The sequence below is a fragment of the Loxodonta africana genome, chromosome 3, assembly GCF_030014295.1.
Source record: "Loxodonta africana isolate mLoxAfr1 chromosome 3, mLoxAfr1.hap2, whole genome shotgun sequence".
Lineage (NCBI taxonomy): Eukaryota > Metazoa > Chordata > Mammalia > Proboscidea > Elephantidae > Loxodonta > Loxodonta africana.
The window spans coordinates 165,931,813-166,003,675 of NC_087344.1; the positions used below are offsets into that span (position 1 = coordinate 165,931,813).

General features: G+C 47.1%; 1 protein-coding gene across 4 annotated transcripts; it reads left to right on the plus strand.

Annotated features, from left to right (window-relative positions):
* Window positions 1-8,954: 8,954 nt before the first annotated feature.
* KCNA2 (potassium voltage-gated channel subfamily A member 2) lies at window positions 8,955-32,233 on the plus strand. 4 transcript variants are annotated; one of them, XM_023547452.2, is made up of 3 exons: window positions 8,955-9,309; window positions 28,610-28,868; window positions 29,306-32,233. In XM_023547452.2, the coding sequence occupies exon 3, from the start codon at window positions 29,469-29,471 to the stop codon at window positions 30,966-30,968; it is 1,500 nt and encodes a 499-aa protein (XP_023403220.1). In that variant the 5' UTR covers window positions 8,955-9,309; window positions 28,610-28,868; window positions 29,306-29,468; the 3' UTR covers window positions 30,969-32,233. The 4 variants fall into 4 exon arrangements, with proteins under 4 accessions (XP_023403220.1, XP_064138495.1, XP_023403219.1 ...); XM_064282425.1 differs by lacking the exon at window positions 8,955-9,309 and adding an exon at window positions 26,266-26,387; XM_023547451.2 differs by lacking the exon at window positions 8,955-9,309 and adding an exon at window positions 26,903-27,017.
* Window positions 32,234-71,863: the final 39,630 nt, after the last annotated feature.

Sequence of the window (71,863 nt, forward strand, 5' to 3'; positions counted from 1 at the left end):
CACATCATACGCATGTGAAAGCTGGACAATTCTGACTCATAGCGACCCTATAGAACAGAGTAGAACTGCCCCAAAGAGAATTGACTCCTTTGAATTGTGGTGTTGGCAAAGATTGTTGATATCATGGACTGCCAAAAGAACGAACAAACCTGTCTTGGAAGTAGAACCAGGATGTTCCTTAGAAGCCAGGATGGCGAGACTGTGTCTTACATGCGTTAGACATGTTGTCAGGAAGGATCAGTCCCTGGAGAAGGACAACATGCTGGGTAAAGTACAGGTCAGTGGAAAACAGGAAGATCCTCGACGAGATGAATTGACACAGTAGCTGCAACAATGGGCTCAATCATAACAATGATTTTAAGGATGGCGCAGGACCCGGCAGTGTTTCATTCTGTGATACATAGAGTCGCTATGAGTCGGAACCAACTCAACGGCACCTAACAACAACAGTAGGAGATTTAGGTTGAGAGATGATAAACAAAAGCAGAACTATTTAACTGATATTTTATGCCACTTTTTTCCCCATCAATTACAATCATCTTGAGACTTGAATAGATTTTTAAAAAATGGTTAAAAGAAGTTAAATCTAGAGAGGTAAGAAGATTGTAAGATAACATCCAGCCATTTGATAGTAGTTGATGTGAAAACATTTCTTTTTGTATTGCATAGATATGTCCTCAATTCCTCCAAGCAACTTTTCAAATATATTTTTTCTCACACAAAAATTTATACACACCTTGCTATATACTCCTAATTTCCTCTCCCCCTAATGAGACAGCACACTCCTTCCCTCCATTCACTTTTCATGTCCATTCTGCCAGCTTCTGACCCCCTCTGCCCTCTCATCTCCCCTCCAGATAGGAGATACCAACATAGTCTCATGTGTCTATTTGATCCAAGAAGCCCATTCTTCACCAGTATCATTTCCTATCCCATTGTCCAGTCCAATCCCTGTCTGAAGAGTTGACTTGGGGAATGGTTTGTGTCTTGAGCAAACAGAAGGTCTGGAGACCATGGCCACCAGGGTTCTTCTAGTCTCAGTCAGACCATTAAGTCTGCTCTTTTTATGGGAATTTGGGGTCTCCATCCCACTGCTCTCCTGCTCCCCCAGGGGTTCTTTGTTATGTTCCCTGTCAGGGCAGTCATTGGTTGTAGCCAGGCACCACCTAGTTCTTCTGGTCTCAGGCTGATGTAGTCTCTGGTTTATGTGGCCCTTTCTGTCTCTTGGGCTCATAATTACCTTGTGTCTTTGGTGTTCTTCATTCTCCTTTGCTCCAGGTGGGTTGAGACCAATTGATGTATCTTAGATGTCCACTCGCTAGTGTTTAAGACCCCAGACATGTTTAGGCAGGTTTTTAAGTCTTTTCTGGCTTTTATTTTCTATCAAATCTTCCCATGCACTTGTTTGTGCATGAGCACTGACTCCCTATTGGCTAGGTATGTGTGAAGAGCTTATCTAGTCCCTCTATGGATCCCTTTTTCCCAGATCTCCCTGTTAAACTTCTGGCTACTCTTCTAGTCTGCTGCTCACCCTCAAGCAGCACCACAGCCTCATGCAAGCAGGGCTGTGGGCTTTCCATTCATTTTATGCCAAATTTGCTACTTTTATTGAAAACTCCACTGCACACAGATTCCATAAAGATTTACAGCCTTGGCATAATAAAATCTATTAAGAAAACATTCTGCATCCCACTTTGAACAGTGGTGTCTGGGGTCTTAAACGCTAGCAAGCAACCATCTAAGATGAATCAATTAGTCTCAACCCATCTGGATCAAAGGAGAATGAAGAACACCAAGGGCACAAGGTGATTACGAGCCCAGGAGACAGAAAGGGCCACATGAACCAGAGACTACATCATCCAGAGACCAGAAGAACTAGATGGTACCCGGCTACAACCAATGACTGCCCTGACAGGGAACACAACAGAGAACCCCTGAGGGAGCAGGAGAGCAGTGGGATGCAGACCCCAAATTCTCATAAGACCAGACTTAATGGTCTGACTGAGACTGGAAGGACCCCCGTGGTCATGGCCCCCAGACCTTCTGTTGGCCCAGGACAGGAACCATTCCCGAAGCCAACTCTTCAGGCATGGATTGGACTGGACAATGGGTTGGAGAGGGATGCTGGTGAGGAGTGAGCTTCTTGGATCAGGTGGACACTTGAGACCATGTTGGCATCTCCTGCCTGGAGGGGAGATGAGAAGGAGGAGGAGGTTAGAAGCTGGTGAAAAGGACACAAAAAGAGAGAGTGGGGGGAGAGAGCAGGCTGTCTCATTAGGGGGAGAGTAATTGGGAGTGTGTAGCAAGGTGTATATGGGTTTTTGTGTGAGAAACTGACTTGATTTGCAACTTTTCACTTAAAGCACAATAAAAATTATTAAAAAAAAAAAAAAAAAGAAGATTTACAGCCTTGGAAACCCTATGGGGCAGTTTTACTCTGTCCTATACAGGATTACTATAAGTCAGAATTGACTTGATGGCAATGGGTTTGGTTTTTGCTTCTCCAAATCAAGCCAGACCCCTCAGTTTCACTTCTGGTTTCATAGCCACCCACATCCTGATAGCACCACCTCACCCAAGCCTGGTGCAGATGGGAGAAGGGGGCATATCCCTAAATAAGAACACCACAGAGTTCCATCGCTGTTACCTGTAGTTCAGCAGTCTTTCATGAATAAACATTTCTCAATGCAGTGTTTGTATCTGGCCAGTTTTCAGATCTCTGAATGATTGTTTTTGATAGTCTTGTCCAGCTTAGCATTATTTTTGGGTGAGAAGTTTTGCCAGCCTCTTCACTCTGCCATGGCGGAAAATCCCATCCCTTGTTGTCGTTATGAGTCAGAATCGACTCAATGACAACGGATTTTTTTTTTTTTTTTTTGGTTTATGGGTAGTGCAAATGGTTTGCTCTTAATGACTGTCTTTTGAATTATGTCCCCCCAAAATGCCTGTCAACTTGGCTAGGTCATGATTCCCATTATTGTGATTGTCTACCATTTTGTTATCTGATGTGATTTCCCTATGTGTTGTAAACCCTATCACTATGATGTTAATGAGATGGATTAGCAGCAGTTATATTGATGAGATCCACAAGATTAGGTAGTGTCTTAAGCCAATCTTCTTTTGAGATATAAAAGAGATAAGTGAGCAGAGAGACATGGTAACCTCATACCACCAAGAAAGCAACACCGGAAGCAGAGCATGTCCTTTGAACCTGAGGTTCCTTCACAGAGAAGCTCCATAACCAGGGGAAGATTGATGACAAAGATCTTCCTCCAGAGCCAACAGAGAAAGAAAGCCTTCCCATGGAGCTGACACCTGAATTTGGACTTGTAGCCTACTGGACTGTGAGAGAATAAATTTCTCTTTCTTTAAGCCATCCACTTGTGGTATTTCTGTAATAGCAGCACTAAGGCAACTATTAACTTTTATTAATGGAAGGTTGATGGTTCTAACCCACTAAGCAGTGCTGGGAAAAAAAAGGCCTGGCTATATACTTCCATAAAGATTGTGGTTGTTTTATGGAGACCCCATGTGCTACATACAGAGTAGGACTGCTCCTTAAGATTTTCTTGGCTATAATCTTTTTGTTTCTTAATTTTTATTGTGCTTTAAGTGAAAGTTTACAAATCAAGTCAGTCTCTCATATAAAAATTTATATTTTTTGTTAATTTTTATTGTGCTTTAAGTGAAAGATTAAAAATCAAGTCAGTCTCTCATACAAAATTTATATACACCTTGCTATATACTCCTCGTTGCTCTCCCCCTAATGAGACAGCACACTCCTTCTCTTCACCCTATACTTCTGTGTCCACTCAGCCAGCTTCTGTTCCCCTCTGCCCTCTCATCTCCCCTCCAGACAGGAGCTGCCCACATAGTCTCATGTGTCTACTTGAGCCAAGAAGCTCACTCCTCACCAGTATCATTTTCTTTCTTATAGTCCAGTCCAATCCCTGTCTGAAGAGTTCACTTTAGGAATGATTTCTGTCATGGGCTAACAGAAGGTCTGGGGACCATGATCTCTGTGGTCCTTCTAGTCTCAGTCAGACCATTAAGTCTGGTCTTTTTACAAGAATTTGAGGTCTGCATCCCACTGCTCTCCTGCTCCATCAGGGGTTCTCTGTTGTGTTCCCTGTCAGGGCAGTCATCGGTTGTAGCCGGGCATCTTGGCTGTAATCTTAAAAGAGACAAACCATCAGGCCTTTTGTTCTGCAGTACTACTGGGTGGCTTTGAACTGCAAGTCTTTAGGCTAGCAGTCCAGCACAGAAAGATTGTTGTTGGGTGCCATCAAGTCAATTCCAACTCATAGTGACTTACAGCCAAAAAAATAAAATAAAATACTGTGGTGCTCAATTCTACCCTGTACCACATGGAGTCTTTGTGAGTTGGAATTGGTTTGATGGCAACTGATTTTGTTTTTGTTGTTATTTTTAATGGTGATGAGTTGAAACCAACTTGATGGCACCGGGTTTAGTTTTTGTAATCATGCTGCACATACAATTTTATGTTCCAGAGACCCCTGTCTTTTATGGGCTAGGCATTATGCTACCTGTGAGGGTTACAGTTAAAATTAGCTCACTAATCCATTTTTTATGGAAACTTTTAAAAAATTAACCAGTGAACCCTTATGCCTGCAGCAAAGAGCAGGGTTCTAAGGAATGGGACTTTGCAAGACAGAGCAAGTCAGACACCAAGGAATTCCCCAAGACTGGGTGCCTAGGGGGTAATACTGGGGTGCTTAAGTTATTTTTGAGTTTCTAAAAGCCCATGGAAAAGCCACGTCTTGTGACAAGATTGCCCAGGCAAAACAGACTGTCAAGTGGCTTTACTTTGGGCTGAGTTCTCACACTTCAGTGAGGCTGTCACTCTGGCCGGAAGCTATGTTGAACATTATAAATGTTCTGTTAGCTGACAGTGGATAGACACACTTGTCATTACATAATAAATGCAGTCTGTTTTGCAGGCAAAATGATCCAACACATTGGGGCACCCTGGGGTCGGTGGGGAGGAGATTTTAAAAGCTTTAGTGGGAATGACCAAAAATAAGAGCCGGGTGGAAGATCAGAGGACCTCTGAGACTGACTTCACCCACTTCAAAGGCAGCCGTGAGGTGATCCTTATACTCACCCCCATCCTACATTCTCACCTCAGGTTGGCTAGACCAACAGCTCTCTCCCTACTCCCTCAGAAAAAGGGCTCCCTCAATATACAGCCCCTCCTCCCCCAGCCTCTCCCCCAACCCAACAATCACTATGCACATTCCCACTCTGCTGTCCCGCTGTCTGCAGTGGCATCTCCAGAGTCACACACAGGAGAAGCTCTCAGGCTGCTGGCTGAGGCAGGGGACAGAAGTGGGCAAAGAGCTCCTGACAGAGAAATCTGGCGTTTAGGAGAGAGGTTCGGGTGACTTATCTTGCAGCTGGCCAATACACTATTTCTATTCAGATTTTCTTTTATTGGTGTCGTAAAAACAGCCTCTGCCCGAAGATTGTAAATATATGCCTTATCTATTTTTCTATGCACTTGTTCATCCACGTATTGTTATTTGTGGTGGCTGTAGGGATGCTGTTGGGGAATAAGAAGTGGCCCCTCCAAAGCCCCCCTCACCACTGCCAAAGATCTTACAGTTTAGATAGACACTGGCCCTCCCCCTCTCCCTGCTGTCCGGCTCTGCCCTCTGGTACTTCCCATCCAAGGGAGCTCAGGCCCCCTCAGCAAGGGTCAGCGTCCCCATTAGCATAGTAATAAATACACAAGTTCTGGGGTTGCAGGGACTTGGGCTCCATTTCAGGTCCCCCCACTGATTGGTTGTATGACTTTGGGCAAGTGTCTGAGCCCTCAGAGCCTCATGTCTCACCTGTAAGATGAGAATTATAACACCACCCACCTGGCAGGTTTGTCAGGGGGGTTTAATGAGACAATAATATCAGTTCACAGTTATGATGTACTTCACATCATAAAGCAAAAACTAGAAATAAACCTCCTTTCCCCACATGTCCTCCTCACTCATTGCCCCGTTCCTAGTGCCCTTCACGGAAAACATCTGCCCCCACATCTTCACCCCTCCTTCTCGCACTCTCTCGCATCCACTCCCTCAGGCACTCGCCAGGATCACAGAGAACACCACTGCCACTGCGCAGTCCTTCGCCTCATCTCAGGTGGCCTCTCAGCAGCACCCACACTGCTGATCACTGCCTCCTGGGCACCTCTGTCCTGGGCTCCACGGTCCCCGCTCTCTCCAGGATTTTATCTTACCTCCCTGGCAGCTCCTCCCCAATCTGCCTTGCTGTTCATTCTCTTCAGACCCTCAGAATGTTGAAGTGACTTGGGGTCTGTTCGGAACTTCTTTTGCTCCCTTAGAAAAAAACAAAAAAGGTTGCCTTTGAGTCAATTCCGACTCATGGCAACCCCAGGTGCTACAGAGTAGAACGGCCCCATAGGGTTTTCTTGGCTGTAATCTTTATGAGAGCAAATTGCCAGGTCTTTCTTCCACAGTACTGCTGGGGGGGGTTGAACTACCAACTTTTAGGTTAGCAGCTGATCACAAACAACTGGCGCCACCCAGGCTCTAACTGATCTCATCCAGAAGCATCTTAGCTTGCAAGTCCATCAGACACTCCCCACCTTCATTGCTGATGGAGCCCCAGCTCAGTCACGTGTCCCTGCTCCCCACATAGCCACAATCTGAGGAAGGACGTTCCCTCCCTCACTTGGGGGTTATTGTTGATTTCAGCTGCTGTGGAGTCAGCCTTCTGATCATGGCAATTCCACGCATGACTGAACGAAACACTGCCCTGATCCTGCCACCCCCATGATTGATTGCGGACTAAGTCCCTCTTAGTCCAAGGCAATCACGGTGCTTGTCTTAGTTACCTAGTGCTGCTATAACAGAAACACCACAAGTGAATGGCTTTAACAAACAGAAATTTATTTTCTCACTGTTTAGAAAACAAGAAGTCTGAATTCAGGGTGCCAGCTCTAGGGGAACACTTTTTCTCCATCAGCTCTGGAGGAAGGTCTATGTCCCTTCAGCTTTTGTTTCCTGGTTCCTTGGCGATCTCCATGTGTCTTGGTATCTATCTTACCACATCTCACCTCTGCTTACTTGTTTAATCTCTTTTATATCTCAAGACAAACCCTAAACTAATCCTTCTCATTAACATAGCAAAGACAACCCATTCCCAAATAGGATCATAACCACAGACATAGAGGTTACAACACATATTTTTTTTTAATTAACTTTTATTGAGCTTCAAGTGAACGTTTACAAATCAAGTCAGTCTGTCACATATAAGTTTACATACATCTTACTCTGTACTCCCACTTGCTCTCCCCCTAATGAGTCAGCCCTTCCAGTCTCTCCTTTCGTGACAATTTTGCCAGCTTCCCACTCTCTCTATCCTCCCATCCCCCCTCCAGACAGGAGATGCCAACACAGTCTCAAGTGTCCACCTGATATAATTAGCTCACTCTTCATCAGCATCTCTCTCCTACCCACTGTCCAGTCCCTTTCATGTCTGATGAGTTGTCTTCAGGGATGGTTCCTGTCCTGTGCCAACAGAAGGTCTGGGGAGCATGGCCGCCGGGATTCCTCTAGTCTCAGTCAGACCACTAAGTCTGGTCTTTTTATGAGAATTTGGGGTCTGCATCCCACTGATCTCCTGCTCCCTCAGGGGTTCTCTGTTGTGCTCCCTGTCAGGGCAGTCGTCGATTGTGGCCGGGCACCAACTAGTTCTTCTGGTCTCAGGATGATGTAGGTCTCTGGTTCATGTGGCCCTTTCTGTCTCTTGGGCTCTTGGTTGTCGTGTGACCTTGGTGTTCTTCATTTTCCTTTGATCCAGGTGGATTGAGACCAATTGATGCATCTTAGATGGCCGCTTGTTAGCATTTAAGACCCCAGACGCCACATTTCAAAGCCAACACATATTTTTTGAAGGATTTAATTCAATCCATAGCAGTGGTCTTGTTCCCTCTTTCAGAGATTAGTTCACAGGTGGGCCTGGACCAGTTCTGGCCACTATGACCTGAGAGGTAGTCTATCAGGGGGCTTCAGGGAAAGGTTTCCTTGCTCTTTAAGAGAAACACAAGGAAGAGCTAGTTTCTATTCTGCTGGAAAGTCATGTCTGGGCATGATACCTGGAACACTGGCAGCCATTTTATAATCATAAGGAAAACTAGTTGGCAAACGAAGCCAAGACACCGAGGATGGCAGAGCAGAAAGATGTAAAAATTGGGCCACTGATGATGTTGTTGTTGAGCCACAAAAGCAACTAACCCTAGAGCTACCCCATCTCAAGACTTCTCATAATGTAGGATAATACACTTTCCTTCTTGTTTTCTCCAAGGAATTAGATTTTCTATCCCTTGCAGCCCAAAGCCTCCTAATTGATATCCCCCTTGTCTTTGGATGAACTTGCCTTCTGGTCCAGCAGAATTATTTTCCAGGGTCTAGGAGAATTAGCGTATGTTACTGGTCACCTGTTGCCAGCATTTGTTGGGACTTCATGAAGCAGAAATACTACTCTGGGCCTGGAGATCGGTAAATATTGTCTTACTTCTCAAAAAGGTAAACAAGGGAGATGACTCAAACTGCCTCGATCTAGTGCAGCAATTTTCAGCCTCGGCACTGTTGACATTTTGAGCCAAATAATTCTTTATCGTGGGGAGCTGTTCTGTGCACTGTAGAATCTCTAGCCGCATCCCTGGCCTCTACCACTAAATTCAAGTAGCACCTCCCACTCCCACCTCCTGAACTGCGATAACCAAAAATGTCTCCAGGCATTGCCAAATGTCCCTTAAAGTGAAAAATTGTCATTGCCTCCCTATATTGAGAAACACTGATTTGGTGGAAAAACACTTGGGCTTGGTATTTGAAGATCTGGGTTTGAGTTCTGTGTGACTTACACTCTCTGAGCCTCCTTCCCTCACCTGAACATGAAGTGCTACTAGCCACCTTACAGGATTGTCGTGGGGAGTAAATGAGATCATTTGTGAAAATTGTGTTGCAAACTTTTTACACAAAGGGAAGTGATGGTGATAGAGGATTGAAAAGCGTGGTACTGTGAAGGACCAGGGATGTTGAACCCAGTGAGAAACGGCCCGGGGGAAGAGGCCCAGTGGGCAGGTCTGGGCAGGAGTGAGCTGTGAGGCTGGTGAGAGTCTGGAGAGTATATCGAGTCCTGGGGAGGATGATGAGACCAGGCCATCACCTGAGAATGTTCTGGACCAGAGAGCTGAGCAGCAGATGGGCTACCGGCCTGGGGCAGGGCTGCGGAGCAGGAGTGGAAAGAGGAACATAAGGAGATGCAAGGGTGAGTCCCAAGAATGCAGGCTGGGATGGGGGGAGGTGGTGTGCAGGCTGGGAGCAATTCTTTTTGTCCATGGCCATGACCTATGAGTGGGAGGTGAAATTCATGTGATGAGTTGTGAACCCAGTTAAAAACAAGCCAACCACAAAATAGGACAGAACAGTAAATGTCAGAATGTGTTGCGTATAGTTGCGTGAAAGTTTTGTTCCAATTATATCTGTGTGTGTTTGTACTGGATCACGATGTTAAATGTTTTTCTTCCTGTGGGTTGTGATTTTTAAAAGTCTGTAACCCATTGGTCTAAAGCCAATGATAATAATATGTAATGTTTATTGAATACTTGCTGTGGGCATGCCTTGTACTTAGCACTTTGAATACCTAATCACTTCACACAAATCATTCGAGGTCAGTTCTCATTTCCATTGTACAGAGGAGGAAACTGAGGCACATAGAGGTAAATAACCTGGAGCCAAGCCTGTCTGATCAGAGCCCTGTTCTTGACCATCTGCTCTATTGGTCCCCAGGAGGAGGGGAGGGGAGGAGCCTACTGGGTGCAGTCACAGCCCTGCCCAGCCCTGTCTACTGACCCTCTCCTGAGTGAGGGCTCCAGTTCTTACCCGCACAGGCACAGCTCCTGAGAGGGTGAAGCAAGGAAGTCAGGCGAGATGATGGGCGGCCATGCCAGGGAGACAGCTTGCATACCATCGGGAAGAGGTTTCCATACCCAGAACAAGCTACAACATATCTGAGGATGCTGGAGTTGGGGATGGGGGATGGGGATTCGAACAGTGAGCAGCCAGCCCCTGGGACCTGTGAGAGCCAGTGTGACAAATGAAGGCCAGAGTCCTTGACCTCTAAGGCATGGTCCAGCACTGAGGGCCTGCGGAGTTGACCTGCCCACACAGGGTCATGGAGAGGGATAGGGGGAGGGCACGAGGGAGGGTCTGGAAGGAGGGGTTGGTGTGTATGAGGATGGGGGTGAGTCTGGATGCTAGAGATGCCAAGCTTGGTTTAGGGGCTGAGAAATCTGACAAGACCCTGTGGAACCAGTCACTTTCTTCATTTTCCTTCTCTCCCCCCTTCCCCACTTCTTCTTTCTCTCTCTCATTAAAACAGTCTCTGACCTCGGGACTTGTTGCCATCAAGTCAATTCCAACTCACAGTGATCCTGCAGGACAGAGCAGAACTGCCCCATAGGGTTTCCAAGGAGTGGCTGGTGGATTTGAAGTGCTGACCTTTTGGTTAGCAGCTGAGCTCTTAACCACTGTGCCACCACGGCTCCCAAAACTGCCATTCACAGCCATCTTTGCTGTAGGACATGTGCACATAGAGCGGTGGCCTCCTAACCCATTGCCGTCCAGTCGATTCGGACTCCTAGTGGCCCCATGTGACACAGCAGAACTGCTCCATAGGGTTTTCTTGGTAGCACAGTGGTTAAGCACTGGGCTGCTAACAGGTCGGCGGTTCAAACCACTAGCAGCGAACGATGTGGCAGTCTTGTTTCTTGCAAAGATTACAGCCTTGGAGACCCTATGGACACAGTTATACTCTGTTCTGTAAGGGCATTAGAGTCTGAATTGACTGGAGGGCAATGTGTTTGGTAATCTTTACAGAAGCAGTCACCAGGGCTTTCTTTGTTCCACAGCACCGCTGGTGAATCTGAACCACCAGCCTTTAGGGTAGTAGTACAGCGTAAACTGCATCACCAAGGGACCTTAGGTGTCTCCTAGGAAGAGAAGATGAGGCCCAAGTCAGGCCTGGAGAGCCTGGGAACGCTGCTCAGGGGAGGGCTTGGGGGGATTTGTCAAGCAGCAGGCAAATAACCTTAACCTCACCGAGGTGCAGTTTTCATATTTGTAAAGATGGTGGGGGGTGTTGCCAGAGATGTGACCTCAGGCGACTGGAGGTGCTGCGTTTGGGATATTACAAGAGTAGGGTAAAACGTTTTAAACCCTCCAAATCGCACCTGCCTTTTATTAAAAGCCCTGGGTACCTGGCTTAGTGGAAACGCAGGGAGGCAGGCACTGGTTCAGAAATTGGGGACTGTGGATATCCATCTCCCATCTTTCCGGTGCTGCGTGGGTGTAGGATGGCTTCACCCCGCCTCAGGTTGCTGCAGCCGCAGTCTGAGCCGCAGTCAGCAGATGCCGCTGCATGTAGCCCCCTCTAGTGGCCAGAGGCAGCGCGTGCATCCGGCCCGTTCTGCAGAGCTGATACCCACCTTCTTGGGCAAGTCTGGCCTCCTTTACAGAGAACTAGTGGGATCCCTGGGGATGGGAGCAGATTTCAAAGCCCAAACAGGGAGCACAGGCCAGGCTATTATTAAATGCTGGTTATTGTTAGAATTGGAATAATTCCAGCTTGCCAGACAGAGTTAAAACATAGCATTCATTCATTCATTCTTCCAGCATTATGTGCCAGGTATCTCCTAGGTGTCCTTGGGCGGTGCAAACAGTTAACACGCTTGGCTGCTAATCGAAAGGCTGGTGATTTGAGTCCACCCAGAAGCACCTCGGAAGAAAGGCCTGGAGATCTACTTCCAAAAAATCAGCCCTTGAAAACCCTACAGATCCCAGAGACCAACTTTCAGTCTTACCAACAGCCTTGCTCTTGTTAAATGTTGTTAGTTGCCATCGAGTCAATTCTAACTCATGGTGCTCCTACATGTGCAGAGCAGAACTGCCCCACAGGGCTTTCAGGGCTGTGACCTTTCAGAAACGGATAGCCATGCCTGTCTTCCAAGGCTCCTCTGGGCAGATTCGAACCTCCAACATTTCAGCCAGTAGTTGAGCGCTTAACTGTTTGCACCACCCAGGGGAGCCGAAGATTAGAGCAGTTCTACTCTCACAGTGGATCTCTGAGTAAGTCCCTCCTTACTCGGTCCCGCTGTCTCTGTCTGTGCTGGTACCAGCCTCTAGGATGCCTCTTTGGTGTTGGAAGCCTTTGTCACAGCTCCCATTTACCACCTCAGCTACCACTCAGTACCCAATAAATCAGCCAACCAAAAAAGAAAAAAAAAAATCCTATGGTATTCTACTCTGACACCCATGGGGTCACTATGAGTCAGAATCCACTAGACAGCAACTGGTTTGGTTTTATCTCCTAGGAAGTAATGTGTAACCATATACTAAATAAAGGGAAGGAGTGAGTCATGAGACTGGGGGAAGGGTGGGAACAGCCAATGCTCAGGCTCTACCACAGAATGGGCTTGCTGTGTTTGAGGACCATCAAGGAGGCAACTTGGCCCAGGCCGAGTGACCATGGGCTGAGGGGTGGGAAATGAGGTCAGAAAGGTACCCAGGTGGCAAATGGTGTGAGGGACAAGGAAAGGCTTTGAGTTCTGATTTATGTTTATAAAATCTCACTGTACTTTCTTTGAGAGGCACGGGGAGGGTGAAGGAGGCCCATTCAGGTGTGAGATGAGAGTGTATGGGACAGGATTGCTTAGGTGGGGGAGATAAAACATGATCAGATTCAGGACATATTTCGAAGAGTCAATAGGATTTGCTGATGGATTAGTCAAAGGCTATCTCCAGGGGTTGGGCTGGAGCAATTAGATGGAGGGTGGTGCTCTTTAACGAGACTCGGGATGATCAGGCTTGGGGTGCGGAGACAAAATAAGGATCGGATTTTGGATGTGCCAAATTTGAGCTGCCTATTAGAAGTCCAGGAGTCCCTGCATGGTACAAATGGTTAAGGCAGTTGGCTGCTAACCAAAAGGTTGGAGGCTCGAGTACACCCAGAGGTGCCTCAGAAGACAGTCCTAGCAGTCTCCTTCTGAAAAAGCAGCCACTGAAAATCCTGTGGAACACAGTTCTACTCTGACACAAATGGAGTCGCCGTGAGTTGGAATTGATTCGACAGCAACTAGAAAAATAAAAAATTAGCTGGCCAAGTAGCGACGTTGAGTAGGCCTGAGCAGAGTGTCTATTCCCTACATCCTCTCCTTACGCTTCCCTCGGAATTCTCCTGGGTGTCCTTCTCATCTGAGGGCCAGCCCCCCACTGCCAGCCTGCCTCCCAAAAGGAACCCGTCACCAAGAGCAATGAGTCCAAATATGAAGAACAGAGGGCATCAGTGATTTTCCAGGGTCTCAACTGAGTGGCAGAACCAGAAAGGAGGTAGGGACTCTGGGTTCCTCAGACTCTCCAGAGAGGAAGTAGAAGAGGAGGAAGATCTTTTGTCAGAAGCTGACAAGTCACTCTCCACGTGGTGGCTGGGCCTGTTCTACATGCAGCCACAGGCTGTGTGAGAGTGTGGCATCCTGGGTGCCCTGTCAGCAGTGAGCAGGACCCCACTCGCGGCCACTACGCCTTCAACCCCCCACTCCTGCCTCTGCCCCCACGCCACCCACAGAGTGAGCCTTATCCCCTGTGCCCTGCAGTAACAAAGTACCACAAACTGGCTGATTTATAAGAACAGAAATTTATTGTCTCACAGTTCTGGAGGTGAGAAGTCCAAAATCAGAGTGTCAGCCATGCTGATTCCTGCTGAGGGCTCTGAGGGCCAATTTGTTCCGTGCCTCCCTCCTAGCTTCTGGTGACAGCTGGAGATCCCTGGTATTCCTTTCCACTCCAATCTCTGCCCCCATTGTCACATGGCTGTCTCCCTCTGTTTCTATCTGAGTCTCTTCTCTTTTATAAGGACACCTGTCAGACTGGATTAGGACTCACCCTGCTCCAGGATGACCTTGTGTTAAGTGGTAACATCTTCAAAGACTCTGTTTCGACACAAGATCACGTCCACAGATACAGAGGGTTAGGCCTCAACGTATCTTTTTAGAGGCCAATTCAATCCACAGCAGCGCCCATCACCGGCTATTGTCCCCTTCCAGTCAGTGAGCTCCTTGAGGGCCACTGCGTCTCCCTGCAGCACAGGATCTGGCATCGACTCCCTCTCCCTTCCCTCGCCCGCTGGCTCTGCCAGCTCAGGTGTCATTCCACCTCTTAAACCCTGCTGAAGGCATTTGCTGCCCCTCCCCGGGCCCCAGATCTGGATACTGGGTCCCACTTCTAGGCCACAGTCTACTCTGCCAAACAGACACATGGGAAGGACAAGGCCACATCAGATAAAACTCCAATGAAGCTTTGCCATATTTTAAAAAATTATTAAATAAATTTTTATTCTGCCCTGAAGTAGAAGCCCTGACCCTGCCGTAGTGCAAGGTTTGACCCTGAGTGGGAACCCAGTGGTATCTGGCCCAGCAGCGTCCAGTGCTTCTGTGGCAGGAAGGAGGGAAGAAGGGGCACAGGGCTCAGGCGGTGTGGGAAAGTCCTGCCAGTGGAGGAGATGAGCGTGTCTGTGAGGCCCTGGCCCAGATGTCCCAGGGCCCTACTCCCTGACCACGGCTCCACTCTCTCCTCCCCACGGTCTCCCTCCCCTCCCCTCCAGTAATGGTGCTCTAAAGACTGCAGTCCTGCTCCCTCCCCTCTTCTCTCTCCATCTACACCCTCGACCTAAAGATCCCATGCTCCGCCCTGGCTTCAAATATCGCCTCCAGGATGCTGACCCTCGACTCTCCGTCCCCAAGCCTGGTCTTTTCCTGAGTGTCAGGTCAGCATCACCGTCTGCCTGTTTGATACTGGACACGCCCATCATACTAGCTCCACCACCAGGGTGTCTGCGGAAACTGCCCACCACGTGATGTCCACTCCCCAACGCACACGTGAGCACGCGCAAGCAGGTGCACATGCATACTGTGCACACACACACACACACGCACACACACACCACCTTTCTGATCCCCTTGCTTGGCCCTTGCACCACCACGCTGATCACTGACTCCTCACTGATCACCAGGTATTGGCCCCGATTAATGTCTCTCCGGTTGATGCTTATCTCTTTACTGCCATCATCGCTGCCTTCATCCCTTCCTTCCTTATGTAACAAAAGGCTTGACTTCCCAAGGGTTCTTTCTGGCTTCCTGCTTTTGGTCTCAGATCCATCCACCGCCAAAACCAAAAATAACAAACCAGTTGGCCTCAAGTCGATTCCAGCTCCTGGCAACCCACGTGTGGCAGAATAGAACTGGGCTCCATATGGTTTCCAAGGCTGTGACCTTTCAGAAGTAGCCCGCCAGGCCTTTCTTCTGAGGTACCTCTGAGTGGGTTTAAACGACTAATCTTTCAGTTAGTAGCCAGGTGCTTAACTGTTTGTGCTACCCAGGAGCCCATCCATTACGCCACATCCTAAATTATCTTTCTAAAACATGGGTTTAATCCTATCACTCTGCTGCTCAAAACCCTCCATAGCTCCCTGTTGCCTGCAGGACAAAATAAACCTAAACTCCTTGACATGGTGTTCAAGGGCTTTTCCGATCTGCCCCCAAATGATCCTCCTGTCTCAGTCTCACCACGCCCCTCCAGGCAGCCTCACTCCAGTCTCACTGCTTGGCTCCCTCTTCCTGGGGCAGGTGAGGCTGGTTCTGTGTTCTATCCCCGTTGTCCCTTTATCCTGGAATTCACTCATACATTTAGGCATTTATTTCACCATAAATACTGAGCACCCATGGTGCTCCAGACCCTGTTCTGGGCACTGGGGATACAGGAGAGAACAAAACCCTCAAAATTCCCACTCTCATGGAACTTGCATTCTAGTGGGGGAATGAGACAATAAACAAATAAGTATGTTGCAAACTGGCAGGTGGGAATAAATGACATGAGGGAAAATAAAGCAGGATGAAGTGCAGAGAGATGCGGGGTGCTGTGTGAGAGGCTGCTTCAGAGAACCTTCCTACGGCGGGTGAATGAATGAGTGAAGTGAGGGGTGAAGGCTGTGGGTTCCTCACATGGACTGCCCTAACCCCAGCCTCCTCACCCCTTTCAGGGTCTTTGCACTGTCTGCTCCTCCTTAAAGGTACCTCTCAAATGCCCCATTCTTTATGAAGGCTTTCCTGGTACCCCGATGTTATGGATTGAATCGTGCCTCCCACCGCCCTCCAAAAAAAAGTATTGAAGCCCTGACCCCTGAACCTGTGGATGTGATCCTGTTCGGAAATAGGGATTTTCTTTTGGTATGTTAACCAGGGCATATCAGAGTAGGGTGGGTCCTAAACCTGATCACTTCTGAGTTATAAAAACAGCAGAATAGACACAGAGACACACTGATGAGGTGGCGGGGGGCGGGGGGGAGGGGGAAAGACAGATGCCAGGGAATGCCAAGGAACTGCTGGGACTACCGACAAGGGAGGACCCACTCATAGAGCTGACACCCTGATTTGAATTTCTAGCCTCCAAAACTGTGAGATAGTAAATTCCTGTTCTTCAAAGCTACCCACATGTGGTGTGTTTTGTTACTGCAGTACTTGGTAACTAAGACACCGAGGCAAATCTAATCCCCCCACCCTTCCTATTCACTTAAGTACTTTATTTCTCAGCTTAGGTCAATTTGTTCTGCCTTGTATTAGAGTCAATTGTTGACAGATTTGTTTCTGCACGGTGTTTGGCTTGATACCTGGTTTAGAGCTGGGCTAGTGCCTTAGACTGTGATTCAGCCCCAGCCTCTAGCACCTGGTTACTGGCTATGAGGCCACAGGCAAATTACTCAACCTCCCTGAGCTTCTGTTTCTGTATTTGTCAAATGGGGATGCAAATATCACCCACCCTTGTTGACTATTATCTTACCACACAAACCTCTTGTTCCCAGATTCCACTGTGTTTTTCTTAGGGACCATGCCTCTTTCTTTATGATCTAGTGCTGGGGTCCCTTCTTCCTGGGGGGAAGAACTTCTGCTCTTTTCCTAAAGGCTCATGGACCATGGAGGGTGCCGCTGGAGGAGAAGGGCAGTGATGTTCAGGCCACTGTAAAGTCACTCTACCATACGACTCTCCAGCCCCATCCCTGATGCACGTGTAACCACACTGTGCTGTCCTGGCCATGCCCAGGTGAGCCCAGGGGAGGGCCGGTGCCAGTTGCATCCTCAGTCAACTCCTCACTGCCCCAGAAGGGGAGGCTTGGGAAGGGGCTATAGACATCCCTGTCTTTTCAGGTCTACACCTGGGAAGACTTGGGAATCTGTAGGTGAGGGAAGCCCTGGTTTAACCCAACAGATCCTTATGCCCAGAGTTCGGGAAAGAAGGGGAGTCCTCTGGGGCATGCAGGACCCTTAAAGCACAGCTCTGTCTAGATCCGGAAACCCACGGGAGCCCTGAACTACATCTCCAAGGCAGGAAGAAACTCAGAGGATTCTTTTTATGAGTTAGCTGAAGTCCCTGGGTGGTGCAAACAATTACATGCCCGGCTGCTAACTGAAAGGTTGGCGATTGAGCCCACCCAGAAGCACCTCAAAGAAAGGTCTGGCAATCTACTTCCAAAAAGTTACCCATTGAAAACCCTAAGGAGCACAATCCTACTCTGATGCCATGGACCTGCCATGAGTCTGAATTGAAAATAATTTTTTTTTTTTAAATTTTCTCAGGCACTTTCCTGCACCTCTCCAAAATGGCCACTAGGTGGTATTGTTGGATGATTCTGGAATTTTAGAAGGTGGTCCCTGGGGAAAATTAGCTTTGGCGTCCTCAAGACCCTGACCTGGGGTGTGAAGGAATAGGGAGGAGTCATAGCATTCTCCACCTGGTGCCTTCCCACTCCTTGTCCCTCCTTCTAGCTGTCCCTCACACCCCCAGACCCTCTGCCCCTTCTAGATTTCTTCCATTCACTTTTTCAGAGCTCTCTTGGCTCTGCAACTCCAGAAAAGCTTCCAAATCACCTTTCAATCTTCTACCTCTCCCTTCACCGTCTTTAAAGACGAGTCGGAGAGGCTGAGTCACCCAGAACCCCAAGCTGAGTTCTCCAGACAAGGCCTTGCTGCCTCTGCAGCCAGTGGCTCATTCCGTTCGACAAACACGTGTTTGTTATCTAATATTTTTCTACCTAATCTTTCATCATCTAATTCTACTTCCTTAGCATTCTGAGGAAGGCCATACCTAAATGGTTTATGGTATTCAAGCTCCTGTCCTTAAAGGTCTCCTTTGGGTCCCTTAGTCCATCAAATATCCCTCCCATATTAAAAAAAAAAAAAAAAACCCACTGCCAACGAGTTGACTCCAACTCATAGCGACCCTGTACGACTGAGTAGAACTGCCCCACAGTGTCTCCAAGGCTGTAGATCTTTACAGAAGCAGACTGCCACGTCTTTCTCCAGAAGAGTGGCTGCTGGGTTTGAACCACTGACGTTTCGGTTAGCAGCCAAGTACTTAACCACTGCAATAAACTTTATCTTTGCCCCTGGCCATCCAAGCTACAAAAGGGAGAGGCCTTTCAAAACAGGGCAGAGACTCCTTTTCCCTCACCTGTAGTCAGTAGTTTTCCCTCGTGTCTAACTGAACCCTCTCACTGCAGTTTAAGCCTGTTCTCTTGCCGTGAGGCCTCAGAATTGCAAACTCCATGTGTTCCCCTTGGAATGACCCTTCCTGGGCTCAGAGAACATCATTAAAATGCACTCAGCATCAGGCTTGCACTGTTTTGAATTTTTGGCTGAACTTGTTTTCAAAGTGCTTTGGCTTCTCCAGAATTCCTTCCTCCCCTTCTAAATAAATAGGCAGTGAGATGTGGTGAGGGAACTGCTGACTCGGGGATCACAGAGACCTGGGCTCGAATCCCAGCTCTGCCACTGACTAGAGTCAGATGACCTTGAGCAGGTCACACAACCTCTCCGAGCTTCGATGTCCTCTCAGTAAAATGGTTATAATTAGAGTACATATGACACTAAAAACCAGTTGCCATCGAGTTGATTCTGACTCATGGTGACCCCATGTGTGTCAGAGAACCATGCTCTACAGGGTTTTCATGGCTGTGACCTTTTGGAAAAGGATTGCCAGGCCTTTCTTCCAAGGCACCTCTGGGTAGATTTAAATGGCCAACTCTTCAATTAGCAGCCCAGTGCTTACCCTTTCACACCACCCTGGGACTCCACTTTTAAACTAGTGGAGATTAAATAAGATATGCCCATTAAGTGTGTAGCACATCTCCTCCCTAACCTGAAGATGTCTGCTTGTGGCTCCCGCTCCTTAGCCACGGAAAGTTGTAGAACTAGCCATGGAACAAGAAGGGGTCATGTATATTATCCATCTTTCCCATTTTACAGGTGAGGAAACTGAGGCCCAAAGAGGGGCAGTGACTTACCAAGGTCACACACCCCAAGGTCATCTGGGTTAGATGAGAAGCTTAGGGGGCAGTGAGTTTATATTAATGGTGGTGGAATAATTTGGAAAAGGGGAACTAGAAAGGTTACACAACTTGAAGAATGTAAACAATGTCACTGAAGTGTACATGTAGAATTTGTTGAAATGGTGTATTCTTCGCTGTGCATATTTTCACCAAAACAATTAAAATAAATAATAATAAAAAAATAGTTTTGTCCAAAGTTGGGATGGCTGTGGTGGGAGGCAATAAGTGCTGGTCACTGGAGGCCTGTGAGCTCCAGCGGGAGGACGCTTTGGAGTCCTCGGAGAGATTAAAGCTCAGAATGACAAGATCAAGTCCAGCCCATGGAATGCCCGAATGCTTGAGCTATGAGCACAGCAGAATGCTTAATAGCCAGAATTCTGGAGCCTCAGTACCTCAGGTCAGACCCTGGGTCTTGACTGGACTAGCTGTGTGACCTTGAGTAAGCTCTTAACCTCTCTGTGAACGCAGAGAGGAATCCGCCCACTTTGGGGAGCTATCCTCCTCCTCTGGGCATTTGCATCGAGGGGGCTGCTGGACCCAAAGCTGGAAGATGTGGAACCACCCAGAAGCACGCATTCCTTCTGTCCTTCCCAAAGGTCAAACGCTGAGATAGACACCCCATGTGCATTATCTTGTCTAATCCTCAGAGCAAGCCTTAGGTGTTATTCCTTCCATTTTACAGACTCAGAGAGGAAAAATACTCTACCAGAGGTCACATGAGTGATAAGCAGCAGAGCCAGGACCCAAACCCAGGTCTGTCTGACTTCAGGCCTTAACCTAATCTGTCTGTTTTCAGCCATTCGGAGCCTTCCAGGCAGTTCAGTGTCACACCAGTATAGACTCCTAGAACCAGGAGGCTGAGGGAGGGTGAAGCATCAGATCGTGAAGGACTTTGCTTGCCTTTTAGCAAAAGTAGGTTGTATCATGGCAATACGGAGCCATTGAAGAGTTGAAGCAGGTAAGTGACATGATCTGATCTGCTCTTTAGAAGGATCACTGTAGCAACTGTGGAGAGAAGAGAGCAGATGGGAGCCCATCTGGAAGGGTTGCAGCGGCCCAGACAATGCCTGATGGTGGGTTGACCCAGGCTAGCAGGTGAAGGAGAGGGGATCAGGGAGAAGTGAACAGGTGCTAAAACCAGGTGATTGGCTGGATGTAGGGATGTCCAAGGCGGAGGAGAAAGGGCTGATAAGGGCTCCCAGGTTTCTGGTTTGGGGAACTGGGTGAATGGTGGTGTCTCTTACAACAGGTAGAATGAGAGGGAGAAGCAGGCCTGAGAAGTAGAACAGATGAGCCTGCAGCTCAGGAGAGAGGCCTGGGCGGAAGACAGGGTCCAAGGAGCCACGGGCGGCAGGGCCTGGGATGCTGGCTTAGCTGCCTGGGGCACAGGCCCAATGGGCTAGGAAGAGCCACCTTTGCTCTGGATGTTGTCCTGACCCAGGCCAGCTGCCTCACTGAATTGAGCTGGTCACCGTTGTGAGCAATTGGGACTCCATACAGATGGGATCCCTCTGAGGAGCCAACTGTGAACACATATTGTCTCTCTTACTGACTGGAGCATTTAGAGCTGCCTTTCCCAGTGCCCAGGCCACCTGCAGCAACCTGAGTGAGCCACCATGTGTCAGACAGAGTCCTGAGTCAGGAAAGCCGAGAGATACACGGATTAAGGTGGGACACTGTCAGCTTGCTCTAGAATCACCCTCCATAGGGCAGCTGAATTCACAGGTAGTCCCGGGGGTGTGGCCCAGGGAACAAAAGGCATCTCCTCTGTAACAGCTCATTACAAACCACCCACACTTGCATTTCTAATGTAGAGAACAATGGTGGCAATGATGACCAAGATGACAGTGTTGATTTAAAAATAAATAAATAAATAAAGCCAGTTCCCATCAAGTCAGAATGTGACCCCTATATTAGATTTGAACGAACAACCTTTTGGATAGTAGCCCAGCCCCTAACCATCTATGCCACCCACAGATTCCTGATGATGTTGACATTGTCAAGTCGATTTTCAATTCATAGTGACCCCATGTGACAGAGTAGAACTGCCCCCATAGGGTTTTCTTGGTTGAAATCTCCAGGTCTTTTTTCTGCAGAGCCACTGGGTAGATTCAAACTGCCAACCTTTCACTTAGCAGCCAAGTGCTTAACCATTGCACCACCAGGGCTCTTTGATGATGTTGATAAAAAAAAAATTTTTTTTTTTGATAGCTAACATTTATTTAGTATTTTTTTAGTAGGTTAGGCACTGTGCTAAGAGTTTTATATTCCAACCACACAATCAAAATTTACAGTTGAGAAAACTGAGTCACAGAGCTAAACAGTGGCAGGGCTGGGATTGGCCCTAGATATCCTGGTGCCAGCAGCTGTACTTCGACCACTATGCTATTCTGCCTTTGGTTGCTAATAGAAGTGGCCTCTGCTTAACCCAGAGTAGCTGCTGCATAATGTGAGGGAGGGCCCCCCAGCACTATCAATAGATGGCCCTGGATAGAAGGGGAGAAAAATGTACAACAAAAATTCGAATTCCTGAAAAAAGGCCAGACTTATTAGACTGGTAGAGACTAGATGAACCCCCAAGACTATTGCCCCGAGATACTCTTTAAACTTGGAACTCAAACCACTCCCAGAAGTCGTCTTTCAGCCAAATAACAGATTGGCCCTTTTTCACCCGTGAGTAATACGCTCTTCAAAATAATCGTCTAGATGAAATCAAATGGTTAACATTTACTCTAGATCAAAGATGAGACGGCAAGAGAGGGCAGGGAAGCTAGACTAACAGAAACAGAACAAACAAAATGGAAATAATGAGGATACTGATAAATATTACAAAGAATGTAACCAATGTCACTGAACAATATGCACAGAAATTGTTAAATGAGAACTTAATTCCCTGTGTAAACTTTCACCAAAAACACTATAAATGAGCAGCCATCTAAGATACACCATTGGTCCCATCCTATCCAAAGCAAAGGAGAATTAAAAAAAAAACAAAGACACAAAGAAAATATTAGCCCAAAGGACTAACAGATCACATGAACCACAGCCTCCACCAGTCTGAGCCAGGAGAACTGGATGGTACCCGGCTACCACCACTGACTGCTCTGACAGAGATCACAATAGAGGGTCTTGGACAGAGTGGGAGAAAAATGTAGAACAAAATTCAAATTCACAAAAAAAGACCATACTTGCTGGTCTGACAGACTGGAGGAACCCCGGAAACTATGGCCCCCAGGGCACCCTGCTAACTCAGAACTGAAGCCACTCCCAAAGTTCACCTTTCAGTCAAAGATTAGACAGTCCTAAAAAACAAGCAACACACTTGAGGAATGTCCTTCGTAGTTTAGTCAAGTGTACAGGACCAAATGGGCAATACCCTCCCAAAAGCAAAGACGAAAAGTCAGGAAGGGACAGGAAAACTGAACAAATGGCCATGGAGAGGGGGAGAGCGCTAACCTCAGGTGGAAAGGGGGAGAGCGCTGACACATTGCGGGAATTGTAACCAATGTCAAAAACAATTTGTGTATAAATTTTTGAATGAGAAACTAATTTGCACTATAAGGTCACCTAAAGCACGATAAAATAAAAATTAAAAAAAGATTACAGCCAAGAAAACCCTATGGGGCAGTTCTCCTCTGTCATATAGGGTCACCATGAGTTAGAATCAACTTGATGGCACCCAACGACAATAACTGCTTCACCTCCCAGTTAAGCTAGCTAGCGCCCACCCTTTATAACTAATTTAATCCTTACTACCTTGTGAAGGAGGAGTCCCCGAGTGGCATAAATGATGAACCGCTTGACTACTAATGGAAAGGCTAGCAGTTCGAATCCACCCAGAGGTACCTCAGAAGAAAGACCTGGCAATCTGCTTCTGAAAGATCACAACCTTGAAAACCCTATAGATCAGTTCTACTCTGCACACATGGGGTTGCTGTGATTCTGGGTAGACCCCACAGCAGTGGGATGACCCTGTGAAGAAAGTTCCCCGGTAGTGCGAAGAGTTAACTTGCTGGGCTGCTAACTGAAAGTTTTGAGCTCACCCAGAGGCACCTCGAAAGAAAGGCCTGGCAACGTGCTTCTGAAAAACCAGCCACTGAAAACCTTACGGAGCACAGTTCTACTCTGACACATGTGGGGTCACCCTGAGTCAGAGTCGACTCGACAGCAGTTGGATTTTTGATTCTTTGTGTGTTGTACCCTGTGAAGTAGGTTGTGCTTGTCCCACTTGATAAATTAGGAGACCGAGTATTATGGACTGAACTTTGTCCACCCAAAATATGTGCTGTAAATGCTAACCTCCATGCCTGTGGTTATCTTTCCATTTGGGACTGGATTGTCTCTGTTATGTTAATGAGGCAGGATTAGTGTAGGGTATATCTTGAGTCTATCTTTTCTGAAATATAAAACACATTAAACAAGCAAGCGGAGCAGGCATGGGGTTAGATGTCAAGACTCACAGAGATCTCCAAGGAACCAGGAAGCAGTAACTGAAGAGACAACAGCCTTCCTCCAGAGACGACGGAGAGAAAGCCTTCCCTTAAAGCCAGTGCTTTGAATTCAGATTTGTAGTCTTTTAAGCCGTGAGAAAATAATTTTCTGCTTGTTAAATTCACCCACTTGTGGTATGTCTTTTATAGCACCACTAGATAACTATGACTCTGAGGCTCAGAGAGGTTAAATAACTTGCTCAAATTCACCAGCAAGTGTCAGAGCCGGGAACGAGATTGGACGCGTTCTCTTTTCTTACCCAGCACTGCCAAGCCACGGTACCTACAAAGACACTTTTGAGGACTAGGAGCCAAACTTTATTTTCTGGGAACAACTGTTTTTCTGTTTCTTTCTTTTTATATTTTCCCTTTTTTTGAGTTAAATTAGTGTTTTTTTTGGGGGGGGTGGGGGGATGATACATCCCTGTGAGGCCAAGTCAGGAGATAGGAACAGGGGTCAAAGGAAGAACCCATAGAGGGAAATGAAACTCAAGGGCTGCTCATTCCACCCAAGCAGCCTGGTATGTGGGCTAGGGTGGAGGTCCTAGAGCCACAAAGACCTGATTCATGGCCCAGAGTTGCCACAACCTTGGGTAGGTTACTTCACCTATGTCTGCCTCAGTTTCCTCTCTGATGAAACAGCTCTAATGTAAGAACTACCAAGGAGAGTTGTGAGGACTAAATGTTGTACTGGGTTAGGGGTGCTTAGCACAGTGTCTGCCACATGTCACCAATTAGATGATCATTAATTCTCCCTTGAGAGTTTTTCTCTGTCCACCTTTTTTTTTTTTTTTAAAGAGGGCAAAGAAAATATGGACACAATCAAATGGATGACTGTAGGAATTTTAATTGACCTGAGGACCCAGTGTGGCAAGTAGGAGGTACAAATCCCTGTGGTGTTGGTCAGGGGAAGCTTCCAGAAGGAGTGTGGAGCAAAAGGGCATGGGAATGGCTCAGGTCTCAGAGGAAGTGAGGTGGGTCAAGCTAGGCAGCAAACAGGATGGAATAACAAGGACTGGCAGTTGGCACAAAGAGAAACAGCAGAAAGCTAAGCTGGGGGCCTCAAGTTATGAGGAGAGTTTCATAAGGAAACAGAATGGAGAGGCCACCATGTACTGAGTGTCTGTTGGTGCCAAACATTTGACATGTAACAATGTATTTGATCTTCACAACAACCCTGTGAGGTAGCCTCAACTTTGCAGATGAAGACACTGAGGAGCGAATTAACTGGCCTGGTAACAGGCAGAGATTTCAGTCCCGGTCTGGCTCCAGCTGCAAATGGCCTAAACCAAACCAGCATTGTCTTATGGTCATCCCCAGAGCTTACTGAGTCCACTGCCCTCTCAGACCACCCCCTGTAGCTCTGGGTAGACCCCCAGTCTTGAACTATATTTCGTATACCACCCCTCTGAAATGCCAGAATCCCACAGAGCCGGGACCTCAGGGTTTCAGTGCGGGCTCTCTGAGCAGGGGGGCCCAGCAAGAGCCTTCCCATACCAGAAACCAGAGCACCGTGTCTGCTGCAGAATCTAAGCTGAAGGAACCACTGTGTGGAATGCCCTGTCTGGGTAATTCAGACAGAGACCTGGAGAACAGAGCTGGCAGGGGTTGGAGGCTGTCATGTGGCTCCCAAGAGCACAGTTGGACCCTCTCGGATCCCCCATCTGAGCAGAGAGCTGGCTAAGCTTCCGCACACATTCTTACAAGAGCCACGGTCTCATTCTCCTCCACCCAACCCAAGGTGCCCTGAGCTGCACTCCCAACTTCAGAGCCTTGAGGGCCAGCTGGTCTGCAAGGTCTGTGTGGTTGTTAGTCACTATGGAGTTGATTCTGACCCATAGCTAGCCACCCCATGTGCAGAGCAGAACTGGTCCATGGGGTTTTCAAGGCTGTGACCTTTTGGAAACAGATCGCCAGGACTTTCTTCCGAGGTGCCTCTGGCTGGGTTCGAACTGCCAACCTTTCTGATAGTAGTCGAATGCTTAACCGTTTTCCCCTCCCAAGGCCTGTGAGGAGGCCCATTTTATGAGAACTAGCCCTGACCCTGGTGGCGTAGTGGTTAAGTGCTACCGCTGCTAACCAAAGGGTTGGCACTTCGAATCCACCAGACGCTCCTTGGCAACTGTATGGGGTAGTTCTACTCTGTCCTATAGGGTCGCTATGAGTCGGAATCGACTCAATGACACTGGGGCTTTTTTGGGTTTGTTTTGTTTTGTTTTGTTTTTTTGGTTTAGCCCTGACCTGGGGCAGCTGCAGCCCAGCCTTCCTTGCCCGGGCCCCTGGGGGGAGGGAGCCAAGAGGGCCGGCTCTGCAGTTTTGCTTGCTCCAGCGGCTCCTGCCCCGAGGCGAACGCAGCAGCGAGTTTCTACCACACTGCGGCCCCGCACCTGCTGCATTCCCCGGAGAAGCCAAAGCTTCCGCTGGGTAAGGGGATGGGATTGGAGCCCGAGGAAGGGGCGCGCCAGCGAGAGAGCCGGGAGGGTCTATAGAGCCTGCCTGGCAGCCTCCAAATAGTAGCTGCACATCTCTCGCGAGGCTGGGTCCCTCCTCGGGCCTGGGATAGCTATTGATTGTTTTGTCTTTGCCTACTTCATTATGTTGGCAGAAGCTTTGGAAGCGCTCCTCAACTTCTGCCCCCTCATCTTTCCGAGCCCCCGTCCCCAGGCTCGGCAGCACCCAACTGAGCCCCACCTCCCTCGCGAGTTCTGGTTAGTAACTTGGGCTCTGGCAAATAATGGGGTGCTTTCCTCTTTTTTCCTCGTGGGGCGGGGCCGAGGCCCAGTGGCCCAACTAGGTGGCCGGCTCGGCTGCCGGCGGCGCGCCTCGCGGGCTCTGGCACCCGCCGGCCCCTTTAATTCGAATTCGCGGGCGGGCCAGGTGCGGCGCTGCGTGGCGCGGTGCGGCGCGGTGCGGCTGCGGGCGGCGGCCGGGCACTCAGTACGCGCCGCCCGCGGGACTGCAGAGCCTGCTCCCGGCTGGCCGCGCGTAACCGCCGTTCCGCCGGCGCTTGCCCTAAACCACGAATATGGAGGCTCCGGGTGTCCATCCGCAAGGGTAAATCGGGGTCGGGGCGTTCCGATGCGCGTGCTGCCTCCCCCTGCCCGCTGCGGCGCCCGTCGAGAGGGGCTACCCGGCAGCCGGCGGCGCAGCCTGCAGGGCGGAGGGTTCGAGCCCGGCCAGAGGAGCCCATGCCCACCACGGCTGCCTGGCCCGCGGATCCCACGCCGAGGGGGCTTTGACTCTGCGGAAGACAAGTGCACGAAATGGGCTCGGGGACCCTCTGGGGTGTGCGTGGCGCGGGGAGGAGGGCGCATAGAGGAGCTGGCGGGTGATGGGAAGTGCAGCTGCCAGCATAACCATGTCTGGTAAATAGCGCCGGTTGGTAGGACCAGAATCACTTGGGACGGCCGAGTTGCATTCGCCTCTCTGGCACTGAGTCTGAAGGGTTTTGCGGCAGAGAAAAGCTAGCTTTTCCTCTTCCCGGGGGCCGTAGGCTGCCACGGAACCCCCATGCTTAGGAGGAGAGGAAGCAGAGATCTGGGGCAGCCGGCGCAGGGCAACCCACCCCACACCCCAGAGTTCAGGCTCCAGGGTTTCCGGGTGGAGATGGAGCTTGATCCTGGGGGCAAAAGAGGGGGGCTGCGCTCGGGCCCGCAGCTGGAGTCGACCGGGTAGGAGGGAGTTAAGGGGGCGCAAGCCACCGCTGCCAGTGGAGGGTCCAGTCTGGCGGCGCAGAACGGAGCGGAGAGCGCGCCCGGCGGAATCCCGCCCCGAGCTGCGGGCGATGAAGAGAGGGCCCAGACCCCTCCCCGCCCTGGGGCCAGCCGGATTGGGCCGGCAAGGGGCCAGCCCGGAAGCCGGCTTCCTCCAGGCTCCCCCTCTCGATGCTGCCAACCCGCCTTGCAGCCAAGCAGGCTGAGCGTTTGTTCTGCGCTCCCTGCCGCGGAGATGTGAGGGATTTTGTCTTGAGGAGAAATTGGTGGTCGAGCGCCTGCCCAGCTCAAATGCCACCCCGATCAGAGGGAGGCCTGCTGCCCAGGAATTCTCAGGGGAGCGTAAGTCCAGGGGCCCAGCCATTCAGCTGTGTACAGAGACGACCTTGCTGTGTGTGGGTGTCCCTAGTTGGGCTCTGAAGGAGGTGGGGAGTGGGAATTACTGCTTCTCCCAGGACCCAGCAGAGGTCAGAGCTTATAGTGTGGCTACAGTTAGTCCTCCCCTTGAGAGACACTGTCCTGGAATGGGGCGGGGGCAGGGGAATGTTCATTGTCCAGAGTCCCTTCCTGATGGCAGTTGAGTTGAGGGATCTGGCTCAGCCCCAGAGAGGCCCCTGGAGGAGACAGGCCCAATCACCTCTGCAGGCTTTTTCCCTGGGAGAAGTAGCCTCAGGCTGATGGGAAGCCTGCCCTGAGAAGGCTGGGAGGCTGAGGGATAGTTCTCAGGTGTGGCACCAGAACGGAAGGTGGACATGGGAGCCTGTCACCTCCAGTGAGAGAAGTTGCCAGAGCACTCCTGCATCTTGGCACCAGGTGCCCCAAAGCCTAGGTTCTATCTTGCACTGTTTGTTCCAGGCAACATCAAACCTCCTGAGGACAGCCAGGAGGACTTCCGTTTTTGCTGAGCTTTGCATCTTGCCTTTTTTCTTCCAGAGGCTCCAGACCCAAGCTGGGCTGTGGGAGTTCTGCGTGCCCCTGACCAGACACCCTGCTGCTCCTCCAGCCCAGCCCGGCTCTGGAGCTCACCTCCAGGACCTGGAGCCTGCCCTCCTGCCCAGGATGACTCACCATTATTTCTAGCTCTGGTGAAAAGACGTGATGAGGAGTTGGGCTGCCGGAGTGTGTATCTAGGATTCCCACGGCATCTGCTCCGCTCTGCAAGAAAGACAGCTTCGGAGTCCTGCCTTGCCAGGTAAATCAGTCTGCTGTTAAATAACAGCCATGTGTGGAGTCACTGGGGTGGGGGCAATGAGAGAGACCCAGACCCAAGAACCCGCACTAAGAAAACCTCCCAGGGTGCAGTTATTCGCAAGACATTATTTCAGTGCCTGGGAGAGGCCATCCTTCCAGCCTTCTAGTATGAGGTTATGCTTCATGATGCCTGCATGGCGCAGAGAGGGCCTGGGCCAGCCACTTTCCCCAGGGCAGGGCATTCTAGGCCTTCCTCGAGAGATTGCCACCTGCTCCCCTCTGATCTCCAGCCAGTTTACAAGGTGAAAGTAAATTGTGGTGATGGTAGTGGTAATGTTTCTGAACTCTTGGCTGAGAGATGGTAGGTACAAAGCAGCAAACCAGGTCGGGCTGCCAATGCTGAGTGGTCTCATGTCCTTCACTGCCTCTGTCTTTCAGCCAAGCGAGGCTGTCTGTACGGCTCTCAGAGAGCCCTCAGGGCTCTCCAGCAGAAGCCCAGGCCAATGCTACTGTGTTTCCTGGGGCCGTTAGCAGCACCCTGAGCTCCTTGCCACCAGGCAGCTGGAAGGTGTAGCGTGAGGCGCTTCTCTCAGCCCCAATTATGACAGTGGCCACTGGAGACCCGACGGACGAGGCTGCTGCCCTCCCTGGGCACCCACAGGACACCTATGACCCAGAGGCAGACCACGAGTGCTGTGAGAGGGTGGTGATCAACATCTCAGGGCTGCGGTTTGAGACGCAGCTCAAGACCTTAGCCCAGTTTCCAGAGACCCTCTTAGGGGACCCAAAGAAGCGGATGAGGTACTTTGACCCCCTCCGAAATGAGTACTTTTTTGATCGGAACCGCCCCAGCTTTGATGCCATTTTATACTACTACCAGTCTGGGGGCCGGTTGAGGCGACCTGTGAATGTGCCCTTAGACATATTCTCTGAAGAAATTCGGTTTTATGAGCTGGGAGAAGAAGCAATGGAGATGTTTCGGGAAGATGAAGGCTACATCAAGGAGGAAGAGCGTCCTCTGCCTGAAAATGAGTTTCAGAGACAGGTGTGGCTTCTCTTTGAATATCCAGAGAGCTCAGGGCCTGCCAGGATTATAGCTATTGTATCTGTCATGGTGATCCTGATCTCCATCGTCAGCTTTTGTCTTGAGACCTTACCCATATTCCGAGATGAAAATGAAGACATGCATGGCAGTGGCATGACCTTCCACACCTATTCCAACAGCACCATTGGGTACCAGCAGTCCACTTCCTTCACCGACCCTTTCTTCATTGTAGAGACCCTCTGCATCATCTGGTTCTCCTTTGAGTTCTTGGTGAGGTTCTTTGCCTGTCCTAGCAAAGCTGGCTTCTTCACCAACATCATGAACATCATTGACATTGTGGCCATCATCCCCTACTTCATCACCCTGGGGACGGAGCTGGCTGAGAAGCCAGAGGATGCCCAGCAGGGCCAGCAGGCCATGTCGTTGGCTATCCTCCGGGTCATCCGCTTGGTAAGAGTCTTTAGGATTTTCAAGTTGTCCAGACACTCCAAAGGTCTCCAGATTCTAGGTCAGACCCTCAAAGCCAGCATGAGAGAGTTGGGCCTCCTGATATTCTTCCTCTTCATCGGGGTCATCCTTTTCTCTAGTGCTGTCTATTTCGCAGAGGCCGATGAGCGAGAGTCCCAGTTCCCCAGCATCCCGGATGCCTTCTGGTGGGCAGTCGTCTCCATGACAACTGTAGGCTATGGAGACATGGTTCCAACGACCATTGGGGGAAAGATCGTGGGTTCCCTGTGTGCAATTGCGGGTGTGTTAACCATTGCCTTACCGGTCCCCGTCATAGTGTCCAATTTCAACTACTTCTACCACCGGGAGACAGAGGGAGAGGAGCAGGCCCAGTACCTGCAAGTGACGAGTTGTCCAAAGATCCCATCCTCCCCTGACCTAAAGAAAAGTAGAAGTGCCTCCACCATTAGTAAGTCTGATTACATGGAGATCCAGGAGGGGGTAAACAACAGTAACGAGGACTTTAGAGAGGAAAACTTGAAAACAGCCAACTGCACCTTGGCTAACACAAACTATGTGAATATTACCAAAATGTTAACTGATGTCTGATTGAAACCTGTTAGCATACTTGCAACTCAATGGAACTAATGCAGATATTGCATAATAGCCTGCGTTGTAGTCAGCGTGCTCTGCAGTGTGTATCTGGTTCTGCATGGAAAGCAATAGTCGTGCAAGTGACTTGATTTTTGATTTAGGACACAGAGTATCTATCCCTGGCTTTCATGGAAATCTTTATCACCGACTTAATGGGTTTCCAAAGATTGGAGTCACCTATGGAGTTAGGCTTCAGAAAGCCACATTCAGGCTGCCTCATGTCAAAGACACAACCCAGCATATCAGTGCCACCTTTCTTTCCTAATTAAGTGCACACAGCACCTGGGAGATGCACCCCACCTCCCCCGAGCACCCCATTTTGAGCCCAGCCCCTCTTCACAGAGAATAGCGATTATGGTTTTTCTTTAAAGCTCTAGCAATTGTTCAAAAGGTCATTCCCATTTTTTTGCTTTGAAAAGGACACACAGTCCTGTGTATTAGAATTACTTTTTATGTCACAGGCTGGGATTTGTGAATTGCAGTTGCCAAGTAGATGCTCTGGAGGCTGTGTTTCGTAACGGAAAATGCTGCGTTCAGCTTTTTCCCTGCAGTGTCGATGTGAGGGAAGCCCAGGGGAGGGACAGTTCTTATGACCAAATGTGAGTTGTCAAGCTTCACGTTTTCTCCCTTAGACCTCGTCAGGGAGAAGCTAACAAACCAAGGCACCGCTCGGCTTCAGACTTCACCATTCTTGCCAGGCTTTGGGGTCATGGCAACATGTCTGATTTCTTCATTACACTAGAGTTTGCAGACATCTGCTTTCCTAGTGCTGTGGCCCCAGCCGCACGACACTGCAGTGGAATTTACCAGTGATGCGATAAAGCTGCATGGGTGTTTGTTGCATGAATCCCAATATTTAAAATGCAGGAGATAACCTATTTTCTCAGTAGCCTACACAGTATTCATATTTAGAGTGTTAATAGCCTTGTAATGGCAATGAACTAAGATTTTTCTTCCCCTCATTGGAGGGTGGAAACTCTCAATCAGGGAAAAAATATAGACTGACTATTTGGGATGGGGAACCGAAACATCTGGCCCTCAGGCCTACCCCATCCCTGTTCTTCCAAATGGGAACACAGACCTCTGCAAAGCTAGAAGAGGGAAAACGAGAAAGCAGCATCTAAACACCTCACGTGATTGCACCTTAAGAATTAACCTAGTCGTGAGCATGACTGTACAGCTGACCAGGACATTGGTCCTGAGGACAGGCGGATCTGTGGATCCAGTGTATATAAATATATACCAAGTATCTCTTTCACGTGTTCCTCTACCTAGCTAGCTATAGAAATAATTGCATTTGAACATTGCATAAGCTTATGCAATATTTTTGACACAGGGCAACTTATGCATGTGTTTGACTATGTGCACTAGAGTATATATATACATATATATGTACATATGCGTGTATATATATTTGTACATATATACGCACACACACCACATATATATATATATGTATATTTATTCTCTGGAGTTCAGGTTCAGGAGCAAATCCACGGCTTGGTGGTTGGTTGTCTAAGAGGCCTAATGGATTATTTTGTCTCATTGGTCACCCCACTGGGCCTGGGTTTGCTGCCATTGCCTCAGAGCCTCCAGTCTCCATGGATTCTTAGACGTTAGAATTGTCTTTCTGCCCTCCATGTGCTGCAGCTTCAGTTTCCTGTGGCTGAAGCTTGTCTCACCTAGTGCACAAGGGCCCCCTGGCCCTCACATCTCCAGCCATCCTGGACCAGATCCACCCCAGGCCTCCTGTCTACACTCCACCATGTCAATCATCTCCATTCTCTTTCCCCACACTGTTTGGCTCTCATTGTCATTAGACTCTGCATCAGCCACTTTCGTGAACGGATCCCCTGCTTTGAAACCAAGGACATGAAGGAGCAGGACTCCCTGGGACCAAATTCCACTGGTCTGGACTTTAGGTGGCGCTTCCTCTGTGTGGGAAGATTTAGGTTCCAGAACCAAGGGATGGGGTCTCTGGATGATTCAAAGGCATCATTTTGATTGCCAGACTCAATCTCTCTCCTATTAAACTGGCAACCAGAGCTGCTTCAGAAGAACCCAGGGATGAGTAAGGATTCGTCCCCACCCCTGGAACAGATAGCGAGCGAGTGAGCACCATGCAGCCTGAAGATAGAGGACAGGGGGGCCCTGGAAAGGGGTTGAAATGAAGGGGGCTTTTGCCTCACTCGACTGTCCTTTGCCTTTCAACATAGGTGGCTTAAATTCCCCGAACTCAGTGAGTTGTGGTGGCCGGGTTGTCTAGTGGTGGCGCCAGCCCTGGCCTCACTGTTAGCTATTTAGTGCCTACAGTTGTCTTGGGGGGTGGGCATCAGCTCAGGGTACTAGGCCCAGGGTGCTCATTCGTTCCAGATCACCTCACCCACATCCCCAGGTGTCTGCAGGGCATTCTATGCCCAGCACAAGTGTGCTTCTCTTCCTCTATGCTTCTCTTCCTCTCCTTCATGGGAGGTGGTGCTGAATTCCCAAGACATGGGACAGGAAGGACACAGACCTTTGGAAAACAGAAAGTAAAGCAACCCATAGCTGAGGCCTAGGTCAGGGAGTAGATATGTTATCACAGTGTTCTTCACCTGCGACTCAGCTGTTCACACACACACACACATGCACATAGACTCCCCCTAAAAAATGCATTTATTGTTGCCACGTATATACAAATACAAAACATGCAACACACATGGAAAATAACCTAGAGGGCACGCACAGCAGATACGTGGTAATACTTATTGCAAAATCTGCACAGACATGGAATGTACTTACTAATACAGAACCTACACAGAAGACCTGCACGCACCGTGTGCAAGTGCACAACCTGCAACACAGATGCAGAGTACATAAAAATTACATGGACACAATGGGTATGCGTACAAAATAAAGGATTCTCTGCCATTGTTTCTGCACACAAAATACAAACTCAGTGTATGCACACAATGCATTTGCTCATGTTAGGCACACAAAATACCAACGGCACACATGCCCAAGAACCGAAAAAAAAAAAAACCAAACCCATTGCCATTGCGTTGATTCCGACTCATAGCAACCCTATAGGACAGAGTAGAACTGCCCCACAGAGTCTCCAGGGAGCGCCTGGTGGATTTGAACTGCTGACCTTTTTGGTTAGTAGCCGTAGCTCTTAACCACTATGCCACCAGGTTTTTCTGCCCAAGAACATACACACACAATACATGTGAAATGCATGCATGTACTCACAGCCATTGCTTTGCCTCCAGAGCTATAAATTAGCAGGCACAAACAGAAGATCAAATTTAATTCAATATCCTTCATGGAGTCTCTCCCTCTAGTCTCTTCTCTCCCTCTCATCCCCAGATTTCAATCCTGAAAAGTAATCCCTGAGGCTTAAAGCAGAAAGATGGGCCACCACATCAAACAGGTCTGCTTAAGACAGGGAACCTCATGGGGTTTTCTACCCACTCACCTTCCTCCCATCGAAACCCAGGTGCAGGGGGTACAAGGACCTGGAACAGCGGGCAGCCTAATACAGACCTCGTCATGCCCTTTCCTTCAGGCAAGTCTACATAAACAACCCAGTAGCCCAGCTCCCCTACTCCCAGCACCTGGGGCTCTCCTGATTCACCCTATTCTCTTAAAAGCAGTGATAACCAAGAAGCTGCAGGATCCTAGGTCCAGAACCAGAGTGAAGATGCCTGTGACATTCTTTATGTCCACGGGCCTTATTGCCCCCTCCTTCTCCATTGGCTTTGATGAGGACCAGGTCACAAAGTCAAGACCGTATATAGACAGACAGTTGTTGTTGGCTGCTGTTGAGTTGGCCTCGAACTCATGGCAACCCCATGTGTTCCAGAGTCTAACTGTGCCATGGAGTTTTTTTTTTACAAAAGCAGTTCACCAGGGCTGTCTTCTGTGGAGCCACTAGGTGGGTTTAGACTGCCAACCTTTGGGTTAGCACCAAGTGCAAACCGCTTGGGCCACCCAGCCTCTCATTGTATTTAGACTAGTCTGTTAAAATGAGCCACCTTGACTTGTTTGGGGCACTTCATTTGCTCTTAGGCATAAGCCCAGTAGGGTCAACCCTTGATTCCTCTCTCCGAGTGTTCAGTTCTAGGCATGGACTCCACTTTGCTGGGGCTCCACGTGGATGCTCTGCCTCCCGTTTGGTTGCTGTGCCTTGGGGGAATGCACACCTGCTGAGTTGAAGTGAGACATGGTTAAGGACATAAACCTAATGCTAAATAGGCAAACAACAATTTTTTAAAAGGGTCTTATTTTTATCATATATTCTAAAAGTAAAAAAAAAAATATTCTAAAGCCAGGTTTAAATACTTTGTAAGATTATCCACCATTTGGAATTATCCCTGGAGCTGGTTCTTCCCACTAGCAGGACTAGCTGAGAGCGAATGTATTGGGCAAAGGCTTCACCTCAGTTGGAAGTTAGGAGGTTAAGTCCAATCTAGATGGGAAGGCTCTGGGCTCAGGCCTCACAGTCTACTTATGTGGTCATCCCATGTGTGTCTCACCCTTCCCTCCTAATGATAGTCACATCTCTGGATCTCCACAGAGGAAACAACAACAGCAGGGAATGGACATGTGGGTTCAAACCTTGGGTGTTTGGCGCAGTATCCTAAGACTTTCAGGTTTTTCCAAATCAAGATACCAATTTCCCCTTTAGCTTCATCAGATGCCTCTGGTGAGCTCAAAGTTTTAAGAACATTGCCATTTTTAGGAGTCTGAAGGAAAGAGACTCAGGAAACCTGGGGGAGGTTGTCAGGAAGAGAGGGAAACTGAGCTGGTCAAGTTTCAGAGTGAATTTTGTAGGAGCCCAAATCTAATTAAGGACATAATGAAGGCTCTGGGCTTCCTGGAGCTTCCTGTGGTTTTGACACACTCTCTTTCTTCCTATCTGCCCCACTCAGCTGAGCTTCTGAGGATCGTGTAGGCATATCACCATAAGGTTAGCCTCTTAGCCTCCAGACTCTTTTGGCCTGGCCTGGAAAGGGCTCCCAAGAAAGCTTTGAAAGCCTGAGCCCCTAGCCTGAGTATTTGGGCTGCTGCCCCTGGTGGGGAGGACTTTAGGACTAGCTTGTCCTATCTGGGAGCTCTGGTGGTACCATGGTTAAGAGCTAGGGCTGCTAACCAAAAGGTCAGCGGTTTGAACCACCAGCTGCTCCGTGGAAACTCTATGGGGCAGTTCTACTCTGTCCTATAGGGTCGCCGTGAGTCTGAATTGACCTGACAGCAATGGTTTTTGTCCTATCTGGTCTCTGTGGATGTGTCACTCTGTTGTAGTGAGATCTTTGGCTGACTTACTTCCTCATAGAAAATCAGTGCAAACCCATGTTGGGAGAAGGCAGCACCCTCTGAACATTCTCAAGCTGTAGGTTCAGCACTGCCCACAGTAGTGGAGAAGAGACATGAAGGCTGGCATCTCACAGAGGAAATACAGGGCAGTTGGCAAATCACATATGAGGCTGCCACCACTACCCAGCCACCATGGCAGCCAGGAGGAGCACAGTGCTTTGAGTTGTTTACCCAGGAGTGGGGATGATGGTGCTGAGCCCTACTCCAGTTCTCCTGGGGCTTGTTGTCGTAACAACCTGCATCTGGGTAACGGTTGGCTGGTCTGAGAAGGTTGGTCCATGGTAGGCTGTAATTTCTAGGCTGGTCCTTGGTTACACAATGGAGGTTTCCCCAGGCTCTGCAAAGTGTCCGTTGCAGGGTTTGCACTCATGACCTTAACCTTACCTCCTCCATCCATCATTAGCCACCTGAGCCAACTAGCAAGGAGCCGGATGCTGGGAACTGTCTCAATGGCTATTGTAATCATCATCTGTGTCTTCAAATTTGGTCCTCATTGAGACCCACTCTGTTCCCCCACCCAAGCAGCACATGGGGACTGGTGAAGGTGGGGGGTCCCTGAGAAGGTGGGATGAGTCTCTTCCTCAAACTAATCTAGTTCACTTTTTCCTTCTTTCTGTTTTCCTTCCCACCAAAGCTCAAGCTCCGTCTCTCATAGTTTGTGTTTGAATATTTTTAAAGAGGAAAAGTGCAATAAAATAAATAGTGACTGTTTTCTTTAGCAATAGCTATTTCAAAATTTTGCTCTCAGGACTGAAAAGTATAGTACCTGGATTATCAGATAATGCCCTAGGCTTCGGGGCATTTGTTCTCAGTCTGTAATTCCCTCTTTTCCCCATGTGTTAACATGACTTCTGTCCTCTGAGGCTCTGACCCTCCTTCTGGAATGTAAACATATGCAGATGTGCAATGTATGAGCAGGGAAGATCCAGGAGAGGGTTTTCTTTGTCTTTGTCTCTGTCTCTTCCCTGCGTGTACCTCTCTCTGACTCTCTGTTTCCATGTCCCTCTATTTCTCTCTCTCCTCCCACTTCCTCCTTTCAGCCTGCTTTCTCACACAGCATCCTCTCAACCTTCAGGCACTGAAACCTTGAGTATGAGTGACCTCACGCCAGCCCACCTCGTTGACTTTCGGTCAATCTGGCAGGGTGTAATGGAAGCCTCCAAGAAAGAGCTTACCAATAGATAAGAATAAAGCATCCTGAGCCATTACAGGTCACTTCCATGCACTAAAAGCCATTACTTGATCCATTTGCTGCCCCTCCTCCCCTCCCCAGGGAGATGGATGCTGAGGGAATGTGGCCAGGAGGTTTGGCACCTGGGATCGGTAGCCTGGGCAGATTTGGGGAATTGCCCTCCGACTCTCCTTCAGAATAAGCTGACTTGCTTAACCAAAGGGATTCCATGAATGCTGCGGAGGGAAGTGAGTTATCGTGGGTTTAGGTAGGGGTCTACTGGGGTAGGAGTTTGGGTGGTTAGGGCGTGACTGTGGTGAAATAAAGACCCCACCATCTGCTGCAGTGTGCGTCTGCACAAATATTTGCACGTATAACCAGGAGCCTCAGAAGAGTCCCCTTGCCTGAAAAAGCGGTGAGGTTAAATATTCAGACCGGACAATCAGGGAAGGCTGGCAACCCCAAGGTCGTACTCCATTCCCTTTCAATCTACCTTCCTCTATACACATGTGTACAGCAAAACCTCAGTTAACTGAAGAGGATATCCTCAGGGAAGGGAACGTCTTGTTGATTTATTATTCTGGTTGAGTGAGAATGGGAAAAAATGTTTTGGCTCAACCTTTGTTATTGAAAAAAAAAAAATTTCCTAAGTAGGTTAGTATAAACTTTCCTGCCTTAGTATGTATAGTGTTTGAAGATGACAGAAGACCTTGCATTGCTCAGGGTCAACATTTTAAACCTCAGTGTTTGTTGTACGGAAGTGTAGGTGGAAAGACCAAAGAGATAGGCTGCATGTATGCTAGCTGCTGGAGGTGCGTGGCAGTTGGCTGCTTGGGCACGTCCTGGCTGGGAACTTGTCTTGCTGTCGTTTGCCTCTTTCTACTTAGAGTAAGAAAACATAATTCTTGTTAATCAAGGTTTCTGGTTACTTGGTCCTGAGTTCTTGAGATTTTCCATATATACATATATCTATGTGTATGTATGTGGATATCCCTGGTGGGTCAGTGGTTAAGAGTTCGGCTGCTAACCAAAAGGTTGACAGTTCGAATCCACCAGCAGCTCCTTGGAAACCCTGTGGGGCAGTTCTACCCTGTCCTCTAGGGTCGCTGTGAGTTGGTTTTTTTGGTTTTATATATATATATATATATTTTCACACATATATACATATGTAGTATGTGTATACCATCATTTCAAAAATTACACAATTATGCGTTGGTCAGTTCTCTTAATTTCACTAATGTGAAATAAAGTTGGCAATCTAAGGAATAAACTGCATTTATTTGGATTTTTAAAATGACCTTCCTTTACAGTCTTACTATCTCTCCAGTTCCTTTACAGTCTTCCTGTCTCTCCAGTTTGGCTATTTTTCTTCTGCTTAGGGACCTCTCTAGAAGGCAGTTCTTTCATAACAAAAGGACGGGCCCCAGGATCACCTCTTGCCCTCCCAGGTAGCTGCCTGACTCAAGGATAAAGAGAGAGTCTGAAAAAGGGGCCAGGTGCTTTATCTTTTGTCCTGTCTGCCCTGGTGGATGGTAACCTCACCACTAAGAATAAGAAAAGCTATTCCAAGCTTTGTAGCCCTGGAGAAGTGGAAAGTTCTGAGACTTTGCAAAGGACTGGTCTGTTTAGCTTCCCCCATGTTGTTGCTGGTGCCCTGGGTTTGAATTTCATGAGATCTGAAAGTAACATTCTTAATGAAGAACTAAAGAACACCTCTGCCCCGTGGAAGGTGAGACTTGTGGCAATCAGTGGAACTAACAAACCCATCTTACTGGTGATTATGACCAAATCTAGGTTGAGGATGGGGGACTAGTGCAGCTATAATTCAGCTGCTTCTTTGGGGGTGAGCTGTATATATCACTCCATAAACACCTGGGTGCGAGCTGAAACATGCCCTCATTCTCCATCTTGCCTGGCAGTGTGTTAGGCCCATGGGCGAGAATATTTCTCTCAACCTCACCTTTTGCATTTGACTCTGTGCATTCTACCTGGGCAGAGGTGGGGGGTGTCCTTGCTGATATGTGGGGCGATTGAGGTGATGCTGGGATGTCTGTCATCTCCTCACACTCCTAGAAGTCCTCTGGTCTGGCCAAGCTGGCCATAACCAGGTAATAGAACCTATAACCCAGACTTAGCATGACCAGCTGGTAAACTGGGGCAGTTGAGACACCCTGTCTGAATGGCCCCTTCATAAATGGTATGAACCTCAGTGTGGAAACTGGTGTAACTTCCTGTGCTCCTCAGCACTCCTAAAATAACTGGATATGTTCCAGATGAGTTGCAGCTGAGAACTCCCTGCATCATTCCACCGATGGATGCATAGGGCAGGTGTTCTTACGTCATAATATGGACAGCTGCTCCAGCATGCAGATAAATGGGGGCGGTGTAGATGCCAATGTGTGCTAGGACCTTTGATAGCTACCCAGAGGACTCAGTCTTGTGTCTCTTTCCGTCCTCCTGAGAGGCCTCTAAGCCCTGCTTCTCCTTGAAAATGATTCCCAAGACACTGGCTGCCTTGTTTGTATGAGCACAAATACTCTGGGCTGCTACAGAAAGCAAGAGAAGGAGCTGGGAGGAGAGGAATATTCAGGGACTCACTTTGCTACCAAACCGTTTCCATGCCAGCTGCAGACATTACTGCCTTTTCAGGTGATGGAATGTAGGACAAGGACTTTGACCTGCCAGGTGGGGCTGGAAAGGAGCAAACCAGCCCCAGGCTAAGGGCTGGGGTAGAAAAGCAAAAAGAGAGAGGCCTGGCTGGCTTTGGTGAGGGTGAGTGTCAGCTCCTAAGGGTTTGAACATGCTCTGTGCTTGCCCCAGTTCTGCCTTCACGTGGGATCCAGCGACCCAGTTTCCTTTTGTTGTCGTGCTTGGATGCTTCCTTCATTTGAAGGGCCCCAGGAAGCTGGAAAGTCCCATGATTGAGCTCCAGCCTGCTGAGCAAACAATGCTCCAGCCAAATTGGCCTTTTCCTGGATTTCTGCATCCCTGCATCCCTCTCTCCACTAAGGGTAATCTTGGAACAGTAGGGATTAATGGTGCCAGCAATAAAGGAAGATTCTCTGGTTTGCATCAGGGACAGAGCTGTAAAGCTCATGAGTGGAGGGTGCTGTTTCCTTTCCAGACCTGTGTGTGCTTATCTAGACTGCCTCTGGGGATTTTATATACATCTATGTATATATAATGTGGGAATGGCCGCTCACTTGGGCTCATGCAGCTCAGACTCCAGCTAGGATTTGCTTCGCTGCCGCTCGTGCATGACGTTGCAGCTACCCTCCCGCGTCCTGTCTCTCATAATTGCTGAAAACTCGAAGAAGAGACACAGATAAATAAGCCTCCCTGGGATCAATAGGAGAAGGAACTCCAAGGCTCCTGGTAGAGCTTCGTAAGGATGATGCTGAAAGGGAACTGGGGTCTCCATGGTGATAAGAGGCTGGGGACCAATGGGAGCTGAAGGCGGAGCAGGCCTTGTGGGGAAGACTCACAGGAGTTGGGAGTCATTTAACTATTTGTTTGCTTCATGAAAATTTAGACACCAGCTGTAACTGCATTGCACAGGATGTGTAGGTATTATCATTCTTGCTGGCATATTCTGGAAGCTTTCAGCCCCACCAACACTGCCCTGCCCAGGACTTCTGCAGCTGAGAGTTCCTGTGTCAGTAGGGTCTGATATTTGTACATAGATTATACATATACGTGTACATATGTGCCTCAATGAACATTGCCTGTCCACCTGATCATGGGCGTACATAGACTTCATAGAACTCCACTGTCTTTTGTAAATATTGACACAAGTAAATAAGTATATAATATATATTATTGAGGATTTATTTTAACATCATTCTGTGTGAAATGGAAAAAGAAAATAAAATTTTTGACAGACATTGATTGTTTCCACCTTCTTTCTTGCCTGACAGTGAGGTTATTGTCCCTACAACACCTAAGTGCGCTTGCTTCACCCTCACTCTGCAGCTGGGAGGGCTCAGCCAGAAACCGGGCAGGACAGGAGAGGGCAGCAGGGACTATCTCAGTCGCAGGCCCGTGTTCCCTGCTGCAGACAAAAGCAGAGGGGGCCATGGGAAGGTGGGTGGGTGGGAGTGTTTGAAATCTCCTCCGCCGTTGCATCAGCACTTCCTGTGTCTTCAGTGGACCTGGGAGACATGTGGAGAAGGGGGCCAGGTTTGAAGACCGAAGGCAGTCGGACCCCTGGGAGTCATTTGGGTTGTTGATTGGCTGCTAACCTAAAGGTTAGCCGTTCAAACCCACCCAGCAACTCCATGGAAGAAAGGTCTGGCAAACTGCTTCTGTAAAGACAGCCAAGAAAACCCTATTGGTGCAGTTCCACTCTGTAACACATGAGGTCACCATGAGTTGGAATTGACTTGACATCAGTGGCACCCACCTCTACAGGCCCTGTCCTCAAACCCTCTCTCACTTCTGCTCATTACTGCTGGGGCTAAGGGATATGAATCGATCATGCTTTGAACTCTGTGTGAGGGAACTTCTCCCTTTGCCTCCCAAGGAGGAGGGACCTGGTTCTCCAGCCATGCAATGACACCTCCTTGGAAAAGACTCTGATATTCACACGCACACACGCACGCACGTACACACACACTGTGAGGCACGTCTGTCTGATTTCCTCGGAAGGCTAGTCCATTCCCTACCTGGGCTCCCCAGCATTCAGAGGGCTCAAAAGAGACCATGGTATAGGAGATAACAACAGAGAAGTCCTTGCCCTCAGCCACCAGCAAGCACATTCCACCCCTGACACCCCCAAGTCTCTCATTAACAATGTCCAGTGTTTGTTGGTGGTCAGGGAGAAGGAAGGGAGAGGTAGAAAGTGAGCAGGGCCAGGAAGCTATATCCCTTCACAGTTGGCCCTAGGAAACACTGACCACCTAAAGCAGCTGGCCTCCCCACCTGATCTCACCTTCAGAAGGATCTGTTTCTGGGCCGCAGGTGCTGAGGTGACAAGGGAGAGGGTGATAAGGAGACAAGAACCACCTGGGAAAACTGCATGGTGTGGGTATCAGGAAGTACCCAAGCAGAATAATGAAGCTGAGCCCATTACTCCCAAAGAAATGGGAAACTGAATCAGGTGCCCAGGGTCTGGTCCCTTCTGCTGATTTCTCCTGCAGACATGGAACTCCTGCCTCCAAGGAGCTGAGGGGTGGAAGCTGGAGGGAGTGTTGTTTGTCTCTGTTTAGAGCTTGTCAGGTAAAAACAGCAGAGGAAAAGTGAAGGTGTAAAGATATGGAAGATACAACATCAAGGCCCCCATTCCTCTCTCCATTTTGGGGAAGGGAAGTTACTGGTTCAAGTGTAGACCACCCATGCCATTAGACTTCCTGCCTGGCCTGGGGGCACCTGCCCTATGTTCTCTCCCTACAAGTGCCAAAACCCTGGGGCTTTGCCCCAGCCAGCAGCTCTCAAGAGAGAGGCACGATGGAGTGGGGCAGAGGGCCCACCTAGTCTGGGCCCCATAAACAAGGAAGATCTGGAGGGCAGGAGGAGCAAAGCTGGATTGGCCCAACTAAGAGACAAAATTAGCCCCCAGAGAGAGAGGCTCAGGAGCCGAAAGTGTGAGTCGAATCCCAGCTCCATCACTCACCAACTCCGTGACCCTGGGCACACTACTTCGCTCTCTTTAAACCTCAGTTTTCTCCCCTCTGAAAAGGAACCAAGGAGCCCTGGTGGAGCAGTAGTTAAGTGCTCCACTGCTAACCTATAAGTTGGCAGTGTGAACTTACCCAGCAGCTACATGGGAGAAAAGACCTGGCGATCTGCTCCTATAAAGATTATAGCCTAGAAAACCCTAGGGCAGTTCTACTGTGTCACATGAGGTCGCTGTGAGTTGGAATTGACTTGATGGCACTGAACAACAACATAAAGGAACCACGGTGCCTACCTCATCTTGTGGAAATGAAATGCGTGTCTGCCACACAGTGGGGGCCCAATAAAAATATCTGACTGTGTAATTAGTCCTATTTAAATAATATGCAAATGAGGCAAGTTTGCATCTCTTTGCTCTCCATGCCCCTGAGGCTCAAGTGGAGCAGGATACCCAGAAATCTGAGATGGAAACTTTGAAGGATTTTGACCTCTTCTGCTCCAGGGGTTCTTATTCTTAGCCAAGCGGTACAGGATTGACTCCAGATGGTCTGGAAAATTTCTGAAATAATATACGACATGTTGTGGTAAATTCATTTTTTTTACGAAGACAGACCATAGCTATCCATGACCCCAAAAGTTAAAACTATTGGTCAAACGTAGACCCCTCATCTTCTCCCCTGATGTCCAGAGAGAGAAAGTGGTTTGCCCCGGGTCATTTCCATTTACTTATTAGAAAACACTTTTGCACTTGGTGCTTAGAATACCCTTCATTTGTGGGTCTTCTAGCCAAGAGAGGAAACCAGAAACTAATCTGCAGCAAGTTAGTGGCTGACACCAGGCTAGACCTGACTCCTGCCCCAGAACTCCTCTTTGCATCAGCCTGTCCCCTGGGCCTCAGAAAGGAGGCCTGAAGTTTCTCCAGCCTGGTTTAGCACAGCAGTGGGGGAAGGATCACACAGTCCAATGTGAAATTAGCACTATTTAAGTAGTATGCAAATGAAGCAAGTCAGAATCTCTGATCCAACAACTTGGGCATTTCTGAATCTGACTCTCAGCTCTGATTAGCCTCTCCCCTTACTTCCCTCTGGCCATCCTCTCACCCTCTTACAACCAACCGCCCTCCCTCAGGTCAGTAAACAACACTCCACATTGACTTATCAAGAAAAGATCAAGGCTTTTGCATCTAACTTCTGGATGCTTACTGGTTTGCAGTGAAGTTAAGAGGAAAATCACCCACATGGTTGAGGAGCCACCAACAACCATGTGAAAAAAAAAAAAAACAACTCATTGTTTCAGTGACTAAGGGATGCCAAGTCTTTCTCCCAGCCCAAACCAGGCATCTTTAAGTGTCTTGTCAGTCTCTGAGTCCCCAAAACCTGCACAGTGCCAGGCATAGCAAATATTCATTGAATGAATGAGTATGTATATTGTGTAGTCACAATGGTGGCCCAGACATTCATGGAATTGGCACAGCAGAGATATGACCATGTCCTCAGACTTCCTTACTCCTGCATCTTTCTCTGGCCCTACTGGAGACCTCCGATCTCCACTTTTAGAGACAGGCTGACCTTTAGATGCAAGGGGTCTTGAGACAGAGAGGGTTAACTATGCTAGGGGAACAAAAGAGCCGTTAAAAGATTACCATCTAGAAGCTGGGTAAACAGGAACCAAACCCTGTCAATATGAGATAAGGTTGAAACGACCCGTGAATTACTATCTCCTTCTTAGTGTTTTTCTAGTCCCTTTTTCCCCCTTTACAGTCTCCTGAATGAAGAACAAAGTGTGACCACTGTTTAACCTTCCTTAGCCCTCTGAAGATGGTGCCCAGACCCAGTGCCATCGAGGTGATTCCGACTTATAGCGACCCTATACGACAAAGTAGAACTGCCCCATAGAGTTTCCAAGAAGCGCCTGGTGGATTCGAACTGCCGACCTTTTGGTTAGCAGCCATAGCACTTAACCACTACACCACCAGGGTTTCCCTGAAGATGGTGATGTAGTGCCAAAGATCAGTGCACTTACGCTATATCCCATAATAAGTGATGCCAAGGGCTGCCTGAGAGGGACTCCAACTTGAATATCAGCAGGTTCCATCTTGGATCCCAGATGCCCATGCAACCTAATTAACATACACTGCCATTCTGAGAAGTACCTGCCCCTTGAAAGAAGCCCACTAAATATTCATTACTCTATTGTCCCCACCGAACTTGCTTCACTTTTCGAGTCAGTCTTTTGGAGAGGCTTAGATCCCCGCTGACTCCTTTTCCTTGACTCAAGCAAAATAAAGCTTGCTGAAGATAAAGTTTGTCTTTCACGTGTATTCTTACTCGGGAAAAGACAAGGACCTTTGTGTCAGATTGGCAATTGGTAACAATCTGACTCACCCAGATGGTCCATGGTCAAGGTGCCAGACATCTCCTAATGCCTTGTCCTTGGCACACATTCCCACCAGTCCCAGAGAACTTGCCCTCCGAAAACTGCCCGACTACACAGCAGCCCCAGGCCAAACTATGCTCGTATCCCAAGGGAATAGAAATCTAACGGGTTTCTAGAGCCTTCCCAAATTCTAAGGCTGGGGAGATTTGGGTGACTTAGGAAATGCTGCCTTTGAAGTCAGAGCTGGGTTGGATTCTTGAATCTACTGTATAGTATGTTATCAGTGTGACCTTAACAAGAGGTTTAACATATCCAAACTTCTGTTTTTCTGCCTGAAATTGAGATTAAAATACCTACCTCACAGGGTCATCATGAAGATTAAAGAGATAATATAATCTACCTATCTACCTGTCTATCTGCTCTGAATGTATCAAGGGCTTACTTTGTGCCAGATGCTCTGCCAAGTGCTTGACTTGCATTATGTTGTTTGGTTTTCACAACAGCCCTCTGAGGTGGGTGTTATTGTCTATATTTTACAGATTAGGATACTGAGTCTCGGAAAGATTATGTAACTAGCCTAAGGTCACACAGCTAATAACTGGTAGAGCTGACGGTTGAACCCAGGCCTTTGTGAAACCAAGGTCCATACTCTTAGTATTATATTTGATGGGTGTTAGTCCTACCATCACCTTCCATCCTCTATAGCTACATCATATAGTCACAATTGTGGCCCCCAGGAGCCCAGGACACATAGACAAGTCTTACAAGAAGACAAATAAAACCTGATCTATGCCAAGGTGCCTTGGTACAATGAGAAGAGGCCATCGGCCTGGGCAGGTTTGGAGGGGAATGGCCTCAATCTTGACTTGAAGCCCTGTCTTGCTGAGCCCTGGGAAGTGGCCTCAGAGATCTGTGGGATGGAGAAAGGCGCCAACCCAGGGAAGAGCTGTTTCACTCCCCTCGGAGGGGAGAAAGCTAAACCAGGCTGGGAGCCTAGCTGGAGTGCCACTGCTCTAACTCCTACCCCAGGGGTGTTAAATGAGTAGTCCTCTGCCAAATGTGATCACAAAAACAAGACTGGGACCCCAGCTCAGTGCCACCCTGTTCCTGGAGCCAAAGCCCATTTCAGCTTTCAAACACCCAAGTGTCCAAGGCAGCATGGAACAGAGCACTTACCACACATTCAACCACCCGTCCATTTGTGCCTTGGCATGCCCAGCACCCTTGCTCCAGCTGGGGCCAGACCATGTAGCAACACTGACGCACCCCCACCCTACCCCTGCTCACCTGCTACTAGTGCCCCTTCCCACTCGATATGCTCCAGATGGCGGCTGTGGCTGAGTGGAGGAGCTCTCCTCCTCCCTCGTAGGGTGACGTGGGAATAGAATCACCTAGGTAGAGATAGACATACACACACACACTTAGACAAACACAAAGTCCTAGGACCTGCTCTTGCAGTTCTTAGCCTAACCTCAGGCTCTTGAACCTTGAAGCTATCAAATCAAGAAAAAAAAAAGAGAGAGAGATTCCTTGTCTAAAGTAAGTCCTTAGTAAATATACTGACTAAATGATGACTCAAATTCAACTAGGATGTAAGGACCACCAACCACGTGGCAGGCATTGTGCTGGGCAGTTTGCCTGTGTGTTATCTCATTTAAGCCTAGCAACAACTCTGTGAGATCACTGTCACTATCTCAACTTTCCGATGAGGAAATTGAGGTTCAGAGAAGCAAAGTAATGGCCAGACTCACACAGAAAACGAGAAGCACGTCTAGGATTCATTCAGACCCAAGTCATCGAAACCAAGTCTAATGTCTTGTTGACACCACAGGGATCCTGGTGGGGTCATGTGGTGGTTAAGATTAGAGAGCCCAGCCCAAGACAGGTCAACACCCAGATGAGTCTTGTAATGACTTTGCAGCAAAAATCATGGAGAACTCCAACTTTGTTCCCCTGACTCCTCTGACCTCTGGCTGAGAGCCTCCAAGAAAATACAGGAATCAGGAGTCTTGAGGAAGAGTCAAGAAGTCTAGGGATTAGGAGGTGCGAAGGGGCTGGATCACCCTCCTTGTGTATTTTTGTCAGTGGGATTCACGAGGCTCTAAGGTGGGAATGAGTAATGCTGTATCAAAAGTTCCTGAAAAAGCTTTCCTCCCCTGGGTCTCAGCACCTGAGAGGGAGAAAGGCGGAAAGCCTGGGAGCTCTGCACCCCTTCCTCACCCTCCTTCACTTTGCATTTTCAGGGTCCAGGAAGTCAGTGAAGGGATTGCTTTCACTACCACCCTTCCTCACTACTCTACTGGCCTGGCTCAGTCTCCTCATTTACAAAACAGGGCAGAAGTCAGGAATGAACTGTTTTTCACAGGGCAGCCATGACGATGGAGTGCAGATTGGAAGTGACCTGGCATACAGTAAGTGCTCAATAAATGGCACCTTCTGTTCTTGGGGGGAAGTGCAACATAAAGCAGAGAGCCCCGTCTCCGAGCCTATGGGTCCACGTTAGAATCCCAGCTTTGGTTTGGGTGATTAAATTCCCTGCACCCCAGCTTCTTCATCTGTAAAACGGGGTGATACCATCTACCTCAGAGTTGTGGAGGTAAGGACCCTACATAAAACACCTTTCAGGGCGCCCGGCAGATAATCGGTACCTAACAAACACTGTCAAGTATTGGGGCCTATTCCATGTTCCTTCATTGGCTCACTCAGTGAACATTTGCTGAGCTCCTGTGAGGGCCTGGCACTGTGCTAGTTTCTGAGAATCAGAGGTGAATAAGATGCTGTCCTTGTGTCAGAAATCTCACATTGTAGGGCTGCTTCTCCCTCCAGAGAGACGAGGCAGAGGAAAAACTTAATCGGGGAGGGGAAAATATGAACCCAAAACCAACCCTATTACCATCAAATCGATTGTGTCTCTTAGAACTGTCCCACAGGGTTTCCAAGGCTGTAATCTTTACGGAAGTAGACTGCCGCATCTTTCTCCATCGGATGGCTGGTGGGTTCAACCCGCTGATCTTTCAGTTAGCAGTTGAGCGCTTAACCACAAGTTATTACTATGACCAGTTGCCATCAAATTGACTCCAACTCATGGTGACGCCACGTGGTTGGAGTAGAATTATGCTCCATAGGGTTTTCAATGACTGATTTTTCAGAAGAAGATCACCTGGCCTTTCTTTCCAAGGCACCTCTGGATGAACTCGAACCACCAACATTTTGGTTATCAGCTGAGCACTTTAAACATTTGCACCACCCATGGACTCCATGAGTCAGAATCAGCTCCATGGCAACTGGTATTTTTATTAAAAAACAAACAAACAAAAAAAAAAAAACAAAGCAGGATAAGGAGATGAGCACCGATGGCAGAGCTGCTGTTTTATGTAGGCTAGACAAGGAAGGTCTCTTGGATAAGGTGACATTTACGTGGAGACCTTCGCGAAGTCAGTGAGTTAGCCATGCAGATTTATGTGGGAAGAAGACTCCAGGCACAGGGAGCAGCAAGGGCAAAGTCCTTGAGGCAGGACAATGCATGTATGTTTGAGGCCAGTGTTGCTGGAGCAGAAGGAACAAGGGGAAGGCAATAGAAAACGAAGGCAGAAAGGTTGGGAATTGGAGGAGGGACCTGTGGATCACAGAGGTCTTTGTAAGCTAAGGAAAGGGCTGCAAACACATGTGGTCACCATGAGTCAGAATTGAAGGCAACAGGTTTGGTTTTGGAAGGTGGGAAGCCAAGGGAGGCTTTTCAGCAGAGGAGAGACTTGATTGGACATATTTTATTGGATCACACCAGTTGCTGTGTTTAGAATAGACCACAGAGGGCAAAGGCGGAGCAGGAGACGTTAGTAGGCTATTGCAATAATGCAAGCAAGAGAGTATGGTGGCTTGATCCAGGTGGCAGTAGAGGAGTTGGTGAGAAGTAAGTAGTTGTTGTTGCTGTCGTTAGGTACCGTCGAGTTGGTTCCGACTCATAGCGACCCTATGCACAACAGAACAAAACACTGCCCGGTCCTGCACCATCCTTACAATCGTTGTTATGCTTGACCTCAATTGTTGCAGACACTGTGTCAATCTACCTCGTTGAGGGTCTTCCTCTTTTCCGCTGACCCTGTACTCTGCCAAGTATGATGTCCTTCTCCAGGGACTGATCCCTCCTGACAACATGTCCAAAGTATGTAAGAGGCAGTCTCACCATCCTTCCCTCTAAGGAGCATTCTGACCGCACTTCTTCCAAAACAGGTTTGTTCGTCGTTCTTTTGGCAGTCCATGGTATATTCGATATTCTTCGCTAACACCACAATTCAAAGGCATCAACTCTTCTTTGGTCTTCCTTATCATTGTCCACCTTTCACATGCATATGATGTGATTGAAAATACCATGGCTTGGGTCAGGCGCACCTTAGTCTTCAGGGTGACATCTTTGCTCTTCAACACTTTGAAGAGCTCCTTTGCAGCAGATTTACCCAATGCAATGCGTCTTTTGATTTCTTCACTCCTGCTTCCATGGCTGTTGATTGTGGATCCAAGTAAAATGAAATCCTTGACAACTTCAATCTTTTCTCTGTTTATCATGATGTTGCTCATTGGTCCAGTTGTGAGGATTTTTGTTTTCTTTATGTTGAGGTGTAATCCATACTGAAGGCTGTGGTGTTTGATCTGCATAAGTAAGTAGTTCGATTCTAGATATAGACAGAAGGTGCAGTCAACAGGATTTGCTAGTGGACTGAATGTGCAATGTGAGAAAAAGAAAGACATCTTGGATGATTCCAAGATATTTGACCTGAGCGCTTGGTATAACAGAGCTACCATATACTGTGATAGGAAACCCATGGAAGGAGCAGATTGAGAGTTTAGCTATCTATCATGTTTATCTAAGGATTTCACCACCTCACCTTCCTGCAGTCCTAACCATGGACAGCTGAGCACTGCTAATGTGTCCTTTCTTAGTCACAGACAGGATCAAGATAGCATCTCTCGGGAGATCCCCACTGGCCCATCCCCACAGAATCATAAATCTTCCTTCTCAGAGGCAAATGCTGGTCTATCCTGGGAGTCAAGGGCCAGCGCCCAAGCAGGGTAGGAACCCAAACGTCAGACAGGCCTGTCCCTGATTTAATTATGAGATCAATCCTACCAGCTGCCCTGCCAACGGGAAGGCCTCTGGGCCTCAACTTGGCCAGGCGCTGGGGTGTAGCTCCTGGGCTTGTCAGAGGGAGTTAGCCTCATGCACTGCGCTCTGGGTCGCATCCAGCAGGCCTGGCTGGCCCTACCGCTGGCCACCTAGAGCCTGAGAAGGGTCTGGTCCTGGCCAGCCGGAGGCCATTAGATTTTGGGCACAGAGCCCACTGGGACTTTATCAGCTAGGGCCCCTGGGAAAGGGGGCTCACTCCCAGGATATGACACATTTCAAACAGGGCCCTGGGTAGAGTCAACCCTGCAGCATGTAGAAGCTCAGCTCTTCCCCAAGGATCAGAGTGGAAAGAGGAGGGATCAGTCTGCATGATGAAACTCCTACTTTGAGTTCCTCCCTAAGCTCTGCTTCACTGTTCTCCAAATGGGATTACTGAAACACCAGTCTTTCTGCATCTCTAAAGTGGGGCCATACATAGTCCATAGGACCCTCCCCAGTGGTGGATGTACATGGAGGTTTTTCCAGCTAGAGCCTTCCACCAGGCCCATGGCTGCCTCCCTCCAGGACTCCCCAGAATAGCCCACATCCCTTGTTTCTATCCAGTTGTAAAACTGCTCTTGGGACTTAGGTGAGCTGGTTCAGCTGTGCAGTAATAGAACATCAGGGGCAGCAGGGACCTGAGAGATCATCTGGCTCATTTTACAGAGGGGAAGATGGAGGCTCAAAAATGGGAACGGACTTGTCCAAGGCTACAGTGTAAGTGGGTGATAAAGCCGAGAGCCCAGAGTATCCAGCTCCCAGTCTAGTGCTGTCTCCGCGATCCATCATTTATCAACAGAGCCATGTGATCTCCCACCCCCTGCTCTAGGTCGTAGACCCTGATGGAGCTGAGAGGCTGCCTAGAGTGACACCACCACCGGCCCCCTCCCACCCTCCAGCAATTTCCTGAGACCTTCCCTGCTCTCCTTTCCTTCCCCCAGGGCCTCCACTCAGCTTGCTTATGGAGAAGCAAGCGGTAGCGGTGAGCCAATACTGCCCACCCCTTCCAGATAACGGTCACCATGCTCCTCACTCCCAGACACCCTTGTGATACAGACATAATGCACCATTGCATTCCCTTCTGCTATATATACTATTTCAAATGCCTCACCTCATTTGAACCCAACAACAACCCTGTAAGGTGGGTATTATTATCCTCTTTTAACAGATGGAGCAACTGAGGCTCAAAGAGGTTCACCCAGCTAGAAAGTGCCATGTGGAGCCTTAGACCCAGATATGTCTGATTCTGTGACCCGTGTTCTCTCCATCACACAGCACACTCTCATGGTGGGGATTTCAGGAGTGCAAGTCAGTTCCTTCCACTTGATGAACCTCAATTTCTTCTCCTGGAAAATAAGGGGCTTAGACGAGATGCTTTCCAGTGGGTCCAAGGCTTTGATAGATACGATTTCTATGAGAAATAGTATGGTCAGGGTGTTTTCAAAGGAGGGTTTTTAGAGAAGCTTCAAGGACGCTCATAGGCCTGGGCAGTTACACAGTCCCTTCTATTCTCATTCTAAACAAATACTTTCTTACCAAATGTGTTCTTATAAAATGTTTATTTTAAATACTGGTTGCCATCAAGTCGATCCCAACTCATGGCAACCCCATATGTGTCAGAGTAGAACTGTGTTCCATAGGGTTTTCAATGACTAATTTTTCAAAAATAGATTGCCAGGCCTTTCTTCCAAAGCATCTCTGGGTGAACTTAAAGCCCCAACCTTTCTGCCAGCAGCCAAGTGCATTAACTGTTTGCACCAACCAGTGACTCCTTATCTTAAATAACTCCCCCCCCCCAAATTTGTATAAGTTCAGGCCACACAAAATCAGGAGCTGCCCTTGGGAGTCAGACAGATCTGGGTTCAAATTCTGTCTCTTCAATTTATGAGCTGTGTGGTCTTGGGCTAGTTACTTAGCCTCTCTGAAACTGAGCCATCTTATCTGTGAAACACTGGTATAAGGATTCTCTGGCACACAACAGGGTCTCCAAGATGGCTGGTTTCTCTATGTTTCTTCCAGATCTATGCAGACAGGCACACACCCAAGTCCAGGTTTCCTCAGAATGAACGATGCAGATCACTGACTTTAACATGAGTCTTCTGGCCCCTGTTATAGATTGAATTGTGTCCTCCAAAAAGAAATGTGAAAGTGATAATGCCTATACCTGTAAATACAACCCTGTTTGGCCCTGGTGGTGCAGTGGTTAAGAGCTCAGCTGCCAACCAAAAGGTCAGAAGTTCAAATCTACCAGCCACTCCTTCGAAATCCTATGGAGCAGTTCTGCTCTGTCCTACAGGGTCGCTATGAATCAGAATCTACTCAAAGGCAACAGATTTAGTTTTGGAAACAGGAGTCTCCTTTTATGTTAATTAGGTCATACAGGAGTAGAGTGGGTCCTAAATCTAATCACTTACGAATTATTTTTTTTTTAAAAAGGCAGAATAGACATAGAGACACACAGGCAGAAGACAATATACAAAGACAGACATGTGGCAGATACATCTACAAGCCCAGGACCACCAAGGATTGCTGGCATCTGCTAGATGCTGACACAGACAAGGAAGGACTTCCTCCTAGAACAAAAAATATCAAACCCATTGCTGTTGAGTTGACTCCGACTCATAGAAACCCCATATATTTCAGAGTAGAACTGTGCTGCACAGGGTTTTCAATGACTATGATCTTACAGAAGTAGATTTTCAGGCTTTTCTTCTGTGGAACTGCTGGGTGGATTTGAACCTCCAACCTTCCAGTTAGTAGCCAAGAACAAAACCATTTGTGCCACCCAGGGGCCCTCCTCCCGTTAGAGCTATAATTACATTTGGACTTTCAATCTCTAGAACTGTGAGAAAATAACTATCTGTTCTTTAAAGACACCCACTTGTGGTATTTTTTGTTCCAGCAGCTCTAGGTAACTAAGACAGCTTCGTTGAGCCCACCATTGAAGAAGCAGCTCAGGAGACTCAGTCCTTGTCCTCACCTAGGGAGTAACTCCAACCTTAGCCTATAGCCAATATGTCTTTTCTCAGGGCCCCAGTGTTCCCACTGGTTCTCAGAAAACAAGCAGCTCTGGTCCCTCCTTCCTCTACCGGCTGGTGGGAGGTGGGAACGAGTACCATCCAGCCCAAGCATGGCAATCTTACATTTTTCTCATGCTCCGCAGCATTTGAAGGATGCTCACATTCTGAGTCCCATCTTCCCCTCTGGAAGACAAGGGAACGGGGGCCCAGAGATGCCAAGAAACTTGGCGAGGTCATGCAGCTGGTTGGATAGAGAACTGGAGCTAAGCAGAGGCATTCAAAAGACTTTCATACCCTTATGGTGTCGCAGTCACCCCAGGAGGCAGGAATGACTGTGTGGTGAGGATGCACTGAGACCCCATGTGCTTTGACCTGGTAAGGTCCCCAACCAGCAGAGGCAGGACTGGAATCAAGGCCCTGTTTCTTGACCCAGTACCTGCATCTGCCCTACCAGGTGTGGTGGTGTTTTGGGTGAGCGCTGTAGAGGGATTCAACCATGCAGCCTCACTGCCAAGAGTCATGCAGGCTCCAGGCTGGATCAGAAAGTACAGTGACAATAACAATGACAGCACTCAGTGGACATCTTTTACAGCCAGGCATTGATTGTACCGGGTGCTTTATACACATCATTTACTATCCTCACCACCACTCTCCCAAGGGACATATTCTTACCTCCATTTGACAGATGAGGGAACTGAAGCTCAGAAAGTTGAAGTGACTTGCTCAAGGTGACACAGCTAATAGGTGCTGAGACCGGAAGCCAGAACTGCTGGCTCAACCCTCATCACTGAAACCCTGTTCTCAGCTCAGACGTCACCATCTCAGGCCAGTCTTTCCATCTGAGCTGGGCTCCTGGTGTTCTTGGTCTCTGCACTCACTGATCTTCTTTGGAGCATTTTTTATGACCTGCAATTTGTTTCATTTACTTATTCCCATATTTGTTTTTTGACCCTTCCACTAGAATGTAAGCTCCAAGAGGGCCCAAAACTGCTCTGTCTTGTGTGCTGCAGAATCCCTAGAGCAGAGTCCAGCACACAACTGTAGCTCACCACAGATCTGTTGGATGAGGGAATGGAGACTGTCAGAACTGGGCCATCAAAAACATGGCCAGACAAAAGATATGAACAGACACTTCACTAAAGAAGACATTCAGGTAGCTAACAGATACATGAGGAAATGCTCACAATCATTAGCCATTAGAGAAATGCAAATCGAAACTACAATGAGATTCCATCTCACTCCAACAAGGCTGGCATTAATCCAAAAAACACAAAATAATAAATGTTGGAAAGGCTGTGGAGAGATTGGAACACTTATACACTGCTGGTGGGAATGTAAAATGGTACAACCACTTTGGAAATTGATTTGGCACTTCCTTAAAAAGCTAGAAGTAGAACTACCATACGATCCAGCAATCCTACTCCTTGGAATATATCCTAGAGAAATAAGAGCCTTTACACAAACAGATATATGCAGACCCATGTTTATTGCAGCACTGTTTACAATAGCAAAAAGATGGAAGCAACCAAGGTGCCCATCAACGGATGAATGGATAAATAAATTATGGTATATTTACACAATGGAATACTACTCATCAATAAAGAAGTGAGAAATCTGTGAAACGTTTCATAACATGGAGGAACCTGGAAGGCATTATGCTGAGTGAAATTAGTCAGTTGCAAAAGGACAAATATTGTATAAGACCACTATTATAATAACTTGAGAAATAGTTTAAACACAAGAAAACATTCTTTTGTGGTTACAAAAGGGAAGAGGGAGGGAGGTTGGGAGAGGGGTATTCACTAATTAGATAGTAGATAAGAACTACTTTAGGTGAAGGGAAAGACAACACACAATACAGGGGAGGTCAGCACGACTGGACTAAACCAAAAGCAAAGAAGTTTCCTGAATAAACTGAATGCTTTGAAGGCCAGTGTTGCAGGGGCAGGGGCTTGGGGACCATGGTTTCAGGGGATACCTAAGTCGATTGGCATAATAAAATCTATTAAGAAAACATTCTGCATCCCACTTTGAAGAGTGGCCCCTGGGGTCTTAAACGCTAGCAAGCAGCCATCTAAGATGCTTCAATTGATCTCAGCCCACCTGGATCAAAGGAGAATGAAGAACGCCAAGGACACAAGGCAATTACGACCCCAAGAGACAGAAAGGGCCACATGAACCAGAGACTATATCATCCTGAGACCAGAACTAGATGGTGCCCGGCCACAACCGATGACTGCCCTGACAGGGAACACAACAGAGAACCCCTGAGGGAACAGGAGAGCAGTGGGATGAAGACCTGAAATTCTCATAAGACCAGACTTAATGGTCTGACTGAGACTGGAAGAACCCCAGTGGTCAAGGCCCCCAGACCTTTTCTTGCCCAGGACAGGAACCATTCTCGAAGCCAACTCTTCAGACATGGATTGGACTGGACAATGGGTTGGAGAGGGATGCTGGTGAGGAGTGAACTTCTTGGATCAGGTAGACTATGTTGGCATCTCCTGCCTGGAGGGGAGATGAGAGGGTAGGGGGGTCAGAAGCTGGCGAAATGGACATGAAAAGAAAGAGTGGAGGGAGAGAGCAGGCTGTCTCATTAGGGGGAGATTAATTGGGAGTATGCAGCAAGGTGTATATAAGTTTTTGTGTAACAGACTGACTTGATTTGTAAACTTTCGCTTAAAGCACAATAAAAATTACAAAAAAAAAAAGCGGTCAGAGCACAGTGGGTCTGGCTAAGCTCGCTTGTGTGGAAGAGGAAGCTTGGCTAGCACTGTGTGGTAGAGCGAGCGTGGATTTTCGGGTCAGCCAGAACTGGGTTCTAATCTCAACCATTATCAGCTTTGTGGCCTTGGTTTTCTCATTTGTTTAATGGGAATAGTAATTCTTGCTTTGAAGGATTGTTGTGAGGATTAAAGACGATAATAGCGAGAGAGCACTTAGCGCAGATCTTAGCACATCCAGGCTCCTGCACAGGGCAGCTGACAGTGGGCCTTGGGACTCCATCCTGGGAAAGGTCTGGGACCCACCTGCATTGAGAGGTGGTTGCCTCTGGCCCGGCCTCCGTGCCTGCCATTGCTCCCCCCATGCAGGCAGCAGCCAATTTCAAACTATGTAAATATGCCAGGCTGCCTCCTCAGCAAGGGAACAGCTATACTTAGTGCAATTTGCATGTATTTTAAGCTGACTTGTTCCAGGCAAAGAAGCCGATTCATGAATTTAATAACATTCATAGATTCCCAGAATGTCAGCACAGGAGGAGAGGTCAGAGATCATCCAGCTCAGCCCCTCGTTTGGTGGAGGAGGATGCTGAGGGCAGACGTGTGGTCAAGATCACACAGCCGGGATGAAGAGCAGCTGGGCTCAGACCGTTGGCTTTAGATTCCAAGTTCAGGGATCCTTTCAGGGCTGTCTGTATTTTCCCGCCCAACACTCATCTAAGCTAGATCATGCTGCCTGAACCACCTTAGTTCAAGGGGAGTGGTGTGGCCTCCAAGGCTGTTTTGAAAGGAGAGGGAGGGTGACGGTGTGATTGAGGCAAGCTGCAGACTGGCCATGTGCACAGGCCAGAAGAGCCCAGTGGGTACCCAGTCCATGAACCTTTCCCTGCCAGGGCACTGAGGGATCCGTAGAACGGAGTCTTGTAAGCATCCCCACTCCCCTTAATAGCCCATTAAGATGATGCATTAGGTCATCCAGGGATTTACCTAGAGCATATTTCTGACTGCAGTAGACAGCTATTGCATCTGCCTGCTCAGCGAGACTTCTCCCTTCTTCTGGTAACTGCACCCTTCTTTGCTTTATGGGAACTGTCCCTCCTCCTGTGGTTCTGATGGGGCTGTCAATCAAAGAACTCTAAGGCCCTGCCACAAGGCTGGGCATGTGACCCAGGCTGGCCAATCAGGTCAAGGGTCCAGGGGTGGCCATGTGACCCCAACTATTTTGGGGGGAGTTAAGATAGATGCTCAGGAAGAGACAGTGCTGCTCTTTTCTCTGACACATGCTATGAGGATAAGGCAGTCCACAAAGACAGTGGCCAGCTGCACCACCCTCAGGGAAAAGCCTGCATGAGAAAGAAGTCAACGTGATGAAAAAGAAAGCCTAAGACGATGGACAGATGCCACCATTGAAATCACAAGGGGCAGTGTACCTGAAGCTGAGATCAATCCCCTTACGTTTCCCTATGTTCTCAAGCTAATTTGGGTTGGATTTCTTCACTTACAACTGAAAGCCTCCTGACTAAGGCTCCAGTCTACATCATCTCTTGAGGTAATAAATGCCACGAGGTGACTCCTTGCCGTGTAAGATTGTACTTCTTTGTGAGGAGAGCTCTAAACTGACCTTTTAAAGCTTTATTAGGGGTCTCCTCAAATATATCTAATTAGATGTGTTTGGAGCCTGCTCTCTGCCAAATACTCTTACATCATCTCATTTAATTACCCCAACAATCCTCTGAAAAGTATTATTATTATTAGCCCTACTTAGAAACTGAGGCTCATAGGGGTTAAGTAACTTTACCCAAGGCCATATAGTAACAGTGTTGGAAGTGGTCTAAAAATCTAAAATACAGTGACTCTAAATGCACTAAAAAAAGTTTCAAATGATAATGATGGTGGTGAAGATAACTATTGCAACAAATCATTGAGCTTACCATGTGCCAGACACTATGCTAAGCTGCTCACATATGTTAGTTTCTCCTGCCAAAACCCTGAAAGTTTGCAACTGAGGAAACTGAGACCCAGAGTAGTCTTGTAACTTGTCTGGCTAGTAAGAGGGGTGCCGGACTTAGCCCTCACCACAGTGCTGCTACCTCACATTCCAGTACTCTGATTTGAGGGGGTAAGTCTGTGTGCACTCTACTGCTCAGATCTTCCTGAATTTATTCACTCAACTCTCATTCCTTCTCATGTTTTATCTTTCTGGGCTAAGAAGAGACCTTTTGTCTTGGAACTGGCTCCAATTCTTGTTGGGATGTCTTGCCTGCCCCTACATTTAGGCCTGAGCTGGCCAAGTTCACTCAGACCTTGGCTTACCTGATCTTCACCATCAGGATACAAGGCCCAAGAACCCAAGGTGAGGCACTAGGCCTGAATTGAGAGACCCCGTCCTTGTGTCACTGGTATCAGTAAGGGGTTTAAAATGGGCTGAAGAAGAATGATGGAACCCCCTAACTGGGGTACCCAGAGGTTGGCCATGGGTAGACTTCAGGTTTCATGTCCCTCTGGCCCTCACAACTCTACCTCCACCTATCTGAGGGGCACTAGTTGAAGGCATATTAGGCAGCTGGTCCCAGGGCACTGGCTCCACCGCATTTATTTACAGAGCAAGAACAGCGCTCACCTGAAGCACTGGCATGTTGCCTACCTTCCAGGAATAGCTCAGTGACCTAGGCCAAGGAGCCCCCGTATTTGGCAAAGGGAAGAATATCTTTACACAGAACAAGAATGGTCCAGAATCATTGTACTTTGTCAGGGCCGCCTTTCCCAGACTGTAAGGCACCACCTCTCCCAGAAAAGACACTTCCTGCCCCCTGCCAGACCCCTAGATAGCCTTCACAGTGACAGCCAGCCAATGATGGGTCATGTTCTCTGCTGGCTATGGTCCCACCTGGGATGCCAAGGGGTAATGTAGGTACCCATCTGCCAGAGAAGAACTTGTATTTTGGTCAACTAGTTGGCCAGATGGTATCCCCAGCTGGCACTAGCCTAAAAATGCCAAGTTAGTCTTGGAAGGTAGCACCCAGGACAGCAAGCACAGAGAGCACCATCAGGGCCATATCAATGAGATTCTCCTTCAGGGGCCACAGGGGTCATTTTGTCCAGTCCTTACCCTCCACTTCTTCCACTGGTGAGAAGTTAAAAATTCAGTTTTAGAAAATATCATAGGAGAGCAAGCCCATGGATTCTTTCAGCCCCCTGTCCAAAAGTTGAGACAATCATGGTAGTCTGCCTTTGACTCATCCTTAGCCTTCTTCCCACTTTCCTTTCATCCACTTTCATTCAGTGTCCCCTGAGCCCTTAGTCATGGGAAGTAGTTTGTTGGGAGGAGACAGAGCACCAGCTTTAATACCCACCCTGAATTTGAATCCCACTCAATAGCTGTGTGGCCTTGAGCCAATCTTCCTTTCTTGCAGAGCTCACCTCTTGCTGCTACTGAGTAGATAAGGCTCCTGCAGGGGCGAAAGGAGGAAGACTAACAATAGCTCTTCTATTTGTGAAAAACCTTCTCACTGTCAAAGTATAGCTAACAAGTAGGCCTGTCAGGGGTTACCACTCCTAATTACAGATGTAAAAACTAAGACTCAAAGAGGCCAGGTGACTTGTCCAAAGTCACCTAGCTAATTAACATAAGTAACCATATTAACAGATTAAAGAAGAAAAACCATATATGATCATCTCAATAGGGGCCCAGAACATCATGTAAAAAATTCAATATTAATTCATGAAAAAATTTTCAGCAAAATAGGAATAAAAGGAAATTTCCTCGATCTGATGAAGAGCAGCTACAAAAACAAACAAACAAAACCTGTAGCTAACATTATACTTAATGGTGAAAGATTGAATCCCCCTAAGGCTGGGAACAGGCAAGGATGTCTTCCCTCACCACTCCTATTCAACATCCCACTGAAAGTACTAGCCAGTATATTAAGGCAAGAAAAAGAAATAAAAGGTATAGAGATTGAAAAGGAAGAAATTGTATTTGTAAATGACATGCTTGACTACACAGAAAATCCAAAAGAATGAACAAAAAATCTCCTAGAACCAAGAAGCAAATTTAGTAAGATCATAGAATATATGATTAATATACAAAATTATAAAACATACAATACCCAAAAGCCATTGCCGTCGAGTCGATTCCGACTCATAGCGACCCTATAGTGCAGAGTAGAACCTCCCCATAGAGTTTCCAAGGAGCGCCTGGTAGATTCGAACTGCCGACCTTATGGTTAGCAGCTATAGCACTTAACCACTACACCACCAGGGTTTCCAAAATATACAATACACAAAATTATATTTCTATATACTAGCAATGAGCAATTGAAATTCAAAAATTTTAAGAACCATTTACAACAGCATGAAATACATGAAATCTGAGTACTAAATCTATAAAGCACTGATTAAAGAAATCAAAGAAGACCTAAATAAATGGACATACGACATCGTTAAGATGCCAATTCTTCCCAACCTATAGATTCCATGAGATCCAAATTGAGATTTTTTAAAGATACCAACAAGCTGATTCTAAAATTCAGATAAAAGTGCAAAAGAACTAGAATACCCAAAAACAATTTTGAAAAAGAAGAATAAAGTTCGAGAACTCACACTAGCTCGTTTTAAGACTTACTACAGACCTACAACTATCAAGTGTGGTATTGAGGATAGGAAAGACACATAGATTGGAACAAAATAGAAATTCCAGAAATAGCCATTGCCATCCAGTCGATTCCGACTTATAGCGACCCCATAGGACAGAGTAGAATTGTCCCATAGAGTTTCCAAGGAGTGCCTGGCGGATTCAAACTGCCGACCCTTTGGTTAGCAGCGGTACCACTTAACCACTACGCCACCAAAAATAGACCTATGCATATATGATCAAGTGATTTTCTACAAAGCTGCAGAGGTAATTCAACGGAAAAGGGGCAGTCTTTTCAACAAATGGTGATGGAACAATTGGACATCTATGCATGCACGCACACACAAAGTACCTCAACCCATACCTCATACTATATGTTGTTGTTGTTGTTGTTGTGTGCCATCAAGTCTATTCCAACTCATAGTGAGGCTATAGGACACAGTAAAACTGCCCCATAGGATTTCCTAGGCTATAATCTTTATGGGAGCAGACGGCCACATCTTTTTCCTGTGCAGCGGCTGGTGGGTTTGAACCACCTACCTTTTGGTTAGCAGTCAAGTGCTTAACGACTGAGCCACTGGTACTCTTACCATACACAAAAATTAATTCAAAACGTATCATGGCCCCTAAAGATAAAATGTAAAATTATAAAGCTTAAGAAACAAAACTTGGGAGAAAATTTTGTGATCTTGGGCTGCGCAAAGTTAAAGATGGCACCAAAAGCACAATCCGTTTTTTAAAATGATAAAATGAATTTTGTAAAAATTAAAAAAACTTTTGCTCTGTGAACGAAACTGTTAAGGGAATGAAAAGACAATCCACAAACTGGAAGAAAATATTTGCAATCACATATCTGACAAAGCCCTTGTATCACGTATGTGTAAAGAACTCTGAAAACTCTACACTAAAAAAACAAACCACCCCCTCCCAAAATGGGCAAAAGATTTGAACAGACAGTACTAAAAAGATATATGGGTGGTAAATAAGCACATAAAAAGGTACTTAACATTATTAGTCATTAAAAGAATGTAATTAAATTAAAACCACCATGAGATTCCTATTTTTTTTTTTTGTTTTTGCTAAAGTAAAATAAATCCTAATACCAAGGGCTAGTGAGAATACAGAGCAGCTGGAACTGTCATAGGTTGCTGGTGAGAATGCGAATTGTCACATCCACTTAAGAAAACAATGTAGCAGTTTCTTATAAAGCTAAACATACACTTAGCATATGACCTAGCAATCCCATTCCTAGATATTTGCTCAAGAGAAAGAAAAATTTATGTCCATGCAAAAACCTGTCCTCAAATGTTTATAACGGCTTTTATCCATAATTGCCAAATAACTGTGGACAACCCAAATGTCCTTCAATCAGTGACTAGATAAACTGATACATCCAAACAATAAAATACTACTCAGCAATAAAAAGGGAATGCACTACTGATATCATACACAATATGACATATCCAAAAAGGGTATGTGCTCACGAGGAACCTGTTCCAGGAACCTGTTCCAGGAACAAAAAACTGAAGAAGTACAATCTATATCAAGACATTCTGCTGAAATTATTGAGCTTCAAGGATAAAGAATCAAGCATGGGGACATTAGAGAGAAAAAAAAAGTCATATATAATGTCAAAAAATATTAATTTGTTAGTTAATCCATTAATTTATACATATTGAGTACCTACAATGTGCCAGGCACTGTTTTAACTGCTGGAGATGAAGTGAATGAATAAATCAAAGTCCTGATCTCATGAAGCCTACATTCTAGCAAGAGGATACAGTCAATAAAAAACATATAATGTCAGTTTGTAATATGAATTATGAAGAATGCTAAAGCAGGAAGTGTGGATAAAGAGTGGTAAAGGATATTGTTTTATAAGTTGTTGTTGTTAGGTGCTGTTGAGTCAGTTCCGACTCATAGCGACCCTATGCACAACAGAACGAAACACTGCCAGGTCCTGAGCCATACTTATGATCGTTGTTATGCTTGAGCTCATTGTTGCAGCCACTGTGTCAATCCACCTCATTGAGGGTCTTCCTCTTTTCTGTTGACCCTGTACTTCACCAAGCATGATTGTTTTATATAGGTGGTCAGAAAAATCTCTCTAATAAGGACATCTTTAAACATAGATCTGAAGGAAATTAAGAAGAAGTCAGAATATCTGGGGGTAGAGCATTCTAGAAAGAAAGAACAGTGAGTGCAAAGACCTTGAGGTAGGAGCATGCATGGTGATTCAAGGAACAGCAAGATGACTCTGTAGGTGGAAACACAATGAGTGAATGAATGATTGGTAGAAATAATGTCGTAAAGGTCATCTGGACAGGACCTTGTACAGCCTTATACTCCATTGCCATCAAGTCGATTCCAGCTCATAGCAACCCTATAAGGACTGCGTAAAACTGCCCCCATAGGGTTTCCAAGGAGCAGCTGGTGGATTCAAACTGCCAACCTTTTAGTTAGCAGCCAAGCTCTTAACCACCATGTCACCAGGGCTCTGTACAGTCTTTATAGGCCATGCATGTATTCTAAATGGTATGAGAAATCATTAGAGGGCTGAGAACAGAGGAGTGTTATGATGTAACTTAAGTAGAATAACTGGCTCTTGTGTGAAGTATCTGCAGGGTAGGTTAGGATGGGATGGGATGGGATGGGATGGGATGGGATGGGATGGGATGGGATGGGATGGGATGGGATGGGATGGGATGGGATGGGATGGGAGGGGAGGGGAGGGGAGGGGAGGGGAGGGGAGGGGAGGGGAGGGGAGGGGTAGAGTGCAGTAGGGTAGTGTGCAGTGGGATGGGGTGGAATAGGATAGGATAGGAACAAGATGTCAATTAGGAGGTGATTACAATGGTGCAAGGGAGGAGTGTGGTGACTCGTACTAGAATGGCATCAGTGTAAGAAATGTGAAGGGGTCAGAACTTGCATATATTTTGAAGGCAGAATAACCTTTCTTGCTGAAGGACTAAAAGTGAGGTGCAAGAGAAAGGGTGATTCCGAGGTTTGGCCTGGACAACTGGGTGAATAGCGGTGCTATTTACTGTATTAGGGAACATTGGTGGAGGAATACCTTGGGGGAGTGTGGCATTGAGAATTCAATTTTTGGATGAATGGATAAACGAACTATGGTAGATACACACCGTGGAATACTATGCAGCTATAAAGAACAATAATGAATCTGTGAAACATCTCACAACAAGGATGAATCTGGAGGGTATTACGCTGAGTGAAATAAGTCAATTACGAAAGGGCAAATGCTGTTTGAGACCACTATTATAAAAACTCATGAAAAGGTTTACACACAGAAAGAAACAATCTTTGATGGTTACTAGTGAGGGGAGGGGTGGGCAGGGAAAAAAAATTCAATTTTGTTCATGTTAACATTGCACAGCCTATCCAAGAGGAAATGCCTCAGACTTCTCCTTAGCAGCACTCAGTCTCAACTTCGGGGAAATAAGGCCTGCAATGTCTGAGAGAAGAAAAGCGTAACTTAAGATACCCAAGATAGAAAACCAAGAGGGAAGAACACACTCGGCATTTCTCAAGCTGAAAGAACTGAAGAAAAAATTCAAGCCTCCAGTTGCAATAGTGAAGCATTCTATGGGGAAAATGTTAAAAGATGCAGGAAGCATCAAAAGAAGATGGAAGGAATACACAGAGTCATTATACCAAGAAGAATTAGTCGATGTTCAACCATTTCAAGAGGTGGCATATGATCAGAAACTGATGGCACTGAAGGAAGAAGTCCAAGCTGCTCTGAAGGCATTGGTGAAAAACAAGGCTCCAGGAATTGACTGAATATCAACTGAGATGTTTCAACAAATGGATGCAGCACTGGAGGTGCTCACTTGTCTATGCCAAGAAATATGGAAGACAGCTTCCTGGCCAACTGACTGGAAGAGATCCATGTTTATGCCCATTCCCAAGAAAGGTGATCCAACCGAATGTGGAAATTATAGAACAATGTCATTAATATCACACGCAAGCAAAATTTTGTTGACGATCATTCAAAAGTGGCTGCAGCAGTATATTGACAGGGACCTGCCAGAAGTTCAGGCCAGTTTCAGAAGAGGACGTGGAACCAGGAATATCACTGCTGATGTCAGATGGATCCTGGCTGAAAGCAGAGAATACCAGAAGGATGTTTACCTTTGTTTTATTGACTATGCAGAGGCATTCGACTGTGTGGATCGTAACAAGTTATGGGTAACGTTGCAGAGAATGGGGATTCCAGAACACTTAATTGTGCTCACGAGGAACCTTTATATAGATCAAGAGGCAGTTGTTCGGACAGAACAAGGGGATACTGATTGGTTTAAAGTCAGGAAAGGTATACGTCAGCGTTATATCCTTTCCCCATACCTATTCAATCTGTATGCTGAGCAAATAATCTGAGAAGCTGGACTATATGAAGAAGAATGGGCATCAAGATTGGAGGAAGACTCATTAACAACCTGCGTTATGCAAATGACACAACCTTGCTTGCTGAAAGTGAAAAAGACTTGAAGCACTTATTGATGAAGATCAAAGACCATAGCTTTCAGTATGGATTACACCTCAACATAAAGAAAACAAAAATCCTCACAACTGGACCAATGAGCAACATCATGATAAACGGAGAAAAGATTGAAGTTGTCAAGGATTTCATTTTGCTTGGATCCAAAATCAACAGCCATGGAAGCAGCAGTCAAGAAATCAAAAGACGCGTTGCATTGGGTAAATCTGCTGCAAAGGAGCTCTTCAAAGTGTTGAAGAGCAAAGATGTCACCCTGAAGACTAAGGTGCACCTGACCCAAGCCATGGTATTTCCAATCACATCATATGCATGTGAAAGCTGGACAATGAATAAGGAAGACCAAAGAAGAGTTGATGCCTTCGAATTGTGGTGTTGGTGAAGAATATTGAATATACCATAGGCTGCCAAAAGAAAGAACAAATCTGTCTTGGACGAAGTACAACCAGAATACTCCTTAGAGGCAAGGATGGCGAGACTGCCTCTTACATACTTCGGACATGTTGTCAGGAGGGATCAGTCCCTGGAGAAGGCCATCATGCTTGGCAAGGCACAGGAAGACCCTCAATGAGGTGGATTGACACAGTGGCTGCAACAATGAGCTCAAGCATAACAACGATTGTAAGGATGGCGCAGTGTTTCATTCTGTTGTGAATAAGGTTGTAATGAGTCAGAATTGATTCGACAGCACCCAAAAACAACCACAACAAGAAACCCAAACAAATCACTTCAAGTATAAAGCCAGTAGACAGACGCTATCATGCATGCAAAATAAGGAGCCTCCTTGAAAAAACTCTAGGAAAATAAATTTAGCTAATCAAAATAATTCTAAGAGAGAAAATTCGTGGTTGGAAAAAAAAAAAAAAACTAGCAGCGAGCATTCCATAGCCCGTACCCATTGCCATCAAGTTGATTCCGACTCATAGTAACCCTATAGGACAGAGTAGAACTGCCCCATAGGTTTCCAAGGAGCACCTGGTAGATTTGAACTGCCGACTTTTTGGTTAGCAGCTGTAGCTCTAGTCCATAGGTTAAGCAGGTAGAAATTATGGTCATATACCAGAAAGTAAATGCTATGACTTTGGACAATGTGAAAGTAATGTATTCAATCAATGTCTTTTATTGTGGAAGGGGAGACCGGAAAAGAATAGTATGCTAATTTTCTCATCTTTCACAACAGGGAGTCATTAGATAGTGTCTAAAATTGAAATTTGGCTTAAAAACTACTCTAACATCTTAATATTTATATTATCTCTTAACTTTGAAGGATATTTTAGGAACTAATATCTCTTGCGGTGAAAAAACATTTATCTAATATTCAGTAATTCTTTCTGTTTCAATTCCTTGAGTTTCTCACTGTCATATTAAAAAACTCCAGCTAAATGAACTTTAATGTATTTTTAGTAAAAATGCCGTGTGCAGTATGATTCCATCTTGGTAAAATTATTTTCCTATTTATCTATGCATCCACCGGTTATTCCTCTCTCTGTGTGTATGCAGAAGCATGACCTGAATGGTTACCACAGATTGTTAAGGGCGATTCTTTTGGGGTAATATGAGTTGGGTAGTTTTTTTCTCAATTAAATATTTTATTTTCCTACCAACTATTTATGTGTAAATACAAAACACGATTCATTTTTCAAATTAAGTACCAAGCACAAACTCAGCTGGGTAAGTAAAGGGCAACATTGGAAGGTACCAGAAGAAAATATATTGAACAGTCCCAGGGGCTCCAGCTTCCCTGAGCATTTGCATGAACTTCATGTGGGGAAGTCAGAGGTCAAGGTCATGACTGCTTCCTGGGAAACACTAGGGGCATCCAGTAGCGTAGAAATTTGGGCCAGGGACTAGATGTACAGCCAGCATGTAGCCAGAAAGGTATGTGGGAGGGTAGAGGGAGAAGAGAAAGGTGCTCTATTTCAGTTTCTAAGTTCGCTATGAGGCCTAAGTGGTGCAAACAGTTACCTGCTCGACTAGTAACTGAAAGGTTGGGGGTTTGAACCCACCTAGGGGCACTTTGAAAAATTTGCTCCCTACTCCTTCTGAAAGGTCACAGCCTTGAAAACTCTAAGGAGCACAGTTCTACTCTGCAACATATGGGGTTGCCCTGAGTTGCGATTGGTTTAAGCTTGCAATGGACAATAATCTCCAGTTCTCAGCAGTAAGTTGAAGCAGAACTTTCTGGGGGGTGGGGAATTGAGTGTCCTCAGCTAGTATGTCTCGGAGCTTTCAGAATAGTAAGCAGTGTGCACTAAGAAACCAAGTGGGACCTCTAAAGTCAACACTGCCCAACCAGCAAGATTCCTCTGTGATAGACCAGAAGACTCAGTATGCCCTGATTTCAGTAACACATTTGGCACGAGCCTCTTGCAAAGTCTTTGCGGACAACTTAGAGAAGTCTCAAAAAGAGAGGTGTGCTGGAGGCCACCAGGGCCTCAGGTTTGGGCCTTGTCCTGATCATTCCCCTTTGGATAAGGAAATGGACAGTACGCTGACCAAACCTGAGATGGCATGAAGCCAGGAGAGATGGCAGAGTCCATTTTAAAGGATTCTGTAAGCTGCAAGGTAACAAGGTCAGCTAAATAAATACAGAATGAGAAGAAATAACTAGCTTGTAAGCATCTCTTCAGGAAAAGACACGGGGGCTTTAGTTGTCCTGTCCGCATATTAACCAATCATATACCGTTACTCCAAAAAGCCATTACTTGTGGTTCCCCAAACGCACTGTCCTCACTCTGACTTTGTAGATTATGCTGTTTCCTCTGCCTAGAAAACCTTCTCTACCTTCTATTTCAAGTTACTCTTTCCTCAAGACTCAGGTGTCAGTCAGCTCTACCAAAGGGGCATCCACCCCACCCCTCTGTGCTGTCAAACCATTAGTTCAAGTCTATTATAACTTTCACCACAAGGTACTGGAGTCAGGTGTTTTCTTTGTCTGTCTCTGCAATTAAACCCTAAGCTCCTGGGTCTTCATCCTCTGTATCCCCATCATTGAGTACAGTGCCTGCACAAAATGACTAATGAATAAATGCTTGATAAAGGAATGGATGGATGGATGGATGGACGGACGGACGGATGGATGGATGGATGAAGTACAATGGACTCTCCAGCTGGTGCAGCAAGGTGTAGCGACAAATGGCCCTAGTTCTGTAACCGCCCCTCTCTTGGCCATGCCTTCTCCAGTGTTTGGTAAACCTAGCACTAACTCCAAGCTTGGGAAGCTTGGGGTTGTTGGTTCTTCTGAGGTCTTCTAAGCAAAGCTGAACCTCTAAGCTTGGTTTGCTCATTGAAGAAATGAGTAGACTGGATTGATGGCTCTAGCCAGGCCAGTTTCACAGGGTGGAGAGCAATTTGTGAATCTTGCACTTGGAGGGGGATGCTGCCATCTTGAAATTCTTAATATTTTTGAACAAGGAGCTCCACATTTTCGTTTTACACTGAGCTGGACAATTGCATAGCTGGTCCAATTCATCTATGAGTATAAAAGAATCCATTTTCTTTCTTTTTTTTTTTTAACTATAAACTTAAACCATTTGGTGAATATTAAAGCCTATGCCAGCTTGCATCTAATCTTTGGCAATTCGCTGAACAAATCCATGCCTATATTTTGCATAGTTTTCATCAGAAAATACAAACTAGTTAGCCATTTTACCACTTGTTATTTTTCGTATACATATGTGTCCATACTTTGACATAGTTCCCATATTTGTCATTTTTAATAGCTCTATCATATTCCAATATGTAAATATTGCCGAATCCAGATGGCTGGGCATTTGAGTTACTTTCAGTTTTTATAAATAGCATTTCTAAGAGCAACTAAGTACAAATTACTTTGTTTTTTTTTTCTCTTTTGGGCTATGTCTTTGGCGTATATTCTAATAAGTGGAATTATCGGGTCAAAGGATAGGAATAACTTCATGGCTCTTAAATAGTACAGAACTGTCCTTCTGAAAAATGATCAATTTATGATGCCCTCACCAATGTACATGTAATGCTTCTGAAGTTCTGAAAAACAATGGTTTTTTACTAGTTCAATAGATGTGATGATCTCATAAAATTGCAAATAACCTAAATAACTAATAAGGGAGTGATTTTTCAAAGCATGCTAAGTCCAAACCCTTTTTCTGTATGGTCATTAAAAATCAATTTTCAAAGGCACCCATGTCACCTGAGTCTTGGCCGCTTTGTGCTCCACAGGACGACCTGAAACACAGACTCCCCAAGGTCAGAAGACCTCTGCCCCAGACCTGTGCTACAGGGGCAGACAGGACAAGCTGAGGGCCTGGCACCACCTTTCTACTGCACACCCCTGTGGTCCTCAGGCTTTTACCTATCAGCTTGGGATGATAACCTCCAGATGCCTTGCAGGATGGTGAGAGGATTCAATATGTAGGAAGCGGGCTTTATGAAAGCTTCCAAGTTAGTTACCGTTGTTAGTTTCTGCAAAAGAGAGTTGGGCTGTACAGAGCCACTAAGCAGCCCTGACTCACCCTTCATCAAGATGCTTTGTAGAATCTCAGCCATCCTCAGACTGGAAGAAACAACTGGTAACCCCCCACTATGTGCCAAGAGCTGTGCCCCTTCTGGGAGGGAGGAGTCTAATCTGCTCCTACCTTCCCCCAAACTTAAACAGCAATATTTGCGTAACAAACATTTACTAAGCACTTGCATTGTGCCATCACTGCTCCCAGTGTTTCACCAAATTAACCCATTTAATCATCATAACGATCTAATGGGGTAAGGACTGTTCCCATTGTACAGGTGAGGAAATAGATGCCAAAAAAGGTAGTGACTTGCTCTTAACAAGTCACACAGCCAATTAATGATGGAGCCAGGATTCAAGCCCAGGCAGTCTAGCTCCAGAGTCCACATGCTTGTCCTAGAAGCGGTATTATCTCTAACAGAACAAAGGGACACCAGGGTCAAAATAGACCCTGGATATCATCTACTCCAACCTCTCAGTTTTGAGGTAAAGAAACCAGGGTCTTATCACAGAAGAGAACCCACTGCAAAGCACAGTCTTGTGCAGTAGCTTCTTGACTCCTAGGGCAGTGCTCTCTCCACCTCATCTCGTTGTGGCCTGCCTGGTAGCCCTTGGATCAGCCACTGGGCTGAGAAATCTTGTTGTGCAGGTTACTATGAAATAGCCCCCCACAGCCTCCATCCCTGAGGGCCCACACCCGAGAACAAAGCAGTCTCAACACTGATGAAAAATCAGACTGGACAGGTCAGCCCTGGAAAAAGCAAGCCGAGACTGGTATTTTCTGGAGAAAAACCAAACCCACCATTTGCTCTGGGTGACAGAGCAGTTTCTTTCAGGTTATTTCTGTCCAGGGTAGTCAAGGACTGGGCAAGAGAGGCAGTTCTTTTAAAGAACCTAATGTACAGGGACAGAGGAAGGAGGGTTCTCCAAGGCCCATCCCATCGACCCAGGAGACACATTTCTGCCAGGACACAGAGCCAGCCTGGGCCTCCCATCCTACCTCTCGCAGCTGCCCCACAGCCAGGCCTCCCTGCATCAGGACACCATTGACTTCCTGCTCTGAAGTGTGCTCTGGTGCTTCCTCCCCTCCCCCTTCCCTCCCGCTCCTCAGCCTCAGCTGATGTGCACCTTCTTTGAGCCTCTATAAATAAGTGATGTCTGGACTGATTAGAGGATTCGCTTTTCCTCTAGCAACAACCCTGGCCTCTCATTTCTGGAATCTTGCTGCCAACTTTTTTTTTTTTTTTTAAACTAGCACCACTCAAATTTCCTTCTGCACTTGAACAGAAAGAGAACTTGCCTGCAGATGCAAGAACGCTAAATCTGGAGTCAGAAAATGAGGGTTCCAGTCCTGGTCCCGCCACTAACTCTCTGTGTCAGTGGGCAAGTCACTCAGCTCTCTGAGCCTCCGTTTGCTTGTCCATAAAGGGGATGGTCACTCCTGACCACCTTCCTTACAGAATTATTGGAAGAAGTGAATGAGATAAGTGTGAAAATACGGCCAATGATAATGCCCAATGCAAAATGCCCCTTCCCATCGATATCACACAGAATTTTAAATGGTATTTATGGAGAGTTTTTAATGAAATAGAAATAATTCTGGTATAAGTGAAAAATTCAGCATACAAAATTTTGTATGCAGTATTCAAAGGAAAAAAAATATGTAGATGAGACTTGTTGTTGCTTTTAATTGCCATCAGGTCGATTCTGCCTCATGGCAACCCCACAGGGTTTTCAAGGCTGTGACCTTTTTGAAGCAGATCGCCAGACCTATCTTCTGAGGCACCTCCGGGTGGGTT

Excerpts from the sequence above, each read along its gene's own strand:
- KCNA2 (XM_023547452.2), top strand. The coding sequence starts at position 29,469 with ATGACAGTGGCCACTGGAGACCCGACGGACGAGGCTGCTGCCCTCCCT.